Genomic DNA, 64,341 nt, shown 5'->3' on the forward strand with positions numbered 1-64,341 from the left:
CATAGCAGCATCACGTTGGCAAACACCGATGGAAGTGTTCATTATAAACATTCTGAAAAATAGAGTTCGCACTTTGGAAATTTGGAACATCCAGTATCCAACTTATCAAAAACGAAAAATCCAGCATTCATAAAACTTGTTTTTCCTGTTATTGCTAAGTTAGACAGCAGCTGTAGGTCTTGAAACAATGACCATACCTTCCCCCTAGTTTTCACGGAGAGAGGAGGGGAATTGCAGAGGGGGCTCATTGGCTCATAAACATGTTGCAACAGAATTTTTTTTTTTTTTTGATGAATGTTGTTGGAACAGAAAATTGGTGCTTGTATCAACACAATTTATATTTTAAATACACTTCCAGAAATCTGCCTGAATTTATTCCACTTCCAAGACGAAGAATATCAAAAACACTATTAAACTATGAAAACCAGTTAGGTAATATAGCTTTTCTAGAAAGAATGAATGCAGTTATGAATTAAAGTTCTAACCTCTCAATGAATGGCTATGTTTTCCTTTATCAGTTGTTTCAGCAACAGGTCGTGTTCTTGGAGTGCTTTCAGTGCTACTACAACAGTTATTTGTCGCTGTTGGCCCTGGAAAGGAAACATCATATGGAAAACAAATGACATTTTGAAGCTACTTTTGTGGAAGACTCAACTACCATTGATACATTTATAAAGTAGAAATCATGTTGAAGTTAGTGAAATCCAAATATGTGAGAAACCAAACCTTTTGTCCCATGCGATATATTAGGGTTCTGCATACTGTTGTTCGTCCAGGATGGCATGGCAGCAGTAGTTACAGGACTCCCAAGCATTGATGAGGAATCAGGCCTTAACACATATCCAGATTCAAGCAGAGCAGATGAGGTTTGAAAAGATCCCGACACTTGTAAGAGCACTGGAGCTGCCAAATATGACATATGAGCCTGGGTTTGCACTAAGTTGGTATTAAAACAACTAACCCTACTTGAAATAAACTATGCTGACCATTTTTTGAAGCCTTCTGAGGATATGGATGAGCAGCTTTCCTTTTTGGCCGGGGTGGAGGTAAATGTTCACTCGTCCCGCTCTTCTGAACCTTCATAAAGTACTTTTGTGCATGACTACGTATCTGCAAAAGGTGTCCTTATGAGTATCAGAATTCATAACAAATGAATTAAATTAGGATAATTGCATCAGTTAAGTCACAAAGACATTTGTTCCCTTCAATGCGTTTGACACTGCACAATGAATGTCTAGAGAACATCACTGGAAATAACATTTAAAAACCTAAATTATTATGATACTTCTTACAGAAAAAGACAATTGCAATTGCAGAACGTTGAAGCCACAAGAAACTGGAATTGCACACTCTTATGCAAGCCATGTGACAATCAAAAATTTCTCAATGAACATCATTTAATGCATTCTTCACCATAAGGCACGGTGACAGCGGTGAGAGAGCAGGAAGCTGAAGCATACTTCAATTTCTCAAGCAAAATAATTCAGGCCAACACAATTACTCTAATTATTTTATTTCCAATGCCAGCTCAATGGTGGCGTATAAGCAGAGTTGTATGATCATATAACATAAACAGAAAACCTAGACAGCAGCCGAGAGAGAGAGAGAGAGAGAGAGAGAGAGAGCACGATGGAAAATCAATAACATAAATGGAGATAAAAATAATAATGAGACCTTAGGTAGGAGAACAAACTGACAAGTGAAAAGTTCGACCTTATCCCACTTTATACCATTTTCTGTCAGTTAAGCCTTACAGCTACAGTTTATCTTGAACATGAGATGCTATTGAAGATAAGCACAAGTACAAAAGAGAGCTTAAGAAAGACGCATAAGCGAAACAGTGAAGACCTCCTTATCCCTCCCTACCTCTTTTGGATGGAAAAAAAACATGATACTAACCAAGAAAATAATAGAAAAAAGAAAAGAAAATAGCCTGGGTTGTTGAGTAAATGAAAGAATCCAGATCAATATGCAACGCACATAAATCATGCAGAAAGAATGGTATGAACAATTTGTAAACAGAATGGGAATTTGGCATTTAAGATCACCTGTATAACTGACTTAGACCCAACAAATGCTTCAATCTTTTTCCAGTCACGGTCAAAGCTGAGTACAATAACAAACATAGGTAGTATCAGGGAATAATACAGAAAGTAGGAACAAGAACTAACAATTAAAAAAAAGGCATGATCATTTAGGCAAGTAAATTAAGTTTTAAGCACACCAAGTTCCTCTAAGCTAACTCGATAAAGAGCCTAAAGTATTATAATTTTTGAACTGTGATTGAAATTTTTATCGATAAAATAAATTTTTCAGCAGGATCATATAGCCCATTTACTGTGTTGTACGATAATGGAAGCATCAAAGAACTTAAACCAAAGAAGCAAATTAAACATCATTTGTCTCAAATATGTCATTTCTTGCTTTCTCACACGTCAACTGCAAATGATTTTGGACTGATTAATGGTAAAATGTCAAAAAGTTATTTGTAATTCAATGATACCAAGTACCAACCTTATTACCACACAGTCGATTAGTAGAACTATAAAAAATGAAACCAATAAACTGCAATTTGAGAGGAAAGAGAGGACTTTAAACTAATTCGATATTATCCCTCCTTTTTGGCAATCCCTCACCTCACAAGCTTGCTCTCACTTATTCTCTAAAGTTCAAAACCAGTTTTTGGTAAAAAGTTATAATTTTGATTGATTTTGGCCAACTGTTCCGAAATTTTTGTATCGCATTGTCTTCTTGTTCTTAGGAATATGAAGATATGGACGGACTACTACGTTCTAAAATTTCCAAATATAGGACACGTCAAAATGAAAAGTATAGTGAATGGTTTTTTTTTTTTTTTTTTTTTTGGAAACATCACCAAAATTTCATGATACTTTTTTTGCTTCCAAAAAATTATTAAAAAAATAAAAAAGAAGAAGAAGAAGCAAATAACAAATTTAAATAAGAAAAAGAAAAAGAAAATCTTTTCGAACTCTTCACCAAAAATGCCCTTATATAACCATACGGCTACACAGCTATAACTACACTTGAAATACTCATATCAAGAAAGAATGAAACCTCAGCAGATAAAAAATGGAAAAATAAAATAAAAATTAGGAAAATAAATATCTGCATTCAGAAACCGAGACTCTATCTCTATGCACAATAAAATTTACACAACAAGGAAACACTCCAAAACGTTTTCCTACAAGACCCAATTCAACCTATATCTACACTTGTTTGCCCACCAAAAAACACATGAAAAATTTACTCTACACATTTCTTTTAATCAACTAAAAAGAAAAAGAAAAAAATAGTACACAGAACTATCCTCAGCAGCCAAACAAAACCTCAACCTCTCCTCCACCAATTAACCCCGCTCAAAACCTTGAATTCCCTAACAAACCACTCAAAATTCCAATCTCATTTTGAAGAGGACTGTTACTTACAGTTGGAGAGCTTCGAGAAACTTGTCGTGCTCGGGCTCGGTCCAGCTCTCCCTGGACTTGGTTATTGTGTAGGGTTTTCGGATCTTCTTACTCAGATCCTCCGACGAAGCGGTGGTCGACGCCGTTGTCGCGGTCGTGGTCGTAGTTGCAGTGGTCGTGGCGAATGGTCCGAGTCCTGGTAGAGCCATTCCGGACGGCTCCAAGTAGAATCCCTCAGCCGGGTTCGTGTTTTTGGATACCATAAGAAACTTGGGGTTTTGGGTCTTAAGGGTTCGACGAAACGGCATTTCTATGGGAGCTCGTTGAGTATTTATATAAAGTTCTTTCGGGTTCGTATCTGGTGTGTTAAGGTTTTAGCTGGTGGGAAAGGATGGCCAATGAAAGCTTGCCAGCTCATAAAGAACATTGTATTAAGAAGTATTAGTAGATGAACTTGATGTGTGGGAGATTAATAAGAAAAAAGAGATCAATTGGTTCGAAAATGTATGGTCATCGGATTACTCAAGGATTTTATGTCAAAATATTATAAACAAATTCATTGTATCGATGTTGTTTTAATTTTTCTGTTTAATGTTAGGTTGCTCTTACGATAATAATCACTAAAATATTAGTCGATTTAATTTTAAAGGGGTAAGTTTTGTATAAAAATAAAAATAAAAACATGGAATTAAATAACATATATGAATATATGAGACATGAGATAAGGAGATTGTCTTGATTTTTAGAAATTAACAAAGTTTTTTTCCATTTACCAAAACAAAAAAAAAAAAAACAACAAAGTTTTTTTCCAATTCATTATATTAAATTAATACGTCTTTAAAATAATTGATTCCAAAACAATTTAAAAGAAAACTCCTTTAACAATCTATATGTCATAAACATATTTGAAACCATTTATATTATATTGTTTCCAGCTATTTCTTTGATTTTAATAAATAATAAATATTAAAAAATAAAAAAGTAAATAGAAGACGATTGGCAGCTGCAAGCCGTGATCCATAAAGTAGCAGATTACGCCCTCCTTGGAGCCAAGCTGGGTAGGAGGAGGAGATTCAGCCATGCGATGGAAAAGGACAAGGCAAGATAGAGGCTAGAGCCCCTTTTGAAAGGTTGGATACGTGGCGGAAGCACAGTGATTGGGCCTCAATGCTATCTAGGTGCTTAGTGGCCGAAAACGAAGCCACATGACGTGCTTTAGTGCTTAGCTTCGGCGCACAAATAGGAGAAGAAGATATTTAGGGTGGGACCCAAACATTCCACCATCTCATCTTCTTTTTTGCAACCAAAAGAGAAAAAATATCTCAATGTTCTTTCCACGGTTCCACCTTATGTTGGGCCAATCACAAAAACGTCGACGTTTTTTTTTTTCCCCTTTTTTAATACTGATCCATTAAGGGTTCACTTGAACAACTTGAAAATTTGCCATTTAAAAATGCAATTAAGCATTTTATAAAATCATAATTTGATATTTAAAATTGTTGTTTAACCTTTAAAAATGTGCGGTTTTTAAAACGCTTCTCTTGTCTGCTATTTGAAAACACAATTTTTTTTAAAAAAAAAATTGAAATTGCTGTTTTTTAAAAACAAACTTCAAAACAATACTTTTTTGCAATTTATTTTGAAATTGCACTTTTGGTTTACAAAAATCAAACTAAATATTTTAAAGTAAAAGTATGGTTTCAAGTTTACAAATTATTGATTCACGTACATTACATTTCTTACTAATTTTGAAATAGAATTAAAGAGAATTAGAAAAATAATTAACTTAAAAAAAATGTTACGTGTGAAAAAGAAAGAAAGAGGGAAACCATATATGAAATAATTAACGGGATCAATAATCGATTAACTATTACTTTGGTGCAGATAGCCAAATGTTAGCTTTTCGACAAGTTCTGGAAAATTGTGAACTTTCGGATCTTAGGTTCCGAGGTCCAAAGTTTACTTGGAGCAATTATAGAGATAAGAAGGAATTTACTAAGGAACATTTAGATTGGGAAGTGGCCAATTCCGAATGGAGAGGCCTATTTCCGGATGTGGAAGTGGTAGTAGAAGTTACTACCTGTTCTAATCATACCCCTTTAATACTTTACCTGGAGGGAGACGGTGTGCACAGGCGGGGGCATAGAAACTTCAAATACGAGACCAAGTGGCAGTGTGACGATGGCTATGAGGGAATTTTAAAGCAAGCTTTGGCTCCTATAATTGACGTAGACAATGGGTGGCATGATATAGGTTCCAATTTATCACGTTGTCAAGCCTCTCTTGTGCGCTTGCAGATGGGATGTAATGGAGCTACTGAGGAGAAAATCACCCAATTACAAAAAAAGGCTTCTTGTATTACAGGGGACTGAAGAAGAAGGGGTAGGTGGAGAGACGAAAATTATTCAAAAGGAGTTGACTCTGTTGCTGAAAAAATTTGATTATTAATGGCGGTAGAGAGAAAAAATTGGCTGGCTGCAGAGCAGTGATAGGAACACGAAATTTTACCATTCCTGTTCAAACTCCCACAGAAAATCCAACATCATTTACACCATCACCGATGCTAAGGGGAGACCATGTTCGTTGGAGGAAAAGGTACAATTGACTTTTGTCAATTATTTTGATGGCTTGTTTACTTCTGAAAGTGCAAGAAATATGATGCCATGTTTACAACCATTAAACAGTCGAGTTACAACGGCTATGAATTGTTAGTTGCTACAGCCATTTACCAAAGAGGAACTGAGGAAGTCCAGCTTGCACTTCATCAAATGGCTCCTCTAAAAGCCCCGAGTCCTAACGGGTTTCCGGCAAATTTTTATCAGAAAAATTGGAATCTAGTGAGGGATGATATATGTCGAGCTATCATTGGGTCACTCAACTCTGGTATTTTGCCTGATTTTTGGAATTTGACTAATATTGCTCTTATTCCAAAGGTTAAAAACCCTACTAGTGTGACGAAATTTCGGCTGATTAGCCTTTGCAATTGACTTACAAGTTAATATCCAAGCTGCTTGTGAATAGATTGAAGAAGATCTTGCCCCAAATTATTTCACCTGTTCAGAGTGCATTTTTACCGGGGCAATTGATCACTGATATTGTATTAGCGGCTTATGAGACGCTCCATACCATGCGTGCACGTATGAAGGGGAAGAAAGGTTTCATGGCGGTAAAATTAGATATAAGTAAGGCCTACGATAGGGTAGAATGGCGGTTCCTGGAGGCAGTAATGAGGCATCTGGGGTTTGAATCATGGTGGATAAATCTCATTATGATATGTGTAACATCAGTTCAATATGCCGTTGTAGTTAATGGGAAACCGTGTGGAAAAATTAAACTGCAGAGGGGGTTGCAGCAAGGAGACCCTATTTCTCTATATCTATTTATTATTTGTGCAAAGGCTTTGGGTGCATTGTTGACAAAAGCAAATGAGGATGGGGCTTTGACGGGGGTTCCTACTTCAAAAGGGGGCCCTTGAATAAGCCATTTATGCTCTGCAGATGATAGCTTTCTTTTTTGTAGGGCTAATCGTACTAAATGGAGAATCTTACGAATGTTTTACGGCTTTATGAAACTGTGTCAGGCCAACGCCTCAATGCTAGTAAGACTTCCTATTTTTTTTTAGCAAGAATACTTCCATGGAGGATAAGGGTGAAATTTTGGAGGTTTCGGGTCTCTCATTGACTTAACGGTATGACACTTATTTGGGACTCCTAGCTCTAGTAGGAAAATCTCGAATAGCATCTTTTAAGGGAATCACTGACCGAGTATGGAAGAGGCTCCAAGATTGGAAGTTGAAATTTTTATCTCAAGCTGACAAGGAAATACTTCTTGAGGCTGTAATTCAAGCGATTTGTACCTACTGCATGAGTGTTTTTTTTTTTCCCACGTGCTCTTTGTGTGGAGATAAATTCACAAATACGTAAGTTTTGGTGGGGACATAAAGAAAATAAATCTTGGGTGAGTTTGATGAGTTGGGAGTGTATGGGTTTGTCAAAAGAGTCCGGAAGGATGGGGTTTCGTGATTTTACTAGTTTTAACAAGACTCTTTTGGCAAAACAAAGTTGGAGGCTTTGGCACCAACCAGACAGTCTAATTGCTCGAATTATGAAGGCGAAATATTACTTAGAGTGCTCTATATTAGAGGCAAGTGTGGGTAGGTGACCCTCTTTTGCATAGAGGAGTATTCATGGCTCGTGTGATCTTTTTCAAGTAGGATTGATATGGAGGGTGGGTAATGGTTGCAAAGTTCGGATTTGGAAAGATAGGTGGTTCCCGATCCCATCTACTTTCAAAATTATTTCCCCACCAACCCTACTAGACCGAGAGGCAACGATTAGCTCCCTTGTTGATGTACACTTGAAGTGGTGAAATATCACTCTTTTGGCCTCTTTATTTACGAAAGAGGAGGTTCAAAATATTAAGGAAATTCCTTTAAGTTGCACCAATCAAGAGGACTCTCTTATTTGGAGGGGCACTAAGAATGGGGTTTTTTCGGTGAATAGTGCATATCATATGCAAAAGGAGTTGGTAAATCAAAGGAAGGCAGCTAGTTCATCAACAACGGGGAGTAGTGCTTTTTGGAGACGATTATGGGCTTTACCGGTGCCTAACGTGGAGAAAAAATTTATATGGCAGGCCTGCCAAAATATTCTCCCGACCCAGGAAAATTTATACAAACGAAAGGTTATTTTGGATCCCCTTTGCCCGGTTTGTGGTTTGGAGGTGGAGACAGGTTTCCATATTTTGTGGTAGTGCCCATTGGCTATGGATGCGTGGGCTATGGGTCATGCAAAATTCCAAAAGTGCTCATTCTCTGGACAGGATTTTCGGCAGCTGCTGGGGTATTTGTTTGACAGGTGTGGCCAGAAGGAAATAAAACAATTTTCTGGTATGTCTCGGCGTCTTTGGCTGGGAATAAACGATTTGATTCACGGAGGCACCTTAACAGACCCGAAGGTGATAATTGCTCAGACAAAACAGGCCATTGTGGATTTCACCTTGGTTCATGGGCATGATAATGCAACTATGATTACACGTGTAGAACAGACCACGGCCAGCTGGCAAGCTCCGGTGATGGGGTGGGCAAAAGCAAATTGTGATGCGGCTTTGGCGAGACAACATGGTCGTATGGGGCTTGGGGTGGTTATACGAGACTCTCGGGAGAATATGCAGGCAGCAGGATGCGTGGTTCAGAATGGTTGCTTGGCTCCAGCAGCAGCGGAGGCTATGGTGATTCTCTTGGCCATACGATTATGTCATGAATTAAGCCTTTCCCGGGTGCACTTTGAAGGGGATGCAAAATCTATGATAGATTCCGTAAACTCGGTGGAGACAGACAACAGCTGGATGGGGCATATTATTGAGGATATCAAATTAGAACTTCGAGCTTTTCAACAATGGCAACCTACGTTTATTAGGAGGAAAGGAAATCAAGTAGTTCACTTACTTGCAAAACATGTGTTGGAATATGACCAGGAACTTTGTTGGAGAGATATACCCTGATTGTATTCATGATGATTTGTTACTTGAGCAATTTGCTCTAGTTTCTTGAATTATAATGAGAAGTCAGTTTTTATCAACATAAAAAAAAAATATTAACACACGTATTTAATTAATACTAGTTTTTTCTTTCATTTATGTACATTGACATCAAATAGCGCCTGTCATGGTTGAAATTATATTGGTAAGATTCAGGAATCAGGATTTTTTTTATAAGGGGTCAAAGTATGAATAATGATTAAACTTAATTTTGATAAGGGCCAAATTTAATTTTAAGTTTAAAAATATGTATATATCTAATTGAATAAAGAGATTTTAGGAGGAAAATTAAAAATCAAGGACGATCATAGCCTCCCGGCCAACACTTGACTCGATCACATGCAAACCAAATGAATTAATTAATCACGCAAATTGGCAATTAATTACATGTAAGCAATTTTGCTTTTTTATTTTTGAAGAAAAGCTTTAAGACTTTCATAAATATCTCAAGATGAAACAATTTGTGATAATTTTCCATCCAAGTTTGCTTTAATAATGTGGTACAAGGAGTAAATCCATAAAATTGAATAATTATTCCATAGTTTAATTGGTATGATTTTTAATTTTTGAATAGCCATTCCTCTAAAAAAAATTAGAGGAATAATAGATATTCCTTTAAAAATAGACTATATTTTCTTTAAAATACCTACACTATTTTATTTTTAGAATCTGTCTCCGGTCGTCGGAGTTATATATCCACTAGCCACTAGAGATTACTGATAGCAAGAATTCATCGCGGGAGTTCTACCTTCTTAAACAAATGGAATATCATAAAATGTGAGTATTTTAATAGTTTTAGTTTTATTCCAATAAAAATAGATGTGTTGTCGTGAATAACTATTAATTCAACATTATTAATTATATTTCTAAAAATAAGTATTCCGCATAGAAGACGCTTCCATGGAACCTGCCATTACAAGGCCGTGAACAACTTGGGTTTGCTTTCCTTTCACGTGCGAAAAAAGCAAACTTCCAATACACGACTTAGACATTGACCGGAGACCCGCTTTGGACTCATCTCATTCTCGGTCGTAGTAACTTAGGTTTGGGCAATTTGAGCAACTAAAATACTGTCGTAAAATATATTGAATTGCAAAACTTAGGGCACTTGTGTCTTTTCCATCGTTAATAACGCGGCATTCCACCCCCCCCCACCACGAAATACGAATTACGATTGCGCTTACATAACTATCATGACGTCACTTCAACCAATTTGGTAGCTTTTCTAACAAGATACTCGGAGATAAAGATGGTAGATATAAATCCCATTATTACATGGTGTAATGAGTGGTCTATACGAGAGAGCATTAAAAAAAAAATTACTGATTTCTACGTTTTTAACCTTCAATATATGTTAAAAGGTCATGTCAAAAAAAATTTCTAACATATCAGATATCATAACACCTCAAAAAACACTAGTAAAAAAAAAAAGTAGTTTTTTTGTAGTTATATTCTCAATCATGCAAAATTTTCAGCTTGGGAAGCAATAGCTAAGCAAGCTAATCGAAGGGCCTACCTGTTGGCTAAATGGTCAGCATCACACAAATCTTTTGACTACTACCCTTGACGTGTTTGATAGATCTTCTCTGTTTTTTTTTTTAAGTTTGTTTGATAATTCTTAGTTAGAGAGAAAATGAAAGAAGAAGCTAGCGATGAAATGAGAAATGATCAGGGAAGTGAAGTTTGAAGCGTAAACAACAAGTAGGATCCATCAGTCAAACAACATGCTCTAAACGTTTCACGTGAGCAATCTTCCACTTCTCACCAAGACTTGGACACAATCATGAGGGGTTTTAACCACACTTCACCTCTCTTCATCCTAACCTTATTATATATTCAAGTTTTTTAACATCTCTTATTTATCAATTTAATCTTTCTAATTGTGACAATATTTATCTTAAGAAGATTTTATCAATTAATGTACGTTAATTTTGAAAAAATCTGTATGTAAAAGCAATTGTAATAAGTATTCTTAATAAAATTTTATAAGCAATACATGTATTTGGAAAATAATCAACTCTTTTTTATATGAACACTAGCTTTATTCTATTTGTAAAACTTCTTTTAAAAGTTTTTTGTTCTGAAAATAAATCTAAAACATCTTTAATTATGATAATAAATATCACGTTTTAAATAACTTTTTGCAAACTATCAACTTAATTACTCATTAATGACAAATTTAGATATTTATTTTCTCCCAAGTGGGTGTACATTATGGCATTACTTGATGCAGTACACTGCATGTGACAGTATGTTTTCTCAAAATTAAACAATGGCCAACCAGTCAATCACGACAAGTTGAGAAAAAAAAACGAAATCATAGATAAGGAATACTGCATTGGGTTATTGTTGCAAGTATCTTAGGCATTGAATTTCCATGAATGTGGCTTTTCATCTTTTTAATTTTTGTAGTCTCCCTAAAGTCTTGGGCATTAAACTTTTTCTATGCAACCATTTTTTCACCATACTTGGGACTTTAATTAGATAATATTTATTAATTTTTTAAAACATAATTAGGGCTTTAAACCTTTTTTTTTTTTTTTTTTAATACAGGAGGGACCTTAAATTATTATAACACTCCAGTCACATATTAAGAAGACGGCAAGTAGTTCACATAGAATGAATAGTTTATAAAAATAATCCTACAATATTGTATAATCATTTTTGAATGATAACTCAAATGTGACTAATGTATTTTTCCTAGATCGTTATAATTATATTATTAATATTTAGGGGCCATATATATATTTTATTGGCAGCCTTAAGCAACTTTCGAATTGATGTAATGGAAGAGCCGCCTCTAATTTCTTGAGAATAAGCGAGTGGGTGCCGGATCCACCTCCTCGAGCACCTTGAGCTTCTACTTCCTCTCATATTTTTTCTCCAAATTTTATAAATTGCAAGAAGTTTCAGGGAAATGCTGTCTAACAGAAACAAACTCCAATGATTTGTGGGTGCCCAGTGGAGAGCCAAAAAGTCAAGCCTAGCTTGGGCAACGAGAGGAGTCTAGGCAAAAGCCTAATCCTGTATTTAATATGGACTGCAAATTTTGTCGATTTGTAGCCTATAAAGCTAATTAAATCCCCTAATAAAGTTCAGAAGGATCATGCTTCGCTGGACCTGAAATTAGCGCAAGGATTTCCAGAAGATTCAGTCCAGAGCCAAATGGTGCGAATTGGATGCCCACTGGTGACCCAAAAAGACAAGCCTAACTTCAGCTGCGAGAGGAGTCTTAAACAACGCCTATTTTCCCATTTTTTACATGGACTGCAATTTTGTCGATTTTTAGGCTAAAATGCCAAATCCCCTAATTATAAAGTTACAGATTAAGGATCATGTTTTGCTGGGTTGAAGGATTCCCTTCGAAATCGGACAAAATAAACATTCAATGAAACTGTTCCATTTCCTTGTTCTGTTAATTTTATATATATATATATATATATTTTCTTCTTTTCCTTTTTTTCCCAGAAATTGCAATGCGAAAGAGTTACTGCTACAGTGCTACGTTCCAATAATTTCAAAAGAATGGATGGCTTTTAGGTGTGAACGGTAGGAAAACTGATGTCTGATGCAGCCTAGCCGCCACAATCTGACACCGTGCAACAATTGGTCAAAACCATGGCACGTGCGAGGCATGCCCATGCCCCCATATACTTCCTTGCCGAACGCAGTAAAAAAATAATAAAAAATAAAAAATAAAAATGTTCAATAGTCTATTATTTCTTTTCTAATTTCAACTATAATTTTTAATTAAATAATTGAGATGTATGTTGTTGATATCCTTCCCAGATATTAAAATTTTTTTGGATGAATATGACTGATTTATCTTACATACTAAAAACAAGGAGTCAACAAGTCTCGATCTCTTTGCATCACTCATTTTCGTAATCAATACGTGTCGGTTCTTGACCATTTTGAGTGCGAGAAACAAAAAGGTTCGCCAATGAAATGCCATTTTCTTTTTTCCCTTTTTATTAAAAAAAATATATAAAAAACACCCTTCGTCATTGTGTAACTATTAGGTTAGGTGGATATTGGATATGAAATTGGAAATGTGTTCAAATCTGAAGGGGTGAATTTTAGCTCCATGGAAATCAATCGATAGTACCACTGTATTTCAGTGTACCAAACATACCAACCGGGAAAGTTCGTATGTTTGTTCCGTTGACTTGACTTGAGAGTTCAGGGCTAGCTCGCAAGTCGCAACGTGGGTAGATAGAAGGCAAAAAAGCATACTCAACTTTACCGGCGCAATTAGTTGACACTACAACGACGAGGTTTGGCATGTAAATAAAAAATAAAAAATTGTTAGATTTTGGTTATTTCCGGGAAACCGGTAACGACCTTTTTGAGATGGCTTGAAGAAAAAGTAGTAGTCTAGAAAGTGTATTAATGATAAGTACTACGAACGGTGTCGTTTCGATGTTGGCCGCTGGACTCCCCCTCCCTCGTATTGATTTATTGACCGGAGACTTGACTTGTTCCAGTCAGCAGTCTCTCTTCAATGCCACCCCTTGGCCATGGTATATAAAGGCCCTTCATGGGCCTCTTCCCAACTCACCAAGCTCATCTCAGTCTTCTCTCTCTCTCTGATATTCTGCAATATTCTCCATTTTCCCATTTCCTGCTTTTGATCTGCACCTTCAACAAAACACTTTGCAGAAATGAAGGTAAGAGAATCTCACTTTTTGCCTCAAAGTTTTCTTTCTTTCCAGCCAAACACACACATGTAGTAGAGTACAAAGCTGCTTTTTTTAGAACCTTTTTTGGTTTCATTTTGTGAAAAATAGTATATGCTTGCACGATTGATGAGAATTTGATCTTTCTGATGACTAAACTTTATTGGGTTCCCTAATCATGTGATGGTTCTGGTGGGATATTTTTTTTTTTTTTTTTCTTTCTTCTTCCCTTCAATTATTCTTGGATATCTAAATCTTAATGGATTTCTATCTTCTTTTATGACAGAAAGTGATCTTGAAGGTGTTCTTCCATGATGAAAAAGCGAAGCGAAAGGGCATGAAGTCAGTCTCTGGTCTTCAAGGTATAGCAATTTTACCTGATTCTAATTCTACTATAACCCCTTTGTCCTTTGGTAGTCTCTGGTATTATGCTTAATGTAAAATGTTATTTGGGGTTCAAAAGTTGAAGGAAAATCTGTTTCAATAACCACCCATTTCTTGAATTTTCCTTGATTTGTAGAAAGAAAGGTCAGATCTTAAAGCATGAAAAACTGACAAATTTGGCTGGTTCTGTAATGATTTTTTTAGGTGTGGAATCAATCTCCATGGACACGAAGGACCAGAAATTGACCGTGATCGGTGACATCGATCCGGTTGATGTAGTCAGCAAGTTGAGGAAACTCTGCTCCACGGAAATATTATCTGTTGGACCAGCAAAAGAGGAGAAGAAGAAGGAAGAGCCTAAGAAAGAAGACCCAAAGAAGGATGACAAAAAGAAGGATGATTACGCTGAGCTTCTGAAGGCCTACCAAGCCTCCTACCAAGCCTCCTACCCGGCTCATTGGGCTCAACCACATTACTTTGTCAGAAGCGTAGAGGAGGATCCGAATGCGTGTGTTATTTGCTGATTCTTGGATCTTAGAAGAATTAGATTGGAGCATAAATAAAACCAAAAAAAAAATAAAAAGGATAAAGGTGGGTGTTAATGAATTTATATCGTTTTTGTTAGTTAAAAGGTTCATGTTCAAGAAGACATCACTGAGAGAGGCCTTATGTACAGGTGATGCGTGTTAATGTTTTTTTGTTGGTTGTTTGGAGTGCTACATATATTTTTTTAAGTGGTTTTTACTTCAATGGAAAGACTAGTAATTTCGAGTTGTTCTATTTCATTTTTTAACCCCCCTTCCATCTGGATTTCACAATTATTTATGTTAGGGTGACAAAAACTATGAATTGGCACTGGAAAATTAGTTTTCTTTTGAGTGACGGTGGCTCGCTTGACTGGTTTTGATGAGAGAATGTACTGTGAATTAAAAATACCAATCTAACAAGAGCTAGATTTGTTAGACATACCCAAATTCCATGCTTTCCCTGCAGCCAGCTATAATTTATGTTTTTGTGTGCAATATGACTCAGCTTGGCTAAACACATGGTCCATACTAGGGGACCCATCTATACTCATAGTGAGTTACCGGGAGCTTGGGAATTAATCCAGGTTTAGAGTGCGAGACTTACCTGCATAATTCATAAATAATTTTAAATAATTTAAAACTTGTGGTCCTATTTCTCATTTTCCGCTAGAATTCTCGAAAATTCCATTTGTATTCTTAGGATTTGTTTTGCTGGGTGTCTTTCTAAGTGTTGGGTTGGGTGATCATGTCAACTTTGGCCGGCGTTTCTATTCAAGTTGATGGCATGTGCATTTGCACGAAGCTAAAAATAATAATAAAGGCAACACCTGGCCTCTACCGTCAGAAAAATTCAAAAAAGATGATGAGCTTTGAAAATTATGAGAGGGGGAAACAACAAAGACGGCTCACATTCAACCAATTAAAATATCACAAGTTTAAGAAACTGACGTCAGCCTTGCAAGTAAATACAATTATATGGATATGTAATTGCATACGTGGCCTGCACTACCAACTTGATAGAAATTAATTAAGGCAATGAAAACGACATGAATTTTCTATTTTCGGCATATTATCGCAAATGAAGCTGAAGCTGATGCTAGCTGCAGCACAAAAAGAAAACGAGTCCCCCGTCTCTCTCTGTAATTATTTTTAATTTCAATTAAATCTAATAGGTGTTGGGCCTAAAAATCTAAAACCACACGTAAAATAAAATATTTATTAAATAAATAAATAAATCAATAATTTCGTAGCTAATAGGTTTTGAGTGAGAATGTCTTTTTCTTGGGTATCACTAGGGCTGTTAAGTGAGCGAAGCGTCTCGCGAGCAAGCTCGGGCTCGGCTCGCATAAGCTCGGCTCGTACTCGACTCGAATATTAAATGAAGCGCTTCGTGAACACAAATCCTGGCTCGAATAGTAAACGAAGCAAGCTCGGCTCGACTCGGCTAAGCTCGTGAGCAGCTCGTGAGCTCGGCTCGTATAAGGCTCGCCTCGTATATTTTTTATCAAGTAACAAATAATAATATATAATCAACATTACTCATTTACTCAATAATAACAAATATATTATATAGCTTTTTTTTTTTTTTAAAAAAAAAAATTATTTATGCATATGTGCATATATATATATGTTATCATTAATAACTATTTTTTAAAATTTTAGTTGATTATGTTAGTTCTTTATGTATGGAATTGTGAGGTGGAGATTAATATGTTATATTTGTTTAATGTTTTTTAACATTTTAGTTGATTCTGTATGGATGATTGTAATGTTGGGATTAATTTGTTATGTTTGTTTAATGTTCTTTAGCATTTTAGTTGATTTTGTTAGTTTTAATTGTAAGGTTGACATTAATCTGTTATGTTTGTTAATGTTCTTTAGTATTTTAAGGTGCAAAATATTCTGTATGGATGATTTTTGTAATCTAATACACTTAAATTATCAAAAAAAAAAAAACAACAAAAAAAACAAACAGTCGAGCTCGAGCTCGAGCCTGGGCTCGAGCTCAAGCAAAATTGACGAGCTCGAGCTCGAGCTCGAACAAGGTTCCAACCCTGTCGAGCCGAGCTCGAGCAGCAAAGTCGGGCTCGAGTCGAGCTCGAGCCTGGCCCAAAAATAAATGAGCCGAGCTTGGGCCAAAGCTCGACTCGTTTACACCCCTAGCTATCACATGCCTTGCATATTTTATTTATATTTGCTGGTCCCTCTCCAGTCTCCACTAAAAGAAGTCTACATCGCGGGGTGGAAGAAAATTGGGAATGAATCTCTCTCTCTCTCGGTGGGGTCATGTGCAAAGCATTAAGCTTGATAGAATAAGACAACAGTTTATGATCTTTTTCTAAATCTATTAATTGATATATTAAAATAAGAAAAAAGAAAAGGCAATAATAGTTAGTCTCTTTGAACCAGATGTATGCGATTGATGATATGATGAACCATGTATATTTTCAAATAAGAGACAATATATGTCACGCGGATGTACATACTATGATTCCATCTTCTAACGTTAGATTCGCTAATGTTGCAAATGGATGCTGAACATGCGTTTGAAGCTAATTAAGCCACCATCCATCTTGATTGTCTTTATTGACTAGCATTATCAACAGGGGCGGAACCAGGATTTTGAGTGTGGGGGGACGATTTTTTTTTTTTTTTTCTAATTAAAATGATAGGCCGGAGAAACTAATTGTGGCTATCCTATTTGGGCGTGATCATAATAGCACTTACCGAATACATAGATACATATGGTAAGATATAATTTCATAGTAAATCACAAGTCATTTTTGTTAAAATTTTACTATAGTTACTTATTACCACTAACAAGTGAAAGAATGCCAAATAAATGAATGAATCTAAACCCGAAAATATTTAAGTTAATTAACAACAATGAAAGCTAAAAACAAAGTCTTGCAGCAGATAAACACAAGGGAGTAAAAAATTAATTTGGGGGGACAAATTTCTAAATTTAAGGAGCAAATATATAAAATATACCTACTTTAATAAAAATTTCAAAAACTTTGGGGGGACATTCGTCCCCCCACTGCTGTACATAGTTCCGCCCCTGATTATCAAAGTAGATGTTATAATATTTCATGTTCTCTCTTCTTTCTTTTTGAAAAGAGAACATAAAAGTATGGCTAACATCAAAGTAGATGTTACAATACTTCCATTCATAATCATGGAAAAAAAAGAAGACCACTTTGCTATAAATTAAGAAATAATATCACAAATACAAGGAGGAATATCTTCCATCCAAATCTCATCTATGGCGTGTTTAACGGCTTCTCTAGTAAAGTCATGTGGCATGTGCCACAGAATTAGCTTAGCGATTAATATGACAAAATTAACAGTTGTGCGTCGAATCTAGTACCCCTCGTATGTTTGCCACTAACTGTCCAAATCAATTCTAATTTCGTTATGGGGATTCCACGGCATTCACTATTTAAAAGGCATTCCCTTCCATAAAAACCTTTTGAAGCCCCATATCCTTACTAAATTCAGCCGCATGGAAGGCTGCTAGCCTGCTAGAGCCTCTATTGCCACCGGTTCTAAATTCCAAATTTTTTGTCAAACTACAAGCTGTGGTTATGAGCCCCTCATAATCCCTCACTACAATTCCTTTGCCGATGCGTCTAGTGATTGAATCTACTGCCGTGTCCCAATTCACCTTTTAGCATCCTTCCAGGGCTTGTCATCTTCTAAGACGCTCATGCATGGCCTCCTGTTCTTGGTCATTTTCTTTAGTATTTGCCTTTTTGAATTTCTCAAAAGCCTCAATTGCCCCTCATAACAAGATTAGGATGAAGAGCTCTCCCGTGCGGTAGTTTAAAAGGACCGCTCAGATCTTCCTAAAGGTTAAAGAACCCAAAACTGCAGTGATTTTTTTTATAAAAAAAAAAAATTGACGGCAAGGAAGATGCCCGTTAAGTACTCCCCAGCGAAACGTTATCTCTCTTCTTTAAAGGTAGAAAACCCAAAAAATTTTTAATCAACGCCGGCCCTACTGAAGACTCCAAAAGCCATGACCTTGGACTCTTTCTTTCCAAGTACAGAGGTAGTCAATCACTCTCCTGACAGGTTAGTATTTGTCGTCATGTTGTGTATAATTTTCTTCATTTTAGAATTTTTTTTATGAGATGTATTTTATTATTATTTATTTTTTACAAAAGATTCTCTTTTTTTTTTCTTTTTTTTTTTTCTTGTGTCATATATATACGTTCTACAAAAGATTCATTTACTTTTTCCTATGGAAGGGTTGTATTTGTTTTTTTTTTTTTTTTACCAGAGATTCAGTATTTGGGTGAAAGATTAGTTTTTATCGGTTTTTTTTTTTTTTTTTTAAACATGCATACTATGACTATAATACTCGCAATGGATTTGTTTTTTGAGATATTTTGCAACACACAATGACTATGGTTTGTGATTACAATGACTATAAAATATGCATACAATGACTATAAGACTCATAATGACTATGGTTTGTGATTTATTTTTCGAATAGTTACACGGAAGAGACGAACAAGAACATTGATCAAAATGTGGTTACAGATTATATGCCAAAGGTAGGCATTGAGTTTGGTTCAGAACAAGAGGCATACGACTTTTATAATGAGTATGGACGAGATTGTGGATTTAGTATTCGTAAAGATTGGTGTAATCAAAGAAAGGTAGACGGTGTGGTGACTTCAAGACAATTTGTATGCTGTAAACAAGGATTTAAAGTTGAATGGGAGAGAGATGGTCAAAAAACACATGAGCGAGCTGAAACAAGGACAGGTTGCCAAGCACATATGAAAATTCGACTTGGTAAGAATAATGAAAAATATTATATACATAGTTTTGAACTCAATCATAATCATGCTCTTCATGTTTCACAATGTGCTCACATGATGCCATCACAAAGGAAGATCTCACAAGTACACGCATTGGAAATCGATTTGGCTGAAGATAGTGGTATAAAATTGAAAGATTCGTATGAGCTTATGGGTAGGCAAGCCGGTGGAAGAGATGTTCTTGGTTACACCAAGCAAGATCAAAAGAATTACCTTCACAGTAAACGACAACGAGAGTTGAAATATGGCGAGTTAGGAGGTTTACTTAAATACTTTGAAAAGAAAAAGCGAGAGAATTTCTCATTTTATTATGCATTACAATTGGATGCAGAAGAACAGATAACAAATATTTTTTGGGCAGATGCGCAAATGATTATTGATTATAAGTTATTTGGTGATGTAGTTTCTTTTGATACGACATATAGAACTAATAAGGAGTATCGACCGCTTGCAATGTTTGTTGGGTTTAATCATCATAGAGAGGTTGTGATATTTGGGGCTGCACTTCTGTACGATGAAACTATAGAGTCCTTCCGATGGTTGTTTGAAACTTTTTTTGAGTCAATGTCGGGGAAAAAGCCAAATACAATCTTTACCGATCAAGATCCTGCAATGGCAAAAGCTATATCATTGGTGATGCCTAATACTTACCATCGATTGTGTACGTGGCATTTAATGCAAAATGCTTTGAAACATGTTGGTCATTTGTTAAGAAATGAGAATGGGTTTAAAAGTGATCTCCATGCATGTTTTAAAGTTTGGGAAGATAAAGATGAGTTGCTCATTGCTTGGGATGCTATGCTTCATAAGTACAATGTACGTGAAAATTCTTGGCTACAACGTTTATTTGAAGTGAAAGAGAAATGGGCTAAAGCATATGTCAAGATGTCTTTTTCTGCAGGAATAAATTCTACACAATTAAGTGAAAGTTTGAACTCTGGGTTGAAGAATTATTTACAGTCAGATTATGATATTGTAAAGTTCTTCACACATTTTGAAAGATTACTTAATAATAAGCGTTACAAGGAATTGTTGGCGGAGTATAACTTAAGACAGAAGTTACCAAAAATTAAGATGTCATCACCTATGTTGGTAGAAGCAGCAAAGATTTATACTTCTCGACCATTTTTGAAGTTTCAAAAGCAATATGAAGAGTTCCAAGGAGCTTATGTTAAGGAGCATGTGGAAAGAAACTCATCTCATGAATATATAGTGTCATTTTATGATAAGCCTCAGGATCGTAGAGTCATTTGGAATTCTTTAGAAAACAATGTTTCATGTAGCTGTAGAAACTTTGAGAGATGTGGAATTTTGTGTGGTCATGCTTTAAAAATTCTTGATGTTATGAATATCAAGGTACTTCCAGAGAAGTACATCCTTAAGAGGTGGACCAAAAATGCAAGGAATGAGATCGTGCAAGACTTCAATGGACATGAAATAATAATAGACACTAATTTAGAAGTCACAAATCGATATAGGTCTTTGTGCCCCATGTATGTCAAGCTTATCAGTCGAGCAGCTGAATGTGAAGAAGCATACAATATAGCATTGGAAAACTATGCTGAGTTAAGCAAAAAGATTGAAGATGTAATGAGAAAGAAGTTTGATCCTAGCCAAGTTGAAAATTCGGAAGAAAATCCATTAGATGAGATGGCAATCACAAGTGCTAAAGGCATAAAAAAGATGCAAGGTTGCAAGGGAAGACGTCGAATTAAAAGTTGTACTGAAGTAGCTAAAAAAAAGAAGAAAAGTATCAACAATCTTCCCCCACAAGCAAATCAGTATATACATGTAAGTCTTACAACTTTATGTTATGTTTCACATTTATAAACTTTATATTATGTTTCACATTTATACATGTTACGTACTTATTTAATATGAGTTTCATTTATTAATGAGTGTGTAACTAAAATAGGGTCAGTGTACAACTTCATCGATGCATAGAGTGGATAGTTCTAATCCTTTGTCATATTGTCATTCAAACCAGGTACCGATATTCACCTTTTTTTCTTATGTCTTTCTTTCATTTCAATTGATTTTATTTGAATGTTTATTCAAGGCATATATAATGTTGGTGCTAATAACTATTGTAATTATTAATTCATTTGAAAAATTGCAGGATATTGCGAGTAGTTCAACTCTCCTTACAAGTTTGGACATCCATGACATGACTCTGCTGAATTTTTTTTCCTAGCCATTAGTTGGTGTAGAGCTCTTTTTGTAATTTGTAATGGATTGCAACATGGGTAGAGTTTTTGAGGTTGGTGAATTTTTTTCCCTAACCATTAGTTGGTGTTAAGGTATAGCTCTTTTTGTCAGTGTAGAGCTTTTGAGGTTGGTTTATTTCTTTTTGAAATTTCAAGAATGGTCTGTTGTTAAGTTAGAGCTCATTTTGTCAGTGTAATTTCAAGAATGGTCAGTACTAATAGTTCCAATTCTAAAACTACAACATTATTTCTCTATGACAGAAATTATGATCATTTTATGTTTAGAGTTATTTTCCTTCTTAGTGTGAACTTTAGAGTGATGCACTGTTACAAAAAAAAATAATAATAAAAAATAAAAAAGAAAAACGAAAAAGAAAAAAAGAAGAAGAGTGATGCACTAAAGTCATTCTTGTTTAACACTTATTAATCCAACCAGTGATATGCAACGGTAGGAGGTGCTTCCTCATGCTTCGGGATTCAGTCCGCAACCTGAAATATAATTGAAGTGCACAAATTGTGTGGGCAAATTCATCTTTACAACCAAACTTGGTCTAACTATATCTGAAAGAACCAGAAGTAGTCATACATGCCAACAACAATTCTAGAAAATTTATCATAATCCAGGGAATGTGCCAAATTACAATTAACATATTTATGGAATTAATTGAATTTCTTTACAACTCAAAATGACAATAAAAAATTAAAAAAAAAAAACAACCATAAAATGGCCCAAAAACATAAAATTCGCAATGCACATCAATCTCACCGGATGCATCGCGGCCAACATTGCAGACTTCCTAATTAGAGCTCTTTCGGAGCAGCCTAATTTTGACCAAAAATGCATCACACACAGATATCTGCTACTGCTAGGCAGCTGCAAATTCAAACTAATGGGTCACACTCACACATGGAGTTGATTGAAAATTTGAATTTTGAAAATGAAAAGAGAGTAGGAAGGAAAGAGTAGGACATGGGGTGTTTGTTTGAAGTCCTAAATGAAATGAGGACGAAGGCTCTGTTTGGCGCTGCAAACAAAACCAAATTTCCAGTGCACCATCATCATTCATAATGGCAAGACATGCCAAAATCAACCAAAACAGTGTGGCCCATCTCCCATTGCGCTCTTCACTGTGCACCTTATTGGCTTATTGCACGACTAGCCAACATTGCAGACTTCTGGGCAGAGGCGAGGACTCCATTTTTGGGTAGAGTTGTTGCGCCACAATCCCTAAGAAATCCCAGGTCTATCAATATTGGGGTTTTCTACCCATAGCGACAACGGGATTGGAAGCATAAGAAAGGTCACCGTCGTTTAAGGGCTGCCGGCGTCGACAAGCATCGAGAGGCTGAAGATTTCATCGATTTTGGGTTTTTCTACCCATAGCACACCAGAGAACAGAAAGAGAGAGAATTCAGAGAAGTTTTGGAGAAGAGAGAGATGCGAGTTAACGGGCATCTTCGTCAACAAGCACCGAGAGGCTGGAGATTTTGTTGATTTTGGGCTTTTCTACCCATAGCACACCAGAGAACAGAGAGACAGAACTCACAGAAGTTTTGGGGAAGAGGGAGATAACATTTGGCTGGGGAGTACTTAACGGGCATCTTCCTTGCCGTCAATTTTTTTTTTTTATAAAAAAATTCACTGCAGTTTTGGGTTCTTTAACCCTTAGGAAGATTTGAGCGGTCCTTTTAAACTACCGCAGATTTGCGGTAGTTTAAAAGAACTGTATGTAAGCCTCTCCCGTTGATATCCTTCCCAGATATTAAAATTTTTTTGGATGAATATGACTGATTTATCTTTCATACTAAAAACAAGGAGTCAACAAGTCTCGATCTCTTGGGTGCATCACTCATTTTCGTAATCAATACGTGTCGGTTCTTGACCATTTTGAGTGCGAGAAACAAAAAGGTTCGCCAATGAAATGCCATTTTCTTTTTTCCCTTTTTATTAAAAATAAAAAATAAAAAACACCCTTCGTCATTGTGTAACTATTAGGTTAGGTGGATATTGGATATGAAATTGGAAATGTGTTCAAATCTGAAGGGGTGAATTTTAGCTCCATGGAAATCAATCGATAGTACCACTGTATTTCAGTGTACCAAACATACCAACCGGGAAAGTTCGTATGTTTGTTCCGTTGACTTGACTTGAGAGTTCAGGGCTAGGTCGCAAGTCGCAACGTGGGTAGATAGAAGGCAAAAAAGCATACTCAACTTTACCGGCGCAATTAGTTAACACTACAACGACGCGGTTTGGCATGTAAATAAAAAATAAAAAATTGTTAGATTTTGGTTATTTCCGGGAAACCGGTAACGACCTTTTTGAGATGGCTTGAAGAAAAAGTAGTAGTCTAGAAAGTGTATTAATGATAAGTACTACGAACGGTGTCGTTTCGATGTTGGCCGCTGGACTCCCCCTCCCCCGTATTGATTTATTGACCGGAGACTTGACTTGTTCCAGTCAACAGTCTCTCTTCCATGCCACCCCTTGGCCATGGTATATAAAGGCCCTTCATGGGCCTCTTACCAACTCACCAAGCTCATCTCAGTCTTCTCTCTCTCTCTCTGATATTCTGCAATATTCTCCATTTTCCCATTTCCTGCTTTTGATCTGCACCTTCAACAAAACACTTCGCAGAAATGAAGGTAAGAGAATCTCACTTTTTGCCTCAAAGTTTTCTTTCTTTCCAGCCAAACACACACATGTAGTAGAGTACAAAAGCTGCTTTTTTTTATAACCTTTTTTGGTTTCATTTTGTGAAAATTAGTATATGCTTGCACGATTGATGAGAATTTGATCTTTCTGATGACTAAACTTTATTGGCCTCCCAAATCATGTGGCTTTTTTTTTTTCCCTTCCATTATTCTTGGATATCTAAATCTTAATGGATTTCTATCTTCTTTTATGACAGAAAGTGATCTTGAAGGTGTCCTTGCTTGAGGAAAGCAAGAAACGAAGGGGCATGAAGTCAGTCTCTGGTCTTCAAGGTATAGCAATTTTACCTGATTCTAATTCTACTATAACCCCTTTGTCCTTTGGTAGTCTCTGGTATTATGCTTAATGTAAAATGTTATTTGGGGTTCAAAAGTTGAAGGAAAATCTGTTTCAATAACCACCCATTTCTTGAATTTTCCTTGATTTGTAGAAAGAAAGGTCAGATCTTAAAGTATGAAAAACTGACAAATTTGGCTGGTTCTGTAATGATTTTTTTAGGTGTTGAATCAATCTCCATGGACTCGAAGGACCAGAAATTGACCGTGATCGGTGACATCGATCCGGTTGATGTAGTCAGCAAGTTGAGGAAACTCTGCCACACGGAAATATTATCTGTTGGACCAGCAAAAGAGGAGAAGAAGAAGGAAGAGCCTAAGAAAGAAGAGCCAAAGAAGGATGACAAAAAGAAGGATGATGAGCTTCTGAAGGCCTACCAAGCCTACTTCATGGCCCATGGCTACTACCCGGCGGCTCAACAACATTACTTTGTCAGAAGCGTAGAGGAGGATCCGAATGCTTGTGTTATTTGCTGATTCTTGGATCTTAGAAGAATTAGATTGGAGCATAAATAAAACCAAAAAAAAAAAAAAAAAGGATAAAGGTGGGTGTTAATGAATTTATATCGTTTTTGTTAGTTAAAAGGTTCATGTTCAAGAAGACATCACTGAGAGAGGCCTTATGTACAGGTGATGCGTGTTAATGTTTTTTTGTTGGTTGTTTGGAGTGCTACATATATTTTTTTAAGTGGTTTTTACTTCAATGGAAAGACTAGTAATTTCGAGTTGTTCTATTTCATTTTTTAACCCCCCTTCCATCTGGATTTCACAATTATTTATGTTAGGGTGACAAAAACTATGAATTGGCACTGGAAAATTAGTTTTCTTTTGAGTGACGGTGGCTCGCTTGACTGGTTTTGATGAGAGAATGTACTGTGAATTAAAAATACCAATCTAACAAGAGCTAGATTTGTTAGACATACCCAAATTCCATGCTTTCCCTGCAGCCAGCTATAATTTATGTTTTTGTGTGCAATATGACTCAGCTTGGCTAAACACATGGTCCATACTTGGGGACCCATCTATACACATAGTGAGTTACCGGGAGCTTGGGAATTAATCCCGGTTTAGAGTGCGAGACTTACCTGCATAATTCATAAATAATTTTAAATAATTTAAAACTTGTGGTCCTATTTCTCATTTTCCGCTAGAATTCTCGAAAATTCCATTTGTATTCTTAGGATTTGTTTTGCTGGGTGTCTTTCTAAGTGTTGGGTTGGGTGATCATGTCAACTTTGGCCGGCGTTTCTATTCAAGTTGATGTTCGCATGTGCATTTGCACGAAGCTAAAAATAATAATAAAGGCAAAAGCAACACCAGGCCTCTACCGTCAGAAAAATTCAAAAAAGATGATGAGCTTTGAAAATTATGAGGGGGAGAAACAACAAAGATGTGTCACATTCAACCAATTAAAATATCACAAGTTTAAGAAACTGACGTCAGCCTTGCAATTGCCATGCAAGTAAATACAATTATATGGATATGCAATTGCATACGTGGCCTGCACTACCAACTTGATAGAAATTAATTAAGGCAATGAAAACGACATGAATTTTCTATTTTCGGCAAATATTCGCAAATGAAGCTGAAGCTGATGCTAGCTGCAGCACAAAAAGAAAACGAGACCCCCATCTCTCTCTGTAATTATTTTTAATTTCAATTAAATCTATTAGGTGTTGGGCCTAAAAATCTAAAACCACACGTAAAATAAAATATTTATTAAATAAATAAATCAATAATTTCGTAGCTAATAGGTTTTGAGTGAGAATGTCTTTTTCTTGGCTATCACATGCCTTGCATATTTTATTTATATTTGCTGGTCCCTCTCCCGTCTCCACTAAAAGAAGTCTACATCGCGGGGTGGAAGAAAATTGGGAATGAATCTCTCTCTCTCGGTGGGGTCAGGTGCAAAGCATTAAGCTTGATAGAATAAGACAACAGTTTATGATCTTTTTCTAAATATATTAATTGATATATTAAAATAAGAAAAAAGAAAAGGCAATAATAGTTAGTCTCTTTGAACCAGATGTATGCGATTAATGATGAACCATGTATATTTTCAATTAAGAGACAATATATGTCACGCGGATGTACATACTATGATTCCATCTTCTAACGTTAGATTCGCTAATGTTGCAAATGGATGCTGAACATGCGTTTGAAGCTAATTAAGCCACCATCCATCTTGACTGTCTTTATTGACTAGCATTATCAAAGTAGATGTTATAATATTTCATGTTCTCTCTTCTTTCTTTTTGAAAAGAGAACATAAAAGTATGGCTAACATCAAAGTAGATGTTACAATACTTCCATTCATAATCATGGAAAAAAAAGAAGACCACTTTGCTATAAATTAAGAAATAATATCACAAATACAAGGAGAAATATCTTTCATCCAAATCTCATCTATAACGTGTTTAACGGCTTCTCTAGTAAAGCCATGTGGCATGTGCCACAGAATTAGCTTAGCGATTAATATGACAAAATTAACAGTTGTGCGTCGAATCTAGTACCCCTCGTATGTTTGCCACTAACTGTCCAAATCAATTCCAATTTCGTTATGGGGATTCCACGGCATTCACTATTTAAAAGGCATTCCTTTCCATAAAAACCTTTTGAAGCCCCATATCCTTACTAAATTCAGCCGCATGGAAGGCTGCTAGCCTGCTAGAGCCTCTATTGCCACCGGTTCTAAATTCCAAATTTTTTGTCAAACTACAAGCTGTGGTTATGAGCCCCTCATAATCCCTCACTACAATTCCTTTGCCGATGCGTCTAGTGATTGAATCTACTGCCGTGTCCCAATTCACCTTTTAGCATCCTTCCAGGGCTTGTCATCTTCTAAGAGGCTCATGCATGGCCTCCTTTTCTTGGTCATTTTCTTTAGTATTTGCCTTTTTGAATTTCTCAAAAGCCTCAATTGCCCCTCATAACAAGATTAGGATGAAGAGCTCTCCCATGAATAACTAAGTTTTTTTCTGGACCATATTTTGTCTGTCTTTTTGTTTATCACTCATAAAGGAATAACTATGTTTTTTTTTTTTTTTTGTACCATATTTAGTTTATGTCTTTTTGTTTATCACTCATAAGTTCTCTATTTATAGAGACTAGCGTGCCACATTATTTCATACTGTAGTATATAAAATGTAGAAGACACGTCTTTTCCGCTTAGGTTTTCTCTCCTTCTCTTTTTCTCTTTTATTATTATTATTATTTTTATTGAGATTGATTTACTTATAAGAAAATTAAAAATTAAATAATTTATTCCAAAAAATAAGAAAAATCCAAATCAGATAAGGATAAGCTCAAAGAGCAGATATGGATCAGCCCAGTGCGCCCACATAATAACAAGTACTCCATCCAAATTTATTTTGATGGAATGTGTTAAAAGAATATATTGATTAATTATAACTAGAAAAAAAATACACTTAGTTTTTAAAAAGTACTTAATACCGGAGCCCATTGGCCATGGCATTGATTATATATAATTAAGTATTCTGTGGGAATTTAGGATGGTAATTAAGTAATTTCGATGGGCTATGGTCTAGTTGTAGCTTTTCTTCAGCCAAAAGACGACCAAATGTCTACATCATTGGGAAAAAATTGGCTATTTTTATTTTATTTTATTTAATAGATTAGTCATTGAAAAAGCCTGATCAATTAATCTAAGATAATTACAGATTTTGTCTCTCTTTGAGGTCATCAATGCAGTCACTGCAACTGATCATGCATATCTTTGTGACCAATTAAACATGTCCATTCCATGTAGTAGTTGAGATTTTAAATTTTTTTATATGCTCATGGTGCAAAGGATTTAGAAAATTATTATTTTTCAGGCTGTCTTTGATGTAACCGAACACTTATAGATGACATCAATCATCGAAAAGAAATCGAACTTAGAATCTAATATTTCAGGTTTAGTTAAATAATCAGAGGGCAGATTTTGAAAGGATGGTGTTCCCTTCACAATGATAACAACTTATTACTAACTACAAGACACTCGTTTATAGAATTTTTAAAGACGGATGTCAGTTTAATGAATCGAGTCGAAAAAAATTCTTCGAAATAAGTTTTTTTAAATAACTCTATCCATTTTTATTATTATCCAACAAAAATAACAATTCAGGATAAAACTTTAGGTTATAAATATGTAATCTGGTTTATGATATAAGATGACATGTACGGTTATTAAAATAAGAGTTACAATAAATTAAAAGACAAAAATTACAAGAACTCAAGTGACAAGAGTTACACGATGGTTATTGTTAGTGTATAAATAAAAGAGACTTAAGTCATAGACCGAACATAAAAATAAAAGAAACTTAATCATATGCCGAACCAACTTAATTCTCATCAATCATTCAACTTTACAACTTTACTCTTTTTTTCTTCTCTCAAAAACTATGTTCACTTTATCTCTCCTCTGTTTCTAGAAGAGAGTTGTGTTTTTTTGGTGCGTGTCAAGCTGTTAATATGCTGTAAAATTCTTCTTCTTTATCTCTCTGATACCAAAAACCATTAAGTATTTTAAATTTGTATATCTTAGTTTTTCAACCTCGTGTAGTTGGTGAATAACATCGTGAAACAGAGCATAGAGTTAAACAATTAATTAATTCCGAGTTATCCGAAATATCGATTAATTCCGATTCTTTCTTTTTTTTTTCCGAAATCTTATACTAAATCATTCCCGAAAAATAAAGAAATGTCTCTGTTGCGTATGAAAAACAAGCTCTGTTTTCCATTTAATAGAAGTAAATTGTCTCTGTTGCCCAACAAAAACAGGCTCTCTTTACCATTTCATAGGTCATCAAAAAGCATGCTTTTCAGATCGATTTGGACTCACTATTTATGTCCTCGAATACAGCCAACTGGTCCATTATTCCCATGAGACCAATCAAAGGTTTCCACTATCAATTGGTTACAGGAATGTTCTACAGTGGTTGGTTGGACTCAGTGATGTCGTGGTTAAACTTTCTCATTGTTTTCAGGAACATGGAGAAAAAAATCTCAGGATGCCGTCTGTTATGTCACATTTCTCTCCATCATCCATCCAGTTTTTGGTTGATATTTCCAAATAGAGCCAAATTTTATCAATCAATATCGTTATTTCCTTGAAGTTTGACGTGAAAAAAATTCATTCAATTTAACATATTAAATTGACATATATTCTTAAAATATGTAATTATTATGAAAATAACGCATTCTCTTATAATCTTATTAAAAATTTATGTGACATGCTATAAAAACAGGCCATGTGTAACATTTTTGATTTAACAAAAAAAATAGGGTTAATAGTTTTTTATGGTACCTGAGTTTGCACTTTTTTTTATTTTATTTTTCACTAAGTTTTAAAACCGTGTAAATCCAGTACCCAACCTATGGGAAAAGACAGAATCAGTACCTCCGTCAGTTCAGTCAATGAAATTAGCATGTGTTACTCCCATAATACGCCACGTGGCGTAAAAAAATTAAAAATAATAAAATAATAATTAAAAAAAAAAAGGAAAACAATTTAAGGGTGACTTGAACCCTTTGGCCATGGGGGTGGCCAGGCCACCCCCATCTGGCCGGATGGGGTGGCTCTTGGCTCCAAGGGGAGGCGCTGAAACACCCCCAATGGGTACTGGGGGTGGCTCGGCCACCCCCTTGGCTCCATGGGGTGGCTGAGGGTACTGGGGGTGGTGGCTGAGGGTACTGCCCAGGGCACTATTAAGACGCATCCCCAATGTAAACCACCTCCAAATTTTATTTTATTTTTAATTATTATTTTATTATTTTTAATTTTTTACGCCACATGGCATATTATGAGAATGACACGTGCTAATTTCGTTAACTGAACTGACGGAGGTATTGATTCTGTCTTTTCCCATAGGTTGAGTATTAGATTTACACGGTTTTAAAACTCAGGGAGGAAAAAATAAAAAAGTGCAAACTCAGGTACCAAAAAAGTTGTTAACAAAAAAGTATACTCAAGAATAACACTCATTAACAAAAGCTTATAGTCCAATTGACGCAATACGGGAGGAGAACAACTGAAAATAGATAAAGAATAACCTAAAATGATATAAATAAACCACGTTGATCAAAGTCTCACCGGTCAACAATGAAATTTTTGTAAAGTCTCACTACCAAGAAAAAGAGAGCAATCATGCCTCCAAAAAAACATATATTTTTTTTTTCATTTATTATAATCTAATAATCTCCATAGGAGTACAAAGTGTATTTAAATAGACATGGTAAAATAAATCTGAACCCTAAATCAACTGACTTTTGGACTAAGCCCATTGTTAAATAACAAAAGCCCTAATTTAAGAGACTTTGGGCCAAGCCCATAACAATAACTCTTAAATACTAATTTAAATGCAAATAACTTAATTAACTAAAAAAATCCAAATAAAATTAAAATACGAACTTATTTATTTTTTCCTACCTATATATATATATATATATGGCTGAGAAGAAAATGATCCACTCATACAGAACAGAATCCCAAAGAAGAAAAAGAAAAAAAGAGTTCGAATTACCTGTGATTTTGATTAAATTGATCGAGTGCAGTATATTACACAATTGAAAGGAAGGTGAAAGGGTGTGAGAGGCAATTGAGGTCACATTATAAGCGCTCATATATCCTCCTGCTTCCACATCTCAACCCAATTCTCTCGAGCCTCTTCCAATCCAAGAATTGAACCTTTCTTCTCTTCGTCCCAACTTGTAGACAGTGCTCCATAGGCAATGCCAAACGTTGATGCCCCGAAAGTCAGAAAAGTTGTCAGCAAAGGGAGCCATAGTGGCACATCCCACAGATGTTGCTCCTTAATCACACCAAAAATGTGCAAAAATGCTAAGCCAAGGCCCATAGGCACCAACACAAAAGCCAAGATTCTCACTATAATTCTGTTAAACACGGCTTGTGGAACTTCTTCATCGTCATTGTTATTGGTTTTGTTGGAGTTTTTGCTAGTGTCACTTCCTTCTATGGTGGCAGGTGCAGTGCCTGTAAAACCTTTGGGGCCACTGGCATGTGGTTTGAGTTTGCTTGTGGGACGTTTTAGGTTTAGCATGGTTGTCGGGTGGAGGTTTGGGCTTCTGGGCTTCCATGGAGAAGGCTTTGAAAGGTAGAGAGGTGGTTGTGATGAACAAGTTATCAGGGTTTTCATGGCTTCCTTCCTGGCAATGTTAATTATGAACTTTCAATTACACAGTATGTTTGTTGTATGTACTTGTTGCTAGATATCTTATCCAAAAATATGTGAATGGTGTTGGCTTTGTGTCATGAGATATTTTGTTGTTTTATATGATTCATTTTAGGTGAATTTTGAGGTTCTATCTTTTGCAAATAGACAAATATCTCCCTTGGGAAGCACAATTTATTACCATAGATTGTCTTGATGGTGCTGAAATATCAAATATTAAAATTTGACAGTCACAGACATATGATAGAGATTTCCAACATTTTTATTCTTGGACTATCCGTTTTCTTGTTTCAAAAATTTGGGTCTCATAAATATGTTTTCACATTTGCTATATAAATTATTAGCAAATTATTGAGAATCCAGATCCATGAACACCACATACGACACGCACTACTAATTAAGCACGTAGGGTTGTTAATTAGCTAGCTATCTCATGATGTAAGCACGGGTAATTTAGTGAATTTAAATTAACGGGATATAGTCAAAATTATGTCCGAGAACAAATGGATGTTAGGGTAACAATTAGTCCTAAAAGTTTATAAGTAGATAAAAAAAGGAAATTATAGAATCAAGGTCCAAATTCCGAACATTTCCTTAAATATTATGTTAAATTAATAGTTATTCCAAAAATTCTAATAGAAAATGATAAATTTAATCATTTAACTCATATTTAAACACTAGAAGTGTTTATGTTTTTGACACAAATATTTATTTTGGACTAAGAAAGTCTTCTTTGAAATCTATCAATTTCAACCTCTTATTCAAATCCAATCTACATATATACATTGTTTTAGAGACTAAACATACTGAAGCTTTGAAATTAATTCTATGGATCGCCAGGCTGCCACAGCTTTTCATATAATGTCCTCGAAACCTGTCAAAAGGTTAATGTGGTTAGTATTCATCTTATTTCAATTAAATATTTAAATAAAAAAATAGTTATTGATATAATTAATATATATATATATATATATATATATATTTTTTTTTTGTAAAATAAAAGAAGCATATTTATGTTAATGTAATTAAGATTTGGACGTACCTTATGCAAGGATGGCGAGTAGCGTGCGCCGCCGGCATATATTGTTGGGTAATTTGGCATGGATTTTTCAGGGGAAGGAGATAGACTTGGTCTAATCATGCGTGGAGATTGAAGATATGCTGAAATCGGTGAACGCAGTATTGGAGAATGGTTATATGAAGACATTGGAGTATGGTGATAGGAAGAAAGTGGGGATGCCACAGAAGTTTGCCGTTGAAAATGAGAACCCGATGTTGCTGCTGGATATCTTGATGGTGATATTTTTGAAGGTGACAAATAATTGATTTTAATTCTGTTGTGCAGATATATACATAGACAATATGATTAATAAATATAAATAAAGTTCATCGAATTAAAGATAACTAAGCTAAAATAATAATGTATTTAACGAAAGTAAGCATTAATTACCTTTTATGATCGTCAACATCTGTCTCATCCAGAATTTCCTCCTATAAAAATTTAGTGATCAAACAGATAAACACACATCAGCATGCAGGCAGAAATAGAGGTTTGATTTTGCTTGGTTTAGCAGTTTTAAAACAATTTTTTTTTTTTTTTTTTTTTTAAATACAGTTAATGAAAACACAATTAGCAAGCACTTAATTAATTGGTAAAATTACAGTTCGGCCTTTAAAATAGCAATATAGCGTTTTATTGTAATATATTGGTAAAAAGATTATATATGTTGCTACTTAAAATATTATATATAACCTGCAATAGCTCCTCCATAACATCCTCCAGGGTTATGATACCAATGACCTCTTCATCTAAATTTGGAAGAGATTCCAAATCTTCAATTGAAATGCTTTCATCTTCTCGCTCCCTTTTCTTCTTTGGTTGTGGGCTTAAATTATCGATGTGCTTGACATTATCTAATGTTGGATTTTGAATTTCGCTGCCACTAAACTGGTGATCGGTTCCTGAGAATAATAAGTGATGATCAACCCACCATTATTTTCTCAAGTTGCAGATAAATTAATGATTTTTGTGGTTGATTCTGCAGACAATTTAAGTAGAAAATTTTGAATTACCTTTTCTCAGTGCATGGCTGCTTTGTCTTGAATTTAAATTAACATTTAACTTGATTATGCTAGACTCGGCTTCCTTCTCTAGACTACTCTCCCTAACTCCCTTTATAACAACAGCCATGTGACTGTGACCCTTCTGGAATTCATTCAGTAAATCGTAGAGAGGCAAACAACCATGCACCCTGTCACAAATTTTGAAAGTTGATTACATGATATTTTATGCCATTACTGACTTACAATTACAAATTTCAGATGAAGCTGTCAAAGGTGAACAACATATATATATATATAGAAGATATTGTAGAAATATATAATAAAATATATGAAGTGAAAGAGAGTGGCCGGAAGCAGAGAAAATTAAAGATACTAATTAACAAGACCTTTAGGGCTACATCTTTGCCGTACTGAAGCATATATATTAAACTGTATTATATAATATTTGATATTTATAAAGGAAGGAGGGTGTGGTAAACAAGATAATTAAGGTGACCAAGTTAAGGAATCAATGATAAACTTAGAAGGAATTAGTAAATCATGCTAAAATGGAAATATATAGAAAATATTTTAACAGATACAACACATTTATTTTGAAGGAAAAGATTTTGAAAAAGAAAATCAACCATAAAAGTTACATACCTAGGAATTCTCCTGATAACAAGATCTTTGATGGGTGTTTCATCTTCGGGGCGGACCTTGATCAAATTTTTTACCTATAACAGAAGAACAGGTCCTAGCTACTCACATAACATATCTATAGCTATATATATCACCATTAAAAAAAGCAAAAAAAGTAGATAAGCTTTCTCCCATTTCACTGGAAACAAACACCGAGTAGAAACTGGGAAGATCGAGTTGATGCTCACCAAAATAAGGCCAAGGATATTTGTGGGGCTTCCAGAGTAGATGGGCACACGACTATGTCCTTTGCTCAATATTAGCCCCATTGTTTGCCTAGCTACGTAAATAATGAATTTAATTCATCAGATGAAGTTAATTATTATTATTATTATTATTATATTAAATACCATGCATGCATAGACGAAAAGAGGGGCATACTCATCAAGTTTCGATTCCATGTGAAGCGAAAATATTTCAGATATGGGCGTCATGGCATCTTTGGCAGTTTTCTGTGTCATATCTAATGCTCCAGTAATTATGGTAGTTTCATCATGTGTTAACTCTCCACCTTTTCCTGCCTATAAAAAATGGTAATTAATAATCATGATTTACGTACATCACTACAAGCCCCTCAAAACGTGATCAATTTGGCTTATAGATATTGAATATGGAACCCTTCTGATCATCAAATTCAATTAGTTTGCAAATGAAAAACATTATATTCCGTAAGTATGATAATTAAGACCCTATATAACCTTAATTCCATGCATATCCACCAATGTTTTAAGCTCAGTCCGTCCTAGAAGTGCAGAATGCCCTTTACCGAGAAGCCAATCCAACAGCTGCAAATCAAGAAAATTATATTTATTAATTGTAAATAAGCAATGTCCTTTTATCTTGTTAAATCACTACTTATTTAAAAAATTTAAGTAAATTGCCATCATCAATTTTTTTTTTTTTAAAACGTAACACTCTACAATTTTATTTAGTATATATAAGTGCAAATTAATTACCTTACTAATGGGGTAAGCTATAGGAAAGAAGACCAAGACAAGCAACCGAACTAGGAAAGAGAGTTTTGCACCAACACTTAGCCCATACCTTGAACACACCGATTGAGGGATTATCTGGGAAAGTAAAACAGTTATCAATTATATGTATAGTTAATTTACAAATGATCAACAACCAATCCACGTACATTTCAAAAAGGGATAGTAAAACAGTTTTACCTCTCCAAATGCAAGTATGAGGGTGACTGATATCAATATAGAGGCCCAAGCTGGAAGAAGTGCATCGACGAAAATGGGAAGGGCCTTGTTTAACATATATATATATTTCGAATTAATATGGATTATATGAAAAAAAGAAAAAAAAGAAAAAAAGAAAAGAAAAAAGAAACAGGAAGCAAACTATATATATATATGATCAGATCGAGTACCTCCATTGCCATGGCATTGCTTATGAGTAGGGTACATAGGAGTAAGTGATGGTTCTTGACGATTGGGAGAATTTTTTCTGCTATCAAAAGATATTAAATTATACATGCAACTATATATATATATACAACGTGAGACAACATTAATTAATATATATATATATAATCTAAGAAATTAATTAAGGGAAATGTGCGAAAAAAGTGAATAATTAGTTGACCTGCGTTCTTCCTGTCTTGGGGCTGGCCAGCCTTGGCAATGACCTCAAGATCAACGAGGCTAAGGGACATGAGCCCTAGGGTAAGGCCTGACATGAGGCCGGCGAAAGACACAAGAACCACGCATATGACTAGATACACCCAGAACATGGGCTCGCAACATGGAACATCATTTGCAGCCATTTAGTTAAATGATTAGAAATGTTCTTGCTTTTAACACAGAAAGTTGGCTCTTGATAAACGAGCGAGGAGGAGATCTTTCTTATCATGGGATATAAATATAATGAAAAAGGAGCTAATCTGACCGACCACAGCGTCACAGTCTGGCAGCCATTGCCATGGCAAAATTGCACGCCAACTGTGTCTCTAGCGAAAAGCAGTGCTGATGAGTGATGATGAATCATGATCGACTTGCTGATTAAACAATTCAAAACAAGTAGGACGACGTGGAATTATTGCAGCCATCGTGACTGTGCTTATAAATTAATTAATTAGGTAAACTTAGTCATCAAAGCTGCAATAATTGAGCAATATATCAGTGACGGTTATAAGACAGACCCAAGTCAAAGTAATTATTGATCATTAACATTATATATATATAAACAAATTCATTCTTCGGTAGGATTGCAAAACAAAAATAGGATTATTTCTCTTCTCCGGAAAGAACGATAGTGAAGGAATTAGCACTACTATTGCATTTTCAGATTTCTTAGGTATATGGTTAGTTTGTGCAGCCTCAATTACTTACTCCTCGATCGTCTCATATTCTAATTTTGCCAAAGCGAACATAATTTCCGATAGAGCTCATTTGTTTGAACAAGTATTCATGTTGTTCAAGTATTTGCTCGATCGGGGGAACCCTGGCTCAGATAATGTACGGATTCCGATCCAATATTCCACCTCCTTGGAGAAATTTGATGTAATTTAACTCGATCGTACTGCACAGTACAGTTAGTACTCGATCTACCAGTTTTAACATAAAACAAAGGTGGATCGAAGAAACTGTCTATGATTGCCAACAAATTATATATAGAAAGCAACATCACGGTGTATCACCATATAATATTTGTTTTACTGAGTAATTAGGGCCGACTCTAGCCTTATACGAAGAGAGTTTGAGTAAATTTACTCCTGATATTCCCTCGATGTCACTTTTCATAAAAATTAAAAAATAAAAAACAATTAAAGAAATTCAAAGAGGTGAGCTAATTAAATCTACTCGTCTTTAATTGAAAACACCACAAATGCTATTTCTCTCTCTCTCTCTCTCTCAATGGCTTTCTATCTCTTTCTTTTTTTTTTTGTGACTTTCTGTATTATTAATTAAAAGGAGATGTTGAAAAACTTAAATGTACAATTTAATTAGTAACTTTGTATAAAAAAATAAAAAAAATTTTAAAAAAAGGAGAAAAATAATGTTAGAACAGTTTTTAGTATGGTGTCAGGAAAACATTGATGCCTAATTAGTTTATTGGAAAAAAGTGTATGCCTAAATACACAATATTTCAGTCCGAGGTTAATACCTAGTGTAGCACTGGCCTATTTATAAGCTAAGAAGTAGAGTTAAACATGTACTAGCTAGGTCTCCTTCTTCAATGTGAGTTTGAAATGGACCTAGGCTCTTACTACAGTTAAACCAAATTCTTCCAGTAGAGTCCTACTTGCACTCAGATTGTCTCTCCCTGAATTGGTAGCTCTGTGGGTCTGTCATGGGTCTTGAAGCCCATGATTTGATGAACCGGTTGAGTGAAATTATTTCCTACAAATAATATAACATAAAAATTAAAATAAATACTGCTCAATATTTTTTTTTTAAAAAAAAAAATCTCACATAAATATATTGCCTTAGGCCTCAAAATCTATCGAGTTGACCTCCCAATACACTTTATTGCATGGTAAAGTTAGGCACAAGCATTAAGTTGTTTGTATTTCATATGAAAGCAGGGCTTCTATATATTAATTTCTTCAATTGGTTGAATGATCAAATTTCTAATTCATTAAAAAAAACAAAAAGGTTTGGTACAAATATGTACTTGTCACAAAATTGGAATGCGTCGACAATTGGCATGCAATGCTGATGGAAGCCCAAACACAAACATAAAAAAGTCGGTGATTTTTGGATAATTAAATGTAACTAGTGCACATTAACTGCCCATAAATGATTTGGTTGCAATAATATATTGCCATTGTTAATGTTATCATTTTTGTAGCCATGCTGTCGGCTGTACACACTTGTCCAACAAATTTATCATCAAATGTACTTGAATTATTACCGATCCAAACATAAAATGTGAAGAAACTTTTATGGGGTGGCTTCTTATGTAAGCAAGTTCAGGGTAGTTCAAGACGTGTTCAGATAATTAACTCGGAAAGACTTTTATATTTGCCAACAGATCCGTTAGGTTGTTGAACTCCAATCGAATACTGCTACAAGTCCCTCTTGTGTCATTTTTGAGTTAATGGTTGAAGTCTCATTTGGCAGTTACATTTGAAGGCCTAATGGTTTAATTCCAATCAACAAAACAAAATCTCTCTTCTTAGCTAGAAACAAATCTGAATATCTAAATCTATCCCAAACTTCTTTTTTAATTTCAAATTATCTTGCAATTTCTATAAAATGTTTAACAATTCGAAAGTTAATATGTTCCCACGACTGTTAATAGAAGTAAATATTAAATTCAAATTTATAAATCTACTAGGATTGTTCACAAAAGATTTAATTTAATTTTTTTTAAGAATAATTAACGGCTTCTTGGTCCTAAAAACTAAAAAGAGTAATTTTAGAAGTCCTTATATCACTCTTGTGTTCCTAAAAAATAAGGTGACTTTTAAAATTACAATTTGATCAAAATCTAATAATGATCAATCACAAGCCTAATGGTGATTTTAAGAGCTACATTATTCTTGAAAAGACATGAAGATGACATAAGAGTGACTTATAGCATTGCGCTCCTAAAAAGATTCCACCAGGATGTTCAAGGATTTATTTATTTTTACTTTTGAATCTTATATAAGTAATGATGGAGTCCAACTAATTACGAATTTAATTATGTGGGTCTCTTAGGTGGTCAGGTCGGATCTGGCCGGATTACCTCAGGTGAAATTTTCACTGGAGGTTTCCTGTTAAAAAAAAAAAAAAAAAATTTGAATGGATAGGATTGCAAGTTTTGAAGAAGAGTAAGCTTATTTTCTCACTAGAAGTAATCCTATCCATTCGTTTTTTTTTTTTTTTTTTGGAAAAATTCAATTTTACATATAATATTAAGAATGCAAAAATAAGAATTAAGTTTGTTCATCCTCAGTTATTCTTTCGTTATTCCTTAATAGTAATACGATTAATGAATTTTTAGAACTAACGAAATAATTTTGTGAGGATATATATATATGAATCTGAGTCCTTAAAGTTTCTTTAAAGCTCTTTAATTTCTCACGTGCGATTCACGCGACAAAAAAAAAGAATCTACTATAATAATAATAAACGACTTGATGTAATATCTTTCTTGAAATTGCATTTCTTTAGTGACATGGACACCCCAACTATCAGGTAGTTTACAAGAACCAAGTTTGGTACAATATTAACTTTACAAGTGGCAAAGCCATGTTTGTTGATGACTTTGTTTTCTGTTCTTTAAGTCAAAAGATTAAATAAACAACTCAAAATACAAAACACAACAATAATTTTCACCTTTACAACATACACGGCCAAACACAACATACAAATTTTACTATATATACACCAAAACCCAATAGGAAGGAGAGAGAGAATATGCAGTTTTGATGCTGCAAACTTCTACAGGTGATGCTAGCCAGTTGACGCCGACTTGTCTATATTGGAGCTTTATGAAAATCACCATCATGTAATAGCTTCTTATATAACTTTCTTGATACCTGGTAAGAAATTGATGATGATTTAAGGTATATTGATGATAGAACATGGCAACGGAATAAAAAGCAGCTATAAAATAGACAGCCTTATTCCTAGAAGGGCCAGAACACAATCATTGTAACATCCTCTCTTCCCCTTTTCAATATGTACATAAACGTCTATTATGAGACTAAATTCTTCTACTTCTGGTAACATAATAGTTTCTGAAGCATTTTAACTTGTGCCGAGGCATTGTGAATTCCAAAAACTACATTGAAGTTTGTATTTGATGTCAAAAACATTATTCAATTAAACATAGCTCAATGTTCTCTCTTTTAAAAGCATGAATAATTAAAATTATGACATACTTGATGGGAGGATGGCGAGCTATGAACACGGACTGCAGATCTGGCTGGAGAATTTGGTATAGATCTTCCAGGGGAAGCATATAGTGTTGGTCTTACTAGCGGGGTCTGTACATATGGAGCAATGGGTGAGCGCAGTATATGAGTGTAGGAAGAGAGTGGAGATGGCTCTGGAGTTCTCCAACAAGGATGGGAAGCAGAAGATCTTCTGGGAGATGCAGATGACGATCTTCTTGAAGATCGCAGGTTGATTCTAATTCTGGAAAAAGAAACAGAATTAAATAAGATTAAAAGACTCTTCAAAACCAGCAAAATGTCTGGGGGTGAAACAGCATCTAGGACAAATATAATGTCCATTACTCACTTGTTGTGGACATCAACATATTCATCAGTTTCATCCAGTATATCTTCCTTCAATACAGAACAAAAAGCATTAGCTTTCTTACGACAAGAAAACAAAAAAAAATAAGAACAAGAACCATTCCACCTTAATCTTTGATAAACAGGATTAAATTTAGTATTTTCATAACACCTAATCCAATCAATCCAGAAAGCAGATCAAGGGGCTCCTATCCCAAGCTGGACTAATTGTATAAAGCAACTTACTATAAACGTATACAAGGTATTTAAATGATTGCATGTGTTCTAAATTCAGGAGAAAAGCAGGCTTTAGTTGAACTGTATGCTTTTCTTCCCAAAGATACTGCGTTACTTCTTCAACAAGAACCACCAAAATCTTTATAAGGATTATGTTTCTATAATTGTAAGACAACGATTATTTATCAAGCAACATACATAAGCTCAAGTTAACGCAAGAATTGGATAATAAATCATCTAGTTTTTATGATGAATAATGGAAGTATGCAACAGTTATTAAACTTCACTATAATCTAAGGACTGTCAACCTGTAACAATTCCTCCATAACATCTTCCATTGTTATGATTCCAACGACCTCTTCATCCGAATTGCTTGGGAGCAGTTCTAAATTTTCATATAAAAATTTTTCACTTCCTTCCTCCCGTTTTTTATGTTGTGAATTCAAATGTTTCTCTTGCTCCATTACATTCTTTGGTGTTGAACCATGATCATCTATATCACTTGGGTACAAAGGGGATGAATTTGCGGAGATACTCAGATGCTCTTTCTGGTCAAGTGGAGAATATAATCCTGTGAAATTAAGAGCCATAACCTTAAATGTCATGGCAGTAGCCTTTACCCGTGAATTTGAATTTGACCAATCAAACAAAAAATGAATGCAAAATATTATTCTCAAGAAAACTATGTGATTCTATATCACTATGTACTGTTATACCTTTCCTCTCTCCTTGCATTTGATTTGAATTTGGATTGATAATAATATCCAGCATGGTATGCTTCCCTACTGCAGTATGGTCAGTGTCTTTAACATCCTTCTTACACTTAATGACAATAGCCATGTGGCTGTGACCCTTCTGGAACTCATTCAGTATATCATACAGTGGCCAATTTTCGTATACCCTGTCATAGAAGATATACAGACTCACACGTCATCGGCCAAAAACACAGTATATGCATAGGCATATGGCCATAAAACTTAAGATGTGTGCAAACTGTCATATGATAGTCATAAACCGCCAATATGAAAAAGTAATTCTCTTACCGAGGTATTCTTCTGATAGTCATAAATTTAATTGGAGTTGCATCTTCAGGACGGCAGAAGATCAAATTCTTAACCTAAAACCAAGAATAACAAATGGCAATGTGGTTATATGACCCCAAAAAAGTTGCTTCAAGATAGATTATACTCTCTTTTTTTTCTTTGTCTTTTGCTAATTAAGCCAAGAAGATTATACTCAAAACTTAAAATCAATGAAGCAAATCTTAAACCATCTTGGGTTGAAAGAAAAGACAATTAAAAAGGCCATACCAGAATAAGGCCAATAATATTTTTTGGGCTTCCGGAGTAGACAGGTATACGACTGTGACCTTTGCTCATTATAAAACCCATTGTATGCCTATGGATAAAGATATGCCGAAATGGTAGTGAGAGATAAAAGGGAGATGTTAATAATATCATTGAGATAAAAGGTAGGCACATACATACATGTCAAGTTTTGAATTTATGTCCAGAGAAAAGGTTTCAGAGATGGGTGTCATAGCATCTTTAGCCGTCTTCTGTGTTAAGTCTAAAGCACCAGTAATAATGGCAGTTTCATGATGTGATAACTCTCCACCTTTCCCTGCCTAGAATTGAATATCAGCATGTCACAATCGTAACTCCTTCTGCTAAACTGCAATCATATTTTTTCCAAATCCTTGATGCGGTATCAGAAACAAACCTTATCCGCATGCAAATCAACCAATGTCTTTAGCTCTGCTCGTCTATAAAGTGCAGAATGCCCTTTACCAAGAAGCCAATCCAAAAGCTGCCAAAAAAGGCGGAAACATATTGTGAAACCAAATTCCCAGTTGTCAAGCTAAAGAAAAAAGGAAAAGTACCTGATATATTTCCTTTTATATATATGTTTGGGAACCAAAAAGTTTATTTTGAGTCACAAAATTCTACTCTTGGTACATTTTTCTTTGATGCACGTGCTTTGTTTAGGTAACATGTATCATGTTCATTACTAATAGACACCTTTCAGACGACCGGTGGCTCCAAAATAATGACGATTATGTTGATTGATTATTTGTCAATGTCTCTGCAATTTGTGCTGTGGTTATGAGTTCAAGCCCAATATGTATATCTTAGTCTAAGAAACTTTCTTGGTAGAGTGTCACATGCAGCCTAAACGGATTTAAATGGTTGCTGTCACAAGTCAATCTTCTCTCCTGTGGTGCTTCTTTCACATGATCAAAATAATCAAGGTTCTTCTGTTCTAGCAAGGATAGATGCTTTAACATAATTAAGAGTCTTCTGTTCTCAGAAGCATGGCAGATGAAGAAAAACTATGGTGGAGTTCAACCTTGTTGGGCCATGAATATGGTCCCTTCACTAGTAGATTAGAAGTACAATGGTTTAAAATAATTTCTAATGGTCCTCCACTAGTAGATTAGAACTCTTACTGATGTCATTGGTTGGTATATCATTGCAACTCATGGGTGGAAGTTATGGAGAAAAAGGTGTAGAGTGAAACCAACCAAACTAAAACATTCTATGTAAAGCTTTTGCAACGAAGATTACCTTACTAATTGGATATGATACGGGGAAGAAGACAAGCAGAAGCAGCCGAACAAAGGTGGACAGTTTTGCACCAAGACTTAGTCCATACCGGGAACAGACAGCTTGAGGGATGATCTAGAGAAAAAAAGTAAATAAATAAATAGATAACACCACCCATGTCTTTTGAGTTTCAACAATTAATTGGTTGTGCAATATAGACTTTACCTCTGCGCATGCAAGTACAAGGGTGACTGACATAAGAATAGCAGCCCAAGACGGGAGTATTGCATCCAGGAAAATTGGCAGTGCCTTAAATAAGACAAGCATTCTCAATCAATTTAAATTCAGAATTTGAACTTTGTGTTCTTTATATTGAAAAAGTGACATACCTCCATCGCAAGTGATTTTCCCACAAGGAGGGTGCACAAAAGTAAATGCTCATTCTTAACAATTGACAGGATCTTTGCTGCAGATGATCAATAAGCAAAAGAAAAGAGAACAATAATTGGTGGAACATAATTTCTAGTATATATAATTTGAAGGAAATTGCTCAAATCTAGCTAAATCTGAATGCCAACCTGCATTCTTCCGCTCATGGGGCTGACCAGCCCTAATGAGGACCTCAAGATCAACTTGGCTGAAGGACAGTAGTCCCAGAGCGAGGCCTGATGCTATACCAGCAAATGACACAAGGACAAAACATATGCATAAAAACAACCAAAACTCAGTCTTGCAACAGTGCACGTCGTCTTCTCTCATTGTGTTGTTAGATGAACTATATGTGGCCAAGAATGAAGAGCAAAAAGAAAACAAATGCAATGACAGGTTATACTTGCATGAAGCATGCAGAGGAAGGGGTTGGCTTTAAAGAGAAGTGGGCATTAACAGACAAAGAGCAAAAAGGTTTAGAGTTTTGGTGAAAGACAACAAGAATGGGAAATATGAAGACAGATACAGAGTACGTTGGACCAAAGATATCCTAACAGGCTGCTGTCTCTAGAGATTCTAAAGGGAGAACTCTTATAACTAAAGTTCAAAGTGAGATAATTGACAAGAAATATCCATCATGTTTAAATGATAAAACAATCAGCAAAAGTAAACATAGTGTCATCAATAACTGAGATTGATTGTGAGGGGGCTTTTGGATTTAGTTACAACAAACAAATATTAAATCTTCAATTGACAGCCCGACACCAACTACAGGTAAAAAGATGACCTACATGCGTCTTCAACAATCCTTCAATGCTGTCAGATAGCTTTTGTAATGCATTAATGGACATAATAAGTAACTGGGGTAGCTCATATCTGGGTTCCCAGTTACATTCTATGCTATCCCTAGTAAAAACTCCACCAAATTCAAGTCACGGAATCCCAAAAAAACGGTGTCATTTGAACTTTTTCACATAAAAAACTTTTTGTGCTTGGTAGCAGTGAAAAAAGAACAGCAATTGTGCAATTCGATGCCCCTGGATTGTCTCTAATTGTGCAGATAATATTATAAACCATTATTTGAATAATTGAAAAGAACATTTAGCTAGCTTTGGACTCTCGAGACCAATGGCGGCTTAAGGAACCAGCAATGTCATTTGGTAAGAAAGACGCAAGCATAAGGCACTGAACCTTGTTAAATAATTATTGAAAGTGACATGGGTATACATGTTTAACAATAAAACCGTATCCAAGCATTGTATTGGACAGCATGCATGATGATGAAATCATAAAGCAGAGTACTTTGTGATCTAAATTGATTAATTCAGTTCCTTCGTCTAGACCAATAGATATTGCCCATCAGACAGGGAGAGATTGAACAAATATAAATAAATAAAAAATATAAGAGAAAAACCCATTCAAATAATTACAAAGGCAGTTGAGATTACTAGTTGGAAACGATATGATAGCTTTCTGCACAGATCATAATGCATAAAAAATGACTTGGTCAGTGTGTTTTTTGGGACATTTTAAGAAATTTCATTGAAATTTGATTATATTTTAATTATAAAAAATTGGTCATTTCTGTTATCACCAAAACGAATAAATAAGAATAATCATTTCAATACATTCATATGCTTCTTGTATTTCTTGTTCTTATTTCTAAAAAATCATCATTGTATAGTTTCGTCCCCTCATCTTATAGACAAGGACATGTATATTTAATTAGAGGTCACACACGTGTTTGCACATGTTAGCAATTGATTATTGTCACTCTAAACCTTCCATTATTGCCGTATATTTAAGAGAACAAAATATACACGATAAAATATACACAATAAAATATTGCATGTTTAAATCGCTTCTAGACTTCATCAGCCATGCATGTAATCACAGACGCATAGAGTTTGAATAAGAAAGGGAAAGCTCAACCTTAATTTTTTTTTTTTTTTTTTGAAGTGTACATCAACACCGCGTGTTTGGCGGGATTTGTAGCGCCGACCGAAGCACGAGCTGTTCCCATCGACTCTCACCAAAACGTTAAAAATAGTGGACCACTTTCGTCACTCACGCGGTAACGCCAGTCACCCACCTCGTTCAAGAACCACGACTGACTACAGCTACGAACTCCTTCAGGCTTCAACCCCTTACGTTCTTGACTTCTTGTACAAATGGTTCAGAGCGATCTTGTGATCGTGCAGAAGCAATTTCTTAATGCTAATTTATTTGTTTCGGCCCTTTCTTTATTGGGCCGTTCACACATGCTTGGGGGATATCCCTTTTTTATTGGGCCCTTTTTTTTTTTTTTTTTTTTTTTAATTAAAGCGAACGTGGGCCTTCTTCTTTGATCCCCAAAAATTCAGACAAACTTCTCAATCGGTGCACGTAAATGTCATTTAATTTATTTATTTATTATTTTTTTAAATTCACTAATCTTTCATCATTTTTGCATTTATACCCTTAAAATTTAAAAGCCATTTTTTAAAAAATTATTATTATTTTTTTATTTCATCCCTCCATTAAGATTTAACTAACAATCCTAGTAGAGGTGTGTCCATATTTAATTTTTTTTAAGTTATCAATCCAAGCAATCCTAATGTATCCATTTTTTTTTAATTTTTTTCTTTTATTTCACCCCTCCACTAGGATTTAACGAACAATCCTAACAGAGGTATGTCCATATTTAATTTTTTAAAAGGTATCAATCCCAACAATCCTAATGTATCCATTTTTATTTTTTTATTTTTAAATTTATTTCACCCCTCCATTAGGATTTAACGAACAATCCTAACGGGGGTTTATCAAAATTGAGTAATGTTATAAGTCACTTTTGTGTCCTTGTGTCACTCAACTTTTAAAATCACTATTGTTCTTATGATTGATTATTATTAAACCACTAGAAAATTAATTCATACAAAAGATTAATTGCATCTATTATAGTAAGGAGTGCATTGGTCTGGCAATGCAGGGTCATGTGGAAAGCAAAATTCTGTTTAATCCTTTGCTCTTCTCTTGACACTGATTACTTTCTCAGTGAGATAGACTACGACCTCTACTCTAATATCATATTAAATCATCATTTAATTAATATTTTACCATCTACTAAAGCAACTTGCACCCAAGTCATATGAATGGTGTCAATATCAGCTAACTATGAGAATCATAAAATATGCAACTCTAGTTAAGCTTCAATCAAATGAACTATAACTTCTTAACATTACCTGTAGCAGTTCCTCCATAACATCTTGCATTATGATGATTCCAATGACCCCCTCATCCAAATTTCCTCGATGAGATTCTAAATAATCCTGTAAAGTCTTTCCACCCCCTTGTTCCCTTTTTTTATACTGAGGATGCAAATTTTCATCTTTCTCAATGACATTTGTCATTACAGCACTATAATAGTCTGTTTCAATTGAAAAAAGAGAAGATGCATCTGTGGAGTTACTCAGATACTCTTTCTCATCAATTGAAGATAATTCTGTAAGATCCAGATATACAACCTTTCAGTCCCAAGATAGTGGTGGTTTTCCATGAATTCAAACTTTATATTAATAATTAATTTACATAAAATGTGAGAGACGAAAACAGTATTGTACTATTTGCTACCTCTGTGCTCTGCAGGCAGTGGATATGAACTGGAATTAGTATTTATAGTAAACATGCTAGTGTTGCCGATTGCATTATTTGCTATGTTGTTAGCATCCTCCTTACTCTGAATAACAACAGCCATTTGGCAGTGACCCTTCTCAAATAAATGCAGTACATCATAGAGTGGCCAATTGTCATATACCCTATGACAAAGGATATACAGAGGTATGCCATCATTAGGCAAAAACAACAGCAACATTTAACAAAATTTGTAATGTTGTAAAAATTGATACCTAGAAATTTTCCTGATTGCCGTATATTTGATTGGAATTTCTTCTTCAGGGCGGCAGAAGATCAAATTCTTAACCTAAATCCAGAAAATGTTAGTATTGTGGTTACTTGACACCAAACATATTGCTGCATCAACTGACTGTACTAGAAATGTGTATCATCTGAGCACATTTTCTCCATTTGACTTGAAACTGGTGATTGTTTGAAAACCTTTCACTTACTCTTCTACTATAAGCTGTGAGAATTTGCTAATTCACAAGACAAAGTGTAAAAAGATTGACTCTCACATTGGAAAATTGTCACAACTTTGAGTGGTTAATATAGCATAGTTGGGCCTAAGCACATAAGATTTAATCTTTTGGGTTGAGTGGTGTCCTAACATACTATATTATGGTATCACTGAAAGACTTCCTAAAGTGTCAATAGAGCAAAAGTGCAAGGTTCGGACATGGATGAGGATCCATAGAGTAAGGGGCACAAGTTTATGGTGTAGGCAAATACTAGAGGTCCACGACACAAGTGATTCTGAAGAAGACCCGTAAGATTGATAAAAAGAAAAGAAAATAACTTTCGTTTGAGAGAAAGATGTAGCAATGTGATGATAGACTTACACTTGAAAGAAGATTGTTGAGTATACATGTGTTAGTGTAAAAATATTATGTCTCACATTGAAAATATGTTACAAATGTGAGTGGTTAATATAGCATACTTGGGCTGAATTTGAATGATGTCCGAGCATACAGTAATCATGTTGGAACTAGTGGCTCATATTCTCTCAAGTATAGAGAGTAATATTTGAATACCAGTAGTTGGCCGATTAGACGAAGTGGAGTGAACGGAACGAAGCAACGTTCACGGAGTGGGATTTTCCAAAATACGTCGATACAATTAGAGTTTTCTTATATATATATGTTATGTTGTAACCATTAATCATTAATAGTAAAATATAGCCGCACTTTCTGTGGACGTAAGCACCTTGCCAAACCACGTAAATCTATATTTCGATTATCTCCTTTTCGATTCCATATTATTCATCTTTATTGTGTACGGTAATAATAAATCAAGTAATCAACGAGAGATACAAAATGATTAACTGAAGTATTTAAGGTAATTGCAGAAACTAACTCAGACCTATGAGTTGATAGTAAACTTTTGTTGCTGACTTGCTTACCAGAATGACTCCAACAATATTTGTTGGATATCCAGAGTAGATAGGTATACGACTGTGACCTTTGCTCATGATTAAACCCATTGTATGCCTAACAATGGAGATGAACTGTTATTGTAAATAACATGAGGTATGAAGGAATTGCACTTACCATTCAGAGATAAAAAGGGGGACATACATGTCGAGTTTGGAATTTATATCAAGAGAAAAAATCTCTGATATTGGTGTCATGGCATCTTTAGCAATTTTTTCTGCTAAATCCAAAGCACCGGTAATAATAGAAGTTTCATGAAGTGATAAGTCTCCACCTCTCCCTGCCTAACAAAGAACACCAGAATATCAATTAGTAACACTATCAACCACCAAATATGCAATCATATGGTATGCAGTTTGAGATTGAAAATAAGACAACCTCATTTGCATGCAAATCCACCAATGTCTTCAGTTCTGCTCGTCTTGAAAGTGAACCATGACCTTTCCCAAAAAACCAATCTAAGAGCTGCCAAAATAGGAATTTCAAACATATTGTTAAAGATAAGTTTCCTCATTGCCAAGCAAAACATAGAAGCAAAGGCCATTATTTACAGTCTTATATATTGTTGGTATGCCTTACTAGGTCCAAAAGATTTGATCTGAAAATTATTCCTTTTATCATCAATCTAAGCCATTTATTCATGAAAAAAAGAAGAAGAAGAGTCAAGCATGTCCATGAATAGGCCAAAATCGAGCCATTCAGTTAACCCACATCACATCATACATGGGAAAGAAACAAGATTTGCACTTTTTTCCACCTCACTTCACTTATGTTAATGTTTGGTATTGCTTTTTGCTTGTTTCATTTAAGAACGACCACAAAGAATTGTAGAATTCAACCCATGCATGCACCCATCATAACATATTAGGAAAATGTGTGGCATGAATCAGATGAAACTCAAATGCCAAGTTATATAAGACATAGAAATTACCCTACTGATTGGACATGATACAGGGAAGAAGACCAGCAGAAGCAGACTAACAAAGGTAGCAAGTTTTGCACCAAGACTCAGTGCATAACGAGAACACACAGCTTGAGGGATGATCTACAGAAAACAAAAAGAATAAATAACCTACTAACCATGCATTGTTTTGTTTCAACAATAAAACTGCATTTAGCAATAAAAAAAAAAAAAAAAATCACCTCTACAAATGCAAGTACAAAGGCCGTTGACACAAGAATGGCAACCCAAGCTGGTATAATTGAGTCCATGAAAATGGGCAGTGCCTTCAATTACACAATATTTAGAACCAATTTACTTCAGAATATAGACTTGCACAATGTATATATACACGACATACCGCCATTGCTAGTGATTTGCCAGTGAGGAGGGTACATAAAAGTAAATGCTCGTTCTTAACAACTGCCATAACCTTTGCTGCAGATGAATAAGCAGTTGATAAAAGATTTAAAAATGAATTGAAGGACCAAGTCATTGAATTTCAGAATGCTGTAACAACTAAACAAAAACCTGCATTCTTCTGTGCTTGTGGCTGCCCAGCCTTAATGAGGACCTCAAGATCAACTTGGCTGAAGGACAAGAGTCCTAAAGCAAGGCCTGATGTGATACCTGCAAATGCCAAAAGTACTAAACTTATTATTAGATACGCCCAAAACAAGGGCTGGCAACATGGCGTGTCATCCGCTTCCATTAGCCAAAAAACAAATAAAAGGAGCAAAAGATTATAATTGCATAAACAGTCTCTAGAGGGGTTGGATTTATAGACAGGTGGTCATTTACAGACACATAACAAATTCCCAAATGGATGTGGACTTTGGATGAAGCTGGCGAGCAAAGCTTCTGAAGATATTTACAGAATCTTCGAACTCAAAAGTCCAACACCCAAATTTTGTCTCTGTTGATTCTGAAGAGACAAGTTGCTCTTGTTGAAGCATTAAGAATGATAATGGGGCATGGGAAAAAACTCCTTTGTTAAGAACTATCACCGTCAGACACAATTAAAATCAATTAAAAGGCCAAGAAATGGCACTCGGGCTTACTGAAAAGTTATTGGAAGTCAAAGAATTGACTGGCATTGGCCATAACAGGAGAATACATATACATAATTTCTTTTTTCTTCTCAGCTATATTCTTTATCTATTCCTCATCCTATCCACCTTCCCCTATTAACACCTAGATGATGATATATTATCTATCTCAAAAGTTGAAGCAGAGGAAGAATAATACTAGGCACAAGTGATTCATCTATTATAGCAGTGCCATTGAAAAGTGTAGTTTTGGTTGTTAGATAATGGTTTGAGAGGTCTTGGCCACCCTTTTTTGTGTGTGTATTTATTTTCTTCTGGTTCCTAATGAGAAGTAATATTGGCTTCGTTTGATAAAATTTTCTTCTATTTTTGTCGTATATTCTCAAAACAAAAACATTAACAAATAATCCAAAACACAAGACATTTACCAAAGAACTTTTTTATGGTTACGTCACGTCATAACATTTTTTTTTTTTTTTAAATCAAAAACAAAAAACACCCTTTAAATTACATTAACAAACCAACCATCAATTCTCAAATTCAACAGCCAGGGTATATTGGTGAAGGAAGAGTTCTCCATTGAAAAGATGCTATAAACAAAAAAAGAAAAAAGTGTCATCCCCCAATTACAATATGAATCACATAACACTAGTTGATTGCAAACAAGATCATATTCATATAACAAGTACAGAGTGAAGTCACTGGCCATTTCAAGGAAGTGCAGAAAGAAAGCACAAGTAACATTATTTTTTTATTATTTAACTTGAGGGTGACTGTCAGCTTCACCATTTTTGAATGGTCATTGCAATATTGTTCATATGGCATTTATTTTGAAAGATCATTTTTGGTTATGAACGGCCAGCTTCGCCATTTTTAATTTTCTCTATATTCTTACACTATTTTTTATTCATGATGGATGAAGCCTTGACTGACAATTGTTTCACTCACAACGCATTGAACCATAAAACCTTCACATTAGAAAGGAATAAAAGTACCACTAAAAAAATTCTTGCAAAAAAAAATTCGATGGAGACCCGAATAATCAACTCTCCCATGGAACTAGGAGTTCCTTTTTCTTTTCTTTTCTTTTATTTTTTTAATGGAAAGTCATTTTCTTTGACAAACTTTTAGGCTATATTTGATTTGGTAACATATTTTAAGGGTTTTTTTTTTTTTAAAAAAAAATAATTATTCTGAGGTGAGATAAATGTGAAAAGTAAAAGATTGTTTTTGTGTTTTGTGTTTGAGTTATTTGTTAATATATATTTTTTAGAAGAGAAAACAAAAGACAAAAAATAAAAATTTAACAAACGAAAAATATTTTCCTGTGCTCAAACTGTAAACATAAAAAATGACATAAAATTTTCAAATTTAATGATAATTTTAAAATTATTGTCAAGTTTAGAGATAAAATGAGATAAAAAAAAATGGTGTAGGATTTTTTTTTTTTTTTTTCGGGCTTTCCAATTCGCACGACCCACCTCCCTACTGGGCCCCTATAATTGGCCCACGAGTGAGTCCACTCTCTTTTCAAACATTAAATTCCCGCTTTCACGGTAGAATGGCCAAAAACTACAATCCACTCATTTGGGAGATAGAAAAGAAAACCCTAGAAAATGTCAGCGAACCCCATGGACGACGTTGATCGATTGTTTGAGTGCTTCAAGTGCGGTTTCTCTCCCCCCCGTAAGCTCCCATTTCTCACTCATCCCCGTTTGGTTTTACTAAGAAAACATTGAAAACTAAAGGAAACTTATCTAGTACGGTAATTTAGGTTCATTCTTTGTTTCGCTCATTCTATGGTCTTAAGCTGCTAATTAGGGCCTCGGTCGAGGTTTATTTCACGTTTCAAAAAATTGAGTTATATATGATTTGAGAAATTCGGTTCACTTTCTTTTCCAGAATCTGCTTTTAGAGAAAGAAAAAGAAGAAAAAGAAAATCGAAGCATGGGTGTTCAACACATGAGGCCTCTACACCTTCTAGCATTCTATCTCCAGGATCAGCTGGACAAAGACAGAACGAAGCAACAGATGTACAGCTTTCCATTGAGAAGGTATAGACTCATCATCCTAATCATGATTATTATTATTATTATTGGAAACAATAAGGAATAAATAATTAATGTAATTAATTTTGGCTCTGAGTTAATGGTGAATAATGCTGAAATTGCTGTTCTTTCTATTGTACTTGTTGGTTGAAAAACCATGCTAGGGTGTTTATTCTACTGCTTCGATCACTAAATGATATTTTTGTTATTGCGTCAGTTTGATTCAACAATAGTTAAAGAAAACAAAATTAACCGCGGGAAGCAGATCTCTCCGATCGTATTCTATGGGTCTCCACATGGTGTTCCTCCAAAAAGACCATCCAGCTTGTTGCAATTGTTACATCAAATTCGTGTCGATCTCACCGAACAAAGTAAATTGAGCTTGAGGTACTTGTGAGATCCTACTTCTTCCCTTCTTTGCTTCAATGAGTATCTTTTCTTGTGCTGTAAGTTTTACACTATGACTCGACTTAGGTCCTTTGCTTGTTTAGGGAGGAAATATGGGCTACGTTTCCTAGGCAGGATGAAGCAATGAAGTTTGCCAAAGAGCATGTGCATGTTCACGTTTTTAGTTATCAAGATCACTTTAATGGTCAAAGAAGGTTCCTTGTCTCAACGTATAAGGAGTTTTGGAAAAGGTTGTCCTGATTTTTCCTCTTTTCATAAGATATTAAACATTTGAAGTTCGTTCCGTCTTACAGTGTTTGCACTGCTGTTTTGCTAAATTTCAGGTACAAAAATATGGATTCCAAATACCGTCATCATTATGAGGTGATTCAGGAGGTAGCATCCTCTTCATATTTCTTTCTTAAATTAATACATGTGAGTGCATTTGCTTTGATGTCTTACAGTTTGAAATTATTCTGCTTCTAGGGTTTTCCATGCCATCTTTACTTTGATTTGGAGTTCAATAAGAGAGCAAACCCAGAAAATAATGGAGATGAAATGGTTGATCTCTTGATATCAGTCATTTTAGAAGCCTTACTTGACAAATACTCCATTCAAGGAAACCTGGAATGGGTAGTAGAGCTTGATTCCTCCACTGAAGGTAAGGTTTTCTAGTACGTGTGGGCTACAGTCCCTAATCATCTGTTTTTGACGTCCTTCATTTACATATGTTATGAGATTTAGCAAGCAACTTTATGATATATGTTCTACTTATTTTAGTTTGATTCAATTTCTGAATTGCCCATTAAATAGAAGCCTTCCTTGTTCATTTCTTTTCATGATGAGTTGTAGCCAGCCAGAGTTAAATCAAAATCAAGGTCATTCTGAATTAAGATGCAAACTTCGGCCATGTTCTGAAGTATTAACTTTCCTTTTGATAGGGGTATGATGAGAACTAGATTTTTAGTCTCATTGGAGTTGTTTAATAAATGAAAAATCATTGGACATGATGGATTTTTAAAAAGATGTTTGCTTCGTCATTACATTAGTGTCCTTGAAATTAGCATTATATGCCATATGTTTTGCTAACAATACTTTTTGAGCTAATACTGTTTTTCCTTCTTCTGAAGGACAGTTTTTAGCTGTTTTTTTTTTTTTTTAATAATCTATTAGTCTGTGGATCCTGAAGTTGTAGAGTGCACTATTCTCCTGCAGGGTGTTGAAATTTGGTAATATCCAGCCTTAGAAGTCTGCCTTTCCTGATTTAATAATAAATCTGTTAACAACCATGATGAGTTTCAACTTGTTGAACACCAAACAAATGCATTAATAGTATACATTAAGCAGAAGTCTGCCTCTACTGCATCTAGTATACGTATCAAAAAATACATTAATCAGAAGACCGAATGGCTCAGGCCAAAAGTTGTCTAGCCCATTCCTCGCCCTTACACATACTCGGTTCATAATTAGAACTCAGAGAGAGAGAAATGTTCCAAGTTACTGTAGTATGGTAAATGCTTGTCCTAGGTCTTCATTATACAATTTATGAGATGAAAAGTTTTGTGTATTGCATGCAGTTCTATCAGGAGCTTTTAGATGATATTGATTCTTTTATGCAGAAAAATTTTCCCGTCATTTAATTATTCGTATTCCAAAGACTGCTTTCAAGGACAATTCACATGCAGGTGCATTTATTGCCGAGGTATGCCTCACTAAGAAAGCATATCAAATTTTATTTAATACTGATTGTTGGGGATGCGTCTTTTTCTTTGCTAATTAAAGATCAAGGTTAAGACTATTCCTGTTAATATTATAATTTGTTTTTTCTATTGCATCTTCCACAACTTTCTAAATTCCATCTAACTTATGAAATATAAAGTTAATAAATAAGTTAGTCGCGAAGTCTTATGTCATGCAGGCCTCTTTTTGTTAGCCTGCTAGAACAGAATCTACTTGAGTCACTAGAATGTTTTGTTCCTTTTTTTTTTGTAGAAATATCAACTGTTGTCACTGTATGATGACATATTACCAGATATGCTCTCGGATTCTAAGTGCAAGGACAAGTGATCGAAGATTTGAAAAATTGCTTGTGAAAAAAGATTCAAGCTCCACTGAGTCCTCAAGCCAACTTTTTGTGGACAATGCTGTCTATTCTAGAAATCGCTGCTTTCGTTTAGCTTTATCATCGAAGGCAGGGAAAACTTCTGTGCTTTTACCTACAGGGAGACTCAAATGTGAGGACATGGTATGGTACTTACTATCTCAAGATTTTATTTACACTTAAAAGTATTAAACTAAGCAATATATTTTCTAATTGCATAAAATCTTATAAATCAATACAGGAGCTATTCAGATGCTCTTCTCATTAGCAATATGCTCTTTTATATAATTCTAAGAAAAGCTTGGGTCCTGTCCATGTGGGTGCCTTCTAGTTTTAGATTTCCAGCCTTACCTGTGGCACCCATGATATTTTGCACTCCTATAGTGCAACAAATCAAAAAAAAAAAAGGTTCTCTTTGATGGCTCCATTAGTTTTACGAAGGCTTAGACTTGTTTGTGACTTGTAAGCAAGACAAGGTTGTATTGCTTTTACTAACTAGTATTAATCGCAATATTATCCACATTTGTTTCCCTCTTTTGCTCTGTGAAACACAAAGTAAAATATTGTGCGCCTTTTCTAAGTTTCATTGAGGTGTAGGATCACCTCCCAGCAAGGCCGATCCTAACAAATATATTCGTCTTCATGATCAACATGATAAAGACAGAAACCTGTCTTTTTTTTATTGTGTTTCTGGTGGTTCATTATTCTTTTACAGTTAGTATGTATTAATTAATCTATAATGTCATTAAATAACAGAGCGAGGAAGACATGTTCATGGCGTCCTTGATCTGCAATATGGATGTTGATTGCGAGAAGCTTCTAGTCTGCAAAATGGATTTAGATTGTGCGAAAACCCTTCACTTTGATACCGAGGTATTTTTGGACTCTAAATTGTTTTGTCATCATATTATAAGGGGGAATACTAGATATGTTTCATGCTGCCATTCAAAACATTCTATAGCTCACAGGTTTCACATGTCTTAATCTTCTGCTAAGATTAAGGAGAAACCATTGTTGGTATATGGAAGTTGCTTGTACATTTTGTATTGAAAATTGATCTATAACAATAGAAAGTCTTTCTCATCGCAGGTGAATCATAATTTTGGAACATATTGCAGTGCTTCTCAAGAATTTGCATTGAGTGCTTGCACAAGTGATCTTACTACGCCATACTTCCTTGGAAAGTCACCATTTCCAGCTGTGGACAAATTTGTAGAATACATTGCCTCCATTGGCACTGTGTCAGGTGTTACCTTTTTTCCAGTCATATACTCTGAATAATGTAAAAGAATTTTATTTTTGTTCATTTTTATTTTATTGTTCTAAAATTTTCCTTGCTTAAAACCTGGGCTACAACAGGAGCTTTTCTAGTAAGTTTATATGTGGCTATTATATGATTTAATATGATAGATTTATGCCTGAGATATCTGCCTGTCCAAATAATAGTACTTACTCCTGTCTGCTCGTATTTTAGTGTGTTTCTGGTCTCATCTCTCGTTAAATTTGGCCTTTCAACCAAAATATACCTTGAGCTCAATCCTACAAATTTTTAGATTGCCAAAATCCTGCAGCCCTTTGAGTTCTGTGTTAAAGTTTTGTGTAATATTAAGGGATGAGGTTACTTTCATTGAATTAATTCAGCTTTTGTGTTCTTTCCTTTTGTTGATTAGGAGATTAATTTTTTAATTGTTTGTTTGCGCAAGGGGGAAACATCCATATGAATCAAAACTTTCTTTCTTTTTCCTTTTTAAATAGTTTTGCCTTCACAATGCAGTTATGAAACGGCATGTGTACATAGTTCTGCCTTTTTTATTTATTCTTTCACCTTGTTGATATTTTTTTATGTAATTGTAGGAAAAATTCGAAGCTGGTATTGGTTCTCTGAATATGGACTGATTGTCTACAGCATGTCAAGAAATAGATACTGTGAGCGCATTGGTAGACAGCATAAAAGCAATCATGGTAGGTTTTAGTTATTTCTGTATATGCTAGCCTTAAAAGTTCCTTGCTATTTATCCTTTCTTGTCAAATTTATCATGGGTAATAGAAGCACTTGTTCTTTTGGTCATACTTACCATCTGATTACCAGAATACTTTAAAGATATTACTTGAGTTTTTGTTCTTTTGTTTTTGTTTGTTTTTTCTCTTAAAAAAGTATGGGTGCGTCTTGTCATCTTATAGCTTATGTTCAAGGCATAGAGACTAATGTGCATCAATGTTTAATTGGTGCAGTGATGTACGTTGTTGACCTGAGAAGGGCTGTTTATTATCAGAAATGTCATGATCCTGATTGCAAAGGTTCACTGGAGTAACTTAAATGATCAATTTTAAATTCTTAATGCATGGTGATCACATTTAACAAAGCTTACTAATGGCACTAGGTTACAGATCTCCTTTACGGCCAATTCCAATAGGTATCATACCCAATCCTTCAGTTTTCTTTCATTCCGATCAAATGGAGAGTCATGGTGGACCAACAGTTAATAACCTCGACCTACAATTTATTAATACTAATGAGGAAAGTCTCCTGCTTTACAATGATGCAAACATTACAAACAGCTGCACCAAAGACCCTTGGTGGTTTGAAGCCATAAGAGTTGCAAATGATATTGAAAACAAGAAAGATACAGTGGAAGTCAGCAACATGGTTAGTATACTTATGATGCTTATACATATTACAATATTTGTTTTCGCTTCTGGTTTTCACTAGGACAAGAACCCCTGACGCCAACTAAAGCTATGTCTCAACTGTGTGCTACAAAAACTTTGACAAACTGGTCATAGGAAGCACATGTTATGGTTAATTAACAGGCTTATGCTTCTTGACATGATTGCAGCCACTTCACTAGATATCTTAGTTTGAAGAGAAGTCAACATCATCCCCCTGCCCCCTACAACCACTCTTTCTTCTTTGTTAGTAGAATGCAAATCTAATTTGGAGTATGATCTTGCCCTTTAATGATAAATGAATCTGTTAAGGTGTCCTCCTCATTGTTTCTGTCAGCGTACCCATATCACATTAAAGCACTTTGGCATGAGATAGCCCAAAATAATAACAATTATTATAGCAGTGAGATAAAGAACAAAAAAAAAAATTAATAAAAGGATGATGATGAATAGATGATAATTACGGAAATAAAGTGAGTAGTGTTCATGACGTTAAGAGTTCAAGAATATAACCCCCACCACTTCCCTTTGTTCCTCCAAAGAAAAAGGAGCTTCATTTTTTAAAATTTATTTAATCGTGAGCTGAGCTTTTTTGTATATAGGATGGATGTACATGTTTTGAGAAGACATTGTAGTCGGTTCAGGTCAAAATGGTATTGGTAGGTGCATAGCCCTATGCAACAACATTGGTACACTGGCTTTTGAATTTGTGGTTTGAAATGTATACTTTCTCATAAGTTAATTAGACAATTCAATAGTCAAAGCTCAAGACTTCGAATGATTGTCAGAAATGAAGTGGCGAAAAACATAATTCATTCTCAAACCATCCAATCTCTACTTTTCTAGTAACCTTTTCAATTTTATTTTTTACAAGCAGGAGAGCATTAACGATGAAGATGATGATTGGTGGATGGCTGTCGAAAGGACTGCATTGCAGGCTGAGTTAACCCACTTGAACTAAAGTGATGGTTAGAGCAGTTGGTTGATAAACATTCTGGCTTTAATAGAAGATACATTCTGCGGACATTCTTCCCTCAAAGCAAAGTTTTAGTGACTTGTGGGAACTCACGATAGAACAAGAGGTTTGCGTCAAATTTAGCCCGTCATCCATCCATGTTGGTGTTCTGATATCTGGTTCTCTTGCATGGAAGAACAGGTTTGTACAGTTCATTTCACTGTTAGTTGCATTTGAGTATCAGATCGCCACAGGAAAAAGCAAAAATGTAATCCATATTTGAACTTCTATGATAAATTATCGTTCTTGTAAAATAATTCTATGAATTTTTGGAGAATAAATCCAGTGGAGATGGGATTTAGTGAGTTCACTGCGTCGTTAGTTTGCTGATTATGGATCGGAAATGTATAGATGATTTTAGTAAGGTATCTGAATGTATACTGAATAGCTTTGAAGGCAGTCCACCAAAACCGTGATAAATTGTAATGATTTAATATTCGGTTTTCTCCCTAATCCCCTCTGTAGTTAGATGGGATTAACGATTAATCAGTAAGAGAGCACAATTAATTAATAGGTGAAATGCGTGTTTTTAAAGATAATTGCTAAAAAGTGTTCGACTTGAGTGTATTTTTTTTTTAAAAAAATTGTGATTTGAAAGATAAAAAATTTATATGTTCAAATGGCAAGTAAAGAAGTGCATTTTTTTAAAAAAAGACACATAATTTAATGGTCGAAAGGAACATTGTTTTTGTTGGTTCGAGTAAAATGAATGCCAAATTATATATATATATATATATATAATTTTTTTTTTTTTTTTTTTTTTTATAATCATATATATATATATAATTACTACTGTACAAGAAAGACATTTTTATGTGCGTTAAGGTAATTGGGCCATTGGCAATGACATATCAATATAAATAAGATAGTATTGTAATATATTGATATGTCATTGCCAATGGCCCAATTACCTTAACGCACATAAAAATGTCTTTCTTGTACAGTAGTAATTCTAGAAAATTGTTTTGTTAATCGAAAGCCATTTAAATTTCTGAAAAAAGAAAGTAAGTACACAAGTCTCCTTTTTCAGTTTTTTTTTTTGTTTTTTTCCCCTTAATTTCCGAGATGAATACACAGTGATAAGATAAGATAAACAATTAACAGTGTCTTGGTCTTATCTATAAATAAAGAAAGTCTTGATCTTACTTATTAATAAAAACTAGCATGTAACCCGCGCTATGCACGGGATTCTTCATTATAATTTAATTTTAAAACTTAAACGCATCTCATCTTACTTTTTATTATAAGTTAAAATATATGTGTAAAAATGCATACTAAAGGTTATAAACCAGTAAATTACTGTATTAAACATGTATTTTTTTTATAAAATCCATAAAGTTCTAATGATTTCAGAAAAAATACAGAGTAAAATAAACAAAATCTTCTCTCTTCTTTTTAATACAAAATAAAACACACATTTCACTCAATATTTAATGCAATCAAATAAATTTCTTTCAATACTTCCAAAAAATGCTAGAAAATTTGAGTAAATCACAAAACGAAGAAAAAAAAATCTAATAAAATATTCAAATTAATTAAAACATAAAATCTTATTGGTGTGATACCTATTATATTTCAATACAATGAAACTTTCTAGAGAAACAAACATAAAAATAATTAATTTACACTCGTGAAGAATTTATACATAGATACACAAAGATAAATCCAAAAATGATATGATAAGTGTTCTAACAAAAATGAAGAAGAAGCATTTTGGAAGGAAAATTCTTTTTGGTTACCTCTACAAAAGTGAAGAAGAAGTATCTATGTATCTATTTATACATATATACCCTAGCATATAACTCACGTTATGCGCAGGGTTCTTTATTATCTTTGATTTTAAAATTTAAACGCATCTTCATTTTTTTTTTATTATTAATTACAGGCTAAAATAATCATGTTAAAAAATCAATTATCACTCTTTCAATAAAAAGACATGCTAAAGGTTATATTTAAATACAAATAAAATTCACATAATTCTCAATATTTGAGAGAAAAAAAATTTATGAATACAAAATAAAATAAAATCTTTCAATCAAGATTTAATGCAATCAAATAAATCATCTATCTTATTTCAATACAAATAAAACCTATATAATTATGAATATTAAAAATAAAAGGCAAAATAATATTGCTTTCAAAAGTAGAGAAAAAAAAAAAAAAACCTTAAAAATATGCTTGAAAATCCGAGTAAATTACACACAAAAAAAAAAAAACACAAATCTATAAACATTCAAATGAATTAAAACATAAGACCTTTAATTTTAGTTTAATTTATATAAATTAGAATATGTTAAAACATTATTGGTCTGAAAAAAGAAAAGAAAAAAGGGTTAAGAAGAATAATTACCTCCAATTTGAATTTTTAGGCCAATAGATTATGTTTTTGTTAATGTTGGAGAGTGGAGAAAGAGAAAGATAGAGATGGAGAGAAAAAAGAGGAGAGATATTAATGTTGGAGAGTGGAGGTAGAAAGATGTCTTTTTTTTTTTGAAATTAAGAGAGAGAGAGATGTTGAATAAGAGTGAAAGACTTGGAGCGAAAAAAGAGAAAGAGACGTGGAGAGAGAGGAAAAAAAGGAGAGAGAGAGAGAGAGATATGAATCGGTTCAAGAGAGAGATGTGGAATGAGAGTGCTTGGAGAGAAAAAATAAAAATAAAATAAAAAAATAAAATAAAAGAGTGAGAGAGAGAGAGAGAGAGAGAGGAAAAAAAGAGAGATAGAGAGAGAAAAAAAATGAACCGTTCACTTTTTAAAATAATAAGTTAAAAAATCAGTTTACTCTTTAAAAAAGTTGGTCTTTCAATCAAGATTTAATGCAATCAAATAAATCATATATCTTATTTCAATACAAATAAAACCTACATAATTCCAAATATTAAAAAAAAAAAAAAAGCAAAATAATATTGCTTTCAAAAGTAGAGAAAAAATGCTTGAAAATCCGAGTAAATTAGACAAAAAAAAAAAAAATCCATAAACATTCAAATGAATTAAAAGATAAGACCTTTAATTTTAGTTTAATTTATATAAATTAGAATATGTTAAAACTTTGTTGGTTTGGAAAAAAAAAAAAAAAAAGGTTAAGAAGAATAATTACCTCCAATTTGAATTTTTAGGCCAATAGATTATGTTTTTGTTAATGTTGGAGAGTGGAGAAAGAGAAAGATAGAGATGGAGAGAAAAAAGAGGAGAGATATTAATGTTGGAGAGTGGAGGGAGAGAGATGGCTTTTTCTTTGAAATTAAGAGAGAGAGAGACGTGGAGAGAGAGGAAAAAAAAGGAGAGAGAGAGAGATATGAACCGGTGAGAGAGATGTGGAATGAGAGTGAATGACTTGTAGAGAGAAAAGAGAGAGAGGAAAAAAAGAGAGATAGAGAGAGAGGAAAAATATGAACCGTTCAATTTTTAAAATAATGAGTTAAAAAATCGGTTTACTCTTTAAAAAAATTGGTCTTTCAATCAAGATTTAATGTAATCAAATAAACCATCAATCTTATTTCAATACAAATAATATTTCTTCATTAAGACAATTAAATATATTACAAATAAAATTCATACATTTTAATTGTTTCACAATATTGATATATAAAGAGAGAGAGAGAATTTCGGAACCTTTTGTTTTCTTCATTAAAATAATTAAATGCATTACAAATAAAACTCCTGGGTTTTAAGTGCCCAAAACTTGTTCATTCTTTAAAACGCCACATGTCGCAATTATAGGCATTCTCTAAAACATGGGTTTACGACACGTGTCATAATTCTAAGCACTCTCTACGTTAAAACTCAGTTTTTATATATATATTTGAATAAAAATAATATATAAATTTGAAAAAAATATAAGGGACACAAACGAAAACAAAAAGTAAGAGAAGATAAAAAGAAAAATAGAGAGAGAAAGAGAAAATTTGAGAACCTTTTGTTTTCTTCATTAAGACAATTAAATATATTACAAATAAAGAGAGAGAGAGAATTTCGGAAACCTTTTGTTTTCTTCATTAAAATAATTAAATGCATTACGAATAAAACTTCTTGGTTTTAAATGTCCAAAACTTGTTCATTATTTATAACGCCACGTGTCGCAATTATATGCACTCTCTAAAACATGGATTCAGGACACGTGTCATAATTCTAAGCACTCTCTACGTCAAAACTCGGCTATAAATTTGAAAAAAAATATGAGGGACACAAACGAAAACAAAAAGTAAGAGAAGATAAAAAGAAAAATAGAGAGAGAAAGAGAAAATTTGGGAACCTTTTGTTTTCTTCATTAAGACAATTAAATATATTACAAATAAAGAGAGAGAGAGAATTTCGAAACCTTTTGTTTTCTTCATTAAAATAATTAAATGCATTACGAATAAAACCTCTTGGTTTTAAATGTTCAAAACTTGTTCATTCTTTATAAGGCCACGTGTCGCAATTATATGCACTCTCTAAAACATGGATTCAGGACACGTGTCGTAATTCTAAGCACTCTCTACGTCAAAACTCGGCTTTTATATATATATATATGAATATATATGATTAGATGCTCTTTCTCTAGTTTCAAGCATCAATTCTCTAAAGTTCATTTATTAATAAAAAAACCCTCAACTTTAAGATGTCATTCTCTTCTTAGACAATATCTTTAATTTTCTTTCTTGAATTATTTGAAAGATTCATTGAATCCTTAATTAACTTATCAATATACACACAGAAACCTTTTCTATTGTCTCTTATGTATTATTTTCAGTGAGTGATGTGTCAAACCCCATTCACCCTTTCCCTCTTTGTCTATACTTACTCACTCAATAAAATAATAATAATAATAAATAAATAAAGCTACCAACTTTGTGAATTGAATGTTCAATGCATGCATGTGATGAGAGTACACTAGGAGTAGAGGTGTCAACCCAGTCCCAATTATCGGTTATTGGCCAAAACCGGCAATCAGAATCGGGGTACCCAGTTATTAATTTTGAACAACCGATTACTCGATTATGCAATAACTTGCTGGTTCCGGTTAACCGGCTTGGCACGGGCAACTAGACAATTATGAGTGAGGGGACAAAATGTAAAAATTTAGTTTTTGGG

General features: G+C 34.4%; 10 protein-coding genes across 12 annotated transcripts in view; 5 read left to right on the plus strand and 5 right to left on the minus strand.

The window, feature by feature from the left end:
- LOC132161929 (protein REVEILLE 6) overlaps window positions 1-3,716 on the minus strand; it is a 32,001-nt gene extending 28,285 nt beyond the window's left edge. For 2 of the 3 annotated variants that reach the window (XM_059572161.1, XM_059572151.1), the window contains exons 1-5: window positions 3,447-3,716; window positions 2,049-2,106; window positions 987-1,110; window positions 727-903; window positions 486-590 (exon numbers count right to left, since the gene is read on the minus strand). In XM_059572161.1, coding sequence (XP_059428144.1) covers window positions 486-590; window positions 727-903; window positions 987-1,110; window positions 2,049-2,106; window positions 3,447-3,688 — 706 coding nt within the window. In that variant the 5' untranslated portion in view covers window positions 3,689-3,716. The remainder of the gene's footprint in view (window positions 1-485; window positions 591-726; window positions 904-986; window positions 1,111-2,048; window positions 2,107-3,446) is intronic. The other variant, XM_059572167.1, reaches the window with a different exon arrangement.
- Window positions 3,717-8,189: 4,473 nt separating this feature from the next.
- LOC132189203 (uncharacterized) lies at window positions 8,190-8,927 on the plus strand. The gene has a single exon (XM_059603812.1). The coding sequence runs from the start codon at window positions 8,190-8,192 to the stop codon at window positions 8,925-8,927; it is 738 nt and encodes a 245-aa protein (XP_059459795.1).
- A 4,547-nt stretch (window positions 8,928-13,474) lies between these two features.
- On the plus strand, window positions 13,475-14,806 carry LOC132163607 (heavy metal-associated isoprenylated plant protein 39-like). Its single transcript, XM_059573961.1, has 3 exons — window positions 13,475-13,633; window positions 13,929-14,004; window positions 14,231-14,806. The coding sequence occupies exons 1-3, from the start codon at window positions 13,628-13,630 to the stop codon at window positions 14,548-14,550; spliced, it is 402 nt and encodes a 133-aa protein (XP_059429944.1). The 5' UTR covers window positions 13,475-13,627; the 3' UTR covers window positions 14,551-14,806.
- Window positions 14,807-18,574: 3,768 nt separating this feature from the next.
- On the plus strand, window positions 18,575-22,976 carry LOC132189231 (protein FAR1-RELATED SEQUENCE 5-like). The gene is made up of 3 exons (XM_059603862.1): window positions 18,575-18,630; window positions 19,055-21,176; window positions 22,866-22,976. The coding sequence occupies exons 1-3, from the start codon at window positions 18,575-18,577 to the stop codon at window positions 22,974-22,976; spliced, it is 2,289 nt and encodes a 762-aa protein (XP_059459845.1).
- A 1,075-nt stretch (window positions 22,977-24,051) lies between these two features.
- On the plus strand, window positions 24,052-25,377 carry LOC132165451 (heavy metal-associated isoprenylated plant protein 39-like). Its single transcript, XM_059576031.1, has 3 exons — window positions 24,052-24,238; window positions 24,505-24,580; window positions 24,807-25,377. The coding sequence occupies exons 1-3, from the start codon at window positions 24,233-24,235 to the stop codon at window positions 25,118-25,120; spliced, it is 396 nt and encodes a 131-aa protein (XP_059432014.1). The 5' UTR covers window positions 24,052-24,232; the 3' UTR covers window positions 25,121-25,377.
- A 5,660-nt stretch (window positions 25,378-31,037) lies between these two features.
- LOC132167003 (uncharacterized protein PAM68-like) lies at window positions 31,038-31,860 on the minus strand. Its single transcript, XM_059577891.1, has one exon. It carries the CDS (start codon window positions 31,798-31,800, stop codon window positions 31,264-31,266), a length of 537 nt encoding a protein of 178 aa, XP_059433874.1. The 5' UTR covers window positions 31,801-31,860; the 3' UTR covers window positions 31,038-31,263.
- Window positions 31,861-32,662: 802 nt separating this feature from the next.
- On the minus strand, window positions 32,663-36,358 carry LOC132189312 (DUF21 domain-containing protein At5g52790-like). Its single transcript, XM_059603996.1, has 13 exons — window positions 36,178-36,358; window positions 35,963-36,039; window positions 35,754-35,837; window positions 35,538-35,651; window positions 35,280-35,366; window positions 34,963-35,102; window positions 34,770-34,857; window positions 34,543-34,616; window positions 33,910-34,088; window positions 33,590-33,798; window positions 33,287-33,327; window positions 32,879-33,170; window positions 32,663-32,710 (listed from the first exon to the last, which is right to left on the minus strand). Exons 1-13 carry the CDS (start codon window positions 36,356-36,358, stop codon window positions 32,663-32,665), a joined length of 1,614 nt encoding a protein of 537 aa, XP_059459979.1.
- Window positions 36,359-39,870: 3,512 nt separating this feature from the next.
- On the minus strand, window positions 39,871-44,399 carry LOC132163408 (DUF21 domain-containing protein At5g52790-like). The gene is made up of 13 exons (XM_059573692.1): window positions 44,127-44,399; window positions 43,938-44,014; window positions 43,774-43,857; window positions 43,570-43,683; window positions 42,725-42,811; window positions 42,490-42,629; window positions 42,313-42,400; window positions 42,046-42,119; window positions 41,719-41,903; window positions 41,311-41,573; window positions 40,770-40,816; window positions 40,409-40,664; window positions 39,871-40,063 (listed from the first exon to the last, which is right to left on the minus strand). The coding sequence occupies exons 1-13, from the start codon at window positions 44,305-44,307 to the stop codon at window positions 40,001-40,003; spliced, it is 1,659 nt and encodes a 552-aa protein (XP_059429675.1). The 5' UTR covers window positions 44,308-44,399; the 3' UTR covers window positions 39,871-40,000.
- Window positions 44,400-47,165: 2,766 nt separating this feature from the next.
- Window positions 47,166-50,713, minus strand: LOC132189398 (DUF21 domain-containing protein At5g52790-like). The gene is made up of 10 exons (XM_059604139.1): window positions 50,533-50,713; window positions 50,363-50,439; window positions 50,205-50,288; window positions 49,993-50,106; window positions 49,440-49,526; window positions 49,206-49,345; window positions 49,031-49,118; window positions 47,862-47,935; window positions 47,653-47,771; window positions 47,166-47,458 (listed from the first exon to the last, which is right to left on the minus strand). The coding sequence occupies exons 1-10, from the start codon at window positions 50,711-50,713 to the stop codon at window positions 47,166-47,168; spliced, it is 1,257 nt and encodes a 418-aa protein (XP_059460122.1).
- A 1,931-nt stretch (window positions 50,714-52,644) lies between these two features.
- LOC132162680 (uncharacterized) lies at window positions 52,645-59,453 on the plus strand. The gene is made up of 14 exons (XM_059572950.1): window positions 52,645-52,736; window positions 52,953-53,104; window positions 53,316-53,485; window positions 53,590-53,736; window positions 53,830-53,881; window positions 53,972-54,146; window positions 55,105-55,187; window positions 55,518-55,730; window positions 56,343-56,459; window positions 56,676-56,832; window positions 57,441-57,548; window positions 57,819-57,884; window positions 57,968-58,233; window positions 59,131-59,453. Exons 1-14 carry the CDS (start codon window positions 52,667-52,669, stop codon window positions 59,212-59,214), a joined length of 1,860 nt encoding a protein of 619 aa, XP_059428933.1. The 5' UTR covers window positions 52,645-52,666; the 3' UTR covers window positions 59,215-59,453.
- Window positions 59,454-64,341: the final 4,888 nt, after the last annotated feature.

Source organism: Corylus avellana, chromosome ca1 (genome assembly GCF_901000735.1).
Source record: "Corylus avellana chromosome ca1, CavTom2PMs-1.0".
Classification (NCBI taxonomy): domain Eukaryota; kingdom Viridiplantae; phylum Streptophyta; class Magnoliopsida; order Fagales; family Betulaceae; genus Corylus; species Corylus avellana.

Coding starts and splice junctions, on each gene's coding strand:
- LOC132189203 (XM_059603812.1), top strand. CDS start 8,190: ATGGATGCGTGGGCTATGGGTCATGCAAAATTCCAAAAGTGCTCATTC.
- LOC132163607 (XM_059573961.1), top strand. Junction 14,005..14,230: donor GTCAGTCTCTGGTCTTCAAG/GTATAGCAATTT, acceptor TGATTTTTTTAG/GTGTGGAATCAATCTCCATG.
- LOC132189231 (XM_059603862.1), top strand. CDS start 18,575: ATGACCTTGGACTCTTTCTTTCCAAGTACAGAGGTAGTCAATCACTCT. Junction 18,631..19,054: donor GTCAATCACTCTCCTGACAG/GTTAGTATTTGT, acceptor TTTTTCGAATAG/TTACACGGAAGAGACGAACA. Junction 21,177..22,865: donor AAGCAAATCAGTATATACAT/GTAAGTCTTACA, acceptor TTCTACCCATAG/CGACAACGGGATTGGAAGCA.
- LOC132165451 (XM_059576031.1), top strand. Junction 24,581..24,806: donor GTCAGTCTCTGGTCTTCAAG/GTATAGCAATTT, acceptor TGATTTTTTTAG/GTGTTGAATCAATCTCCATG.
- LOC132167003 (XM_059577891.1), bottom strand. CDS start 31,800: ATGAAAACCCTGATAACTTGTTCATCACAACCACCTCTCTACCTTTCA.
- LOC132189312 (XM_059603996.1), bottom strand. CDS start 36,358: ATGGCTGCAAATGATGTTCCATGTTGCGAGCCCATGTTCTGGGTGTAT. Junction 34,858..34,962: donor ATGGAATCGAAACTTGATGA/GTATGCCCCTCT, acceptor TTACGTAGCTAG/GCAAACAATGGGGCTAATAT. Junction 34,617..34,769: donor ATATCCTTGGCCTTATTTTG/GTGAGCATCAAC, acceptor CTTCTGTTATAG/GTAAAAAATTTGATCAAGGT.
- LOC132163408 (XM_059573692.1), bottom strand. CDS start 44,307: ATGAGAGAAGACGACGTGCACTGTTGCAAGACTGAGTTTTGGTTGTTT. Junction 41,574..41,718: donor AATGCAAGGAGAGAGGAAAG/GTATAACAGTAC, acceptor TTAATTTCACAG/GATTATATTCTCCACTTGAC. Junction 40,064..40,408: donor GCTCGCCATCCTCCCATCAA/GTATGTCATAAT, acceptor ATTTCTTACCAG/GTATCAAGAAAGTTATATAA.
- LOC132189398 (XM_059604139.1), bottom strand. CDS start 50,713: ATGGAAGCGGATGACACGCCATGTTGCCAGCCCTTGTTTTGGGCGTAT. Junction 50,440..50,532: donor ACAAGCACAGAAGAATGCAG/GTTTTTGTTTAG, acceptor ATTCATCTGCAG/CAAAGGTTATGGCAGTTGTT. Junction 47,936..49,030: donor ATATTGTTGGAGTCATTCTG/GTAAGCAAGTCA, acceptor TTCTGGATTTAG/GTTAAGAATTTGATCTTCTG.
- LOC132162680 (XM_059572950.1), top strand. CDS start 52,667: ATGTCAGCGAACCCCATGGACGACGTTGATCGATTGTTTGAGTGCTTC. Junction 53,486..53,589: donor CAAAGTAAATTGAGCTTGAG/GTACTTGTGAGA, acceptor TTGCTTGTTTAG/GGAGGAAATATGGGCTACGT. Junction 55,731..56,342: donor GACTCAAATGTGAGGACATG/GTATGGTACTTA, acceptor ATTAAATAACAG/AGCGAGGAAGACATGTTCAT.